General features: G+C 42.6%; 2 protein-coding genes across 5 annotated transcripts; both read left to right on the forward strand.

The window, feature by feature from the left end:
- Positions 1–6,417: 6,417 nt before the first annotated feature.
- On the forward strand, positions 6,418–34,314 carry FOXJ2 (forkhead box J2). Of its 4 annotated transcripts, XM_042867207.1 has the most exons (12): positions 6,418–7,517; positions 8,548–8,788; positions 23,890–24,242; positions 24,754–24,828; positions 25,499–25,567; positions 25,893–26,033; positions 26,496–26,694; positions 28,552–28,872; positions 29,254–29,355; positions 29,824–30,024; positions 31,135–31,233; positions 31,813–34,314. In XM_042867207.1, the coding sequence occupies exons 3-12, from the start codon at positions 23,910–23,912 to the stop codon at positions 31,899–31,901; spliced, it is 1,629 nt and encodes a 542-aa protein (XP_042723141.1). In that variant the 5' UTR covers positions 6,418–7,517; positions 8,548–8,788; positions 23,890–23,909; the 3' UTR covers positions 31,902–34,314. The 4 variants fall into 4 exon arrangements, with proteins under 4 accessions (XP_042723141.1, XP_042723140.1, XP_042723143.1 ...); XM_042867206.1 differs by lacking the exon at positions 8,548–8,788; XM_042867209.1 differs by lacking the exon at positions 8,548–8,788 and having other exon boundaries at positions 26,499–26,694.
- A 9,205-nt stretch (positions 34,315–43,519) lies between these two features.
- NECAP1 (NECAP endocytosis associated 1) lies at positions 43,520–51,219 on the forward strand. The gene is made up of 8 exons (XM_042867948.1): positions 43,520–44,096; positions 46,302–46,402; positions 46,552–46,656; positions 47,032–47,113; positions 47,803–47,911; positions 47,995–48,181; positions 48,968–49,061; positions 49,182–51,219. Exons 1-8 carry the CDS (start codon positions 43,900–43,902, stop codon positions 49,228–49,230), a joined length of 924 nt encoding a protein of 307 aa, XP_042723882.1. The 5' UTR covers positions 43,520–43,899; the 3' UTR covers positions 49,231–51,219.
- Positions 51,220–60,044: the final 8,825 nt, after the last annotated feature.

The following is a 60,044-nucleotide window of genomic DNA, read 5'->3' on the forward strand; positions in this document are numbered from 1 at the left end:
GTGCTTGATTCTAAACCACTGTCTCTAGGCTCTTAAATATTAAAGACCCATCATTATGTATGGGTACATGTAAAGAAGGTGTACGTCATTTCTGCAAAATGCCATGAAAAAGGTTCAGAGAAGATAGCACTAGCAATAAAAGTACATTTCTATTTATATTTACGTACAAAGATATCAGATCTTTTTTTAAGTAAGGTGTGGTTTGGAAAAGGAAACAGCCCTCGGGGATGTTAGAATGCTATTATACTAGATTGCATATTATGCATTTGCTAGATTGCTGAAGTGTGTGCTTATTACTGGTTGCAAATGGAAGGAGTGGAAATTTAGCCAGGGTGTGAAAGATCATTCCTTTCCAAATATTATTTCACTGTCCTAACTGCCAAAAACCAAACTCCCCTGCCTCAGGCAGGGACACCAACCAGTAGCCCAGGCTGCCCAGAGCCACATCCATCTTGGCCTTGAACGCATCCAGGGATTGGGCATCCATAACCCCCTTGGGCAACCTGTTCCAGTGTGTCACCATCCTCTCTGTGAAAAACTTCCTCCTAATATCTACCTTAAACCTCCCCTATCTTAGTTTAAAACCATTCCCCTCTGTCCTATCACTGTCCGCCCTCAGATGCAGTCTTTCCCCCTCCTGTTTATATCCCCCTTCAAATATTGAAGACCACAATGAGGTCTCCCTGGAGACTTCTCTAAGCTAAACAAGCCCAGTTCCCTCAACCTTTATTTACAGAAGAGGTGCTCCAGCCCTCTGATCATCTTAATGGTCCTCCTCTAGACCTATTCCAAGAGCTTGAACTGGGGGCCCCAGGCCTGGACACAGTACTGCAGATGGGGCCTCACAAGAGCTGAATAGAGAGGGACCTCCCTCTCCCTGCTGGCCACCCCTTTTTTAATGCAGCCCAGAACACAGTTGGCCTTCCAGGCTGCAAGTGTACACTGCTGGCTGATGTCCAGCTTCTTGTTTACCAGGACCCCAAAATCCTTTTCTGCAGGGCTGCTCTCAAGGAGATCTTCCCCCAGTTTGTATAAATACCTGGAACGGCCCTGTCCAAAGTGCAGCACCCTACACTTGGCCTTGTTGAACCTCACTAGATTTTCATGGGCTGACTTCTCCAGCCTGTCCAGATTCCTCTAGACAGCTTTCATTCTGTCCAGCATATTGACTGTACCGCTCAGCATGGTGTCATCTGCAAACTTGCTGAGAGTTCACTTGATGCCATTGTGTATGTCATTGATGAAGATGTTGAAGAGCACTGGTCCCAAGACTGACTACTGAGGGACACCACTTGTGACTGGCACAGAACCATTAAGATGTGGTGAGGGACCATGTCAGAGCATTTATGAAAGTCCACATAGATGACATTCATCAGCCTTCCCCTGTCCACCAATGCCATCAGTCCATCATAGAAGGCCACCAGATTGGTCAGGCAAGATTTGCCCATGGAGAAGTCATGCTGGCTGTCTCGGATCACCTCTTTGTCTTGTATGTATCTGCCTTAACATAGCTTCTAGGAGGACCTGCTCCATGATCTTCCCAGGCACAGAGGTTAGACTCACTGTCCTATAGTTCCATGAGTCTTCCTTTCTCCCTTTCTTAAAAATGGGAGTAATGTTTCCCTTTTTCCAGTCATGGGGGACTTTATTGGACAGCCATGATTTTCCAAATATGATGGAGAGCAACTCAATATATAGTAAGCATGAGCAATTCAGTCCAAGTGGCATTTTTTTTTTCAATCTGTCCTCCTATATTTTTAGTATGGAGAAGCTTTGGGATGGCTCTTTTGGCTTTGAGAACACTAAATATGATAATGGGGTCATGATCCATTAATTTCTACCTAGTCTTCTGCAAAGCCTTTAACACTGTCTCCTGCAGCATTCTCCTGGAGAAGCTGGCAGCCCATGGCTTGGACAGACACACTCTTTGCTGGGTAAAGAACTGGCTGGAGGGCCAGACCCAAAGGGTGGTGATGAATGGGGTTAAATCCAGTTGGCAACTGGTGATGAGTTGTGCTCTCCAGCAGTCAGTACTGGGGGAGACAGCCTGTCCTGCTCAATATCTTTATTGATAACCCGGATGATGGCTCTGAGTGCACCCTCAGTAAGTCTCAGTAAGCAGATGACACCAGGACGTGTTGATCTCCCTGAGGGTAGGAAGGCCTTACAGAGGGACCTGGACAGGCAACATCACTGGACTGAAGCCAATGGGATGAAGTTCAACAAGACCAAGTGTCAGGTCCTGCACTTTGGCCACAACAACCCTAGGCAACGCTGCAGGCTTGGGGCAGAGTGGCTGGAAGACTGTGTAGAAGAAATGGAACTGGGGCTGTTGGTCAATCCTGAGCTAAACATGAGTCAGCAGTGTGCCTAGATAGCTAAGAAGGCCAGTGGCATCCTGGCTGATATTAGAAACAGAGTTGCCAGCAGGAACAGGGAAGTGATCACCCCCCTGTGCTCAGCTTTGGTGAACCTGCACCTCGAGTGCTGTGCTCAGTTTTGGACCCTTCTCTATACTGTGGATGTTTGGTCTAGACGAGCTTGGAGGTCTTTTCCTATCTTGGTGGTTTTATGATTCTATGTGTTTCTGCAATGCATAGCTGCCTCTCAAAGGCCCTTTTTGTATTTGATGTCATTTTTGTATTTATGTTCTTTCAAGTAGTGGAGTAAGATCATTTGGTGCCTATAAAAAGCAGGGAATATTTTAGGTGTGAATTTGGTGAAGAAGACAATAAAAACTTAAAGGGAAAATAAATAGGAAACACAAATGGGATGCCTGGAGTGTATCGAGTCCAGCTACGTTTTTCCAATGCCTCTGCAGTTGGCTATAGATTGAACAATATGCAGATACCTCTCATCAGTGCCTCTCAGCAAAATGGTGCTTCTGTCTTGTCTTTTGAGTCATAAGGAGTCTATGCACAATATGGACACAGATCCTAGCTAGAGAAGGACTGTAGGGCTTTGTATGGAAATAGCAGGGTGTAATGAATACCATCTAGCTCTAAGATGTGTCCCAAGGAATGGATGCCCAACCTTTTGGTTTTTCTGGGCCACACTGAGTGAAGAAGAATTGTCTTGGACTGCACATATGTAGGTTGTTATCCTATTTATTGCCATGGAAACTGTAAAAGATAAAATGAGCACGGTAACTCTGCTTGTTAGAGCAAATTCACAGCTACAAAACAATATTTTTCAACATACTCACCACCATTAGCTATGCATTTGCACCAGTGATGAACAAGAGCCTGGATGCCATGCTCGTCAAAACTTGCACCAGTAGAGGTGACCCACCGTTGCCACTGCTGAAATGCACCACCTACTGCCTCACTGTGCTCACATCCACTGTTTGGTCTCCATTAACTTTCAGCATCGATGAATGTCAGTGAGTGCTTTAATTTCTGCATAGAGGAGTTCAGTGACACACTTCTGCTTCATATACACTTCAGTGGCAGATACCATTCTGTCAGACTTCCCCTCTGCTGCCATCTGTTGCACGGCAACAAAATCTAATGGAATATTGTTGGGTGGTTCAGCCACTACTGCCATACTGCCAACATCCACCTCTGACATCATGGGCCAACATAATAAAATAGGAGGCATTACTTATGGAGCAGCTCTCATAAAATATATACTATAGTTAATGTGTAGAAGTATTAAAACACTTTCAACGTTTAATATTTTTATTAAGGTGATTTTAGAAAAAGAGAGAAAGCAGCAAAAACAAAGCTAGTGGAATATTTGACCTTGTTTTTGTGAACCTAAAGCATCAGTGTGGTTCAATGGCAGTGGCTGCAATTCTTCATGAGGTCTCAAAGTGCTCATCAGAAAACTTTTGCAAGGTTTTACTCTTCCTGTTCTTCATCCTTGACAGCAGTTGCTCACAAATGTGCATACTGCCAAAAGCGATGACATGAATAAAGTATGACTGTGAAGCAAGGGATATTTTTCTCTTATAAAATTTTGGTGAAAAGACACAATCATATTTCTGAGTTGAATATCTGAAGGCAACTCTATACATTCCATTTGAAAAATGTATTTATGTTGAATGAAAATAAAGTTGCAAATATACAAAAAAAACCCTGATGATTTTTTTTTTTTTTCAATCCTGGAGCTTATTTTCAAATTCCTGTATCAAGAAAGAAAGCATGGCTGCATATTTTTCTCTGTTCACAGGTCTGTGTTTAGCCAGTGTATCAAAATGCAGAATATTATTTGCCATAATTTGAGTTGGCACTGTACTATGCTCTCTTGGTGCCCTGGTTTCAGCTCAGACAGCATCAACAGCACACTGATGGTTTGTTTGTTGCTGAACAATGGGTGCATGCCTGGGGCGGGGCAGGGCTGCTGCTGTGATTGTGAGGAGCGGTCCTAAGGGCAGGCAGAAAGCAAAAGGTGTAGGAGCTCAGGTGCCAGAGCAGGAGTGACACTGTGGAGAAAAAAACAAACAAACAAACAAACAAAAAAAAAAAAAACAACAAAAAAACCAGAATGGGACAGGGCTGTGCCGTGGCCCGTGGAGGTGAGAGGAAAGACACGGGTATTGGCCATGGTAATGAATGGGAAGACTATAAAGTGATCTGTAATGAGAAGGTAATATGGATAAAGGGACAAGAAATCCTCCTCCTTGATGGAGAGTAGATAACACCATTGGGAAATGAGCTACTGCCTGTTCATGGACTGCTGGCATAAAAGTAAAACAAAGATTTGGTCTGGGAGAAGAGCACAAGCTCCCTGAGAGAATGGGGGTTGTGTGTTAATTCCTGTGAGTGTTAATTCATTCTGAAATGAAGGCATGGGAGTTTGGCATAGATTTTGGCCTGTTGATAGTGTGCAAGGAGTCTCTAACAGATACAAGAATAAAGTAAGCCCTGCAAAAGCATTAAATCTCACAACAGTCCCTCTACCATCATAGACATTGTTCTCATATTACAGTTCATGAAAGATAAAATTTACTCAGAAAATGCAGTTTTTCCCCTACTCTTGTTTAATGTCTCCATGCCTTATAGCACTGTCAGTGTTCAGAGAAATGCAAACAAGAAACTAGCTATTGAAAGAAGAGATTATAAAATACAGTGAATCTTACATGTTAGGTAGGGAACCTGAGGCTGCTATATGTTTGTACATTTCAGATGTCTGTGTGGTAGTGGTCTGCCTACATAACTGGCCTTAGATTAAGGGGGATCTCCCACAATGGCTATTCTTTCTCCCACATGCATTTTGGAGTATTTGCTCTATTATATAATTTACTTCACTGGAAAGTCTCCTTTAATTTTCTGAAATAATGGACAGTTGTCTTAGTCTGCATCTCCAAAATGAGCTTTGCAACATACCAACACAAAACTCACTTTAGCCAGGTAGGTGAAAATGAGACAACATTGTACGTAATCCATAGGGATTTATGTATGTTTTTAGCTGATTGTAACATGTTGAAGGGGCAACAACAAGATTTTAAGAGGGTTGTGGATGCCTCTTAAAATTTGAGGAAATTAATGTGGCAGATTATTGATAAATACATAGTGTGAGGGAAGATTATTAAAAATGAAGAATGGAATGGAATTTTCAGGGGGGTAGGAGCAGACTTGGTGTCTGGGTGGGAGCATGACAGTTATTACATGATCGAGGGGCAAAATGACATTTCTGCCAAAAAGATGATGGGGAGCGGCCCATCCAAGGCAGCAGGTCATCTGCCAGAGGTGTGAGGGCTGTGAAGGCAAGTGACTATTTGGAAGCAGCATCAGGTGGGTGGGATGAGCCTGTGTCCTAAAGCTGGAGCAGATGAACACTGTCTGGGTGAGTGACAGTTATGCAGGGGCCTCAACAGCTGTCCCAGTAGGCTGGGAGATGCAACAAGAAGCTTCCTCTGTCAGTGCCCAAAGGGCCTAGGGTCCAACGACCTGCAGGTAGCTCTGGGGCGAAGCAAGGCCCCGGGGGGCAACGGCAACGTTGAGAAGGCCGAGGCTTGGGTTGCCAGCGGGGGTCCCCGTCCTCTGAGCCACCGGGCTCCTCGAGATAAACTACGCACTCTATGTCTCTCCGGACACTCTCACACAGCCCCAGCCCGGCGCCTCCTTAACCCGGGGAGGCGGGGGTGGCAGCGGCCGAGGGGAGCTCAGGGAGGCGGAGCGGAGGCCGGGGAGGAGTCGGGGCCTGCAGTGGAGCCGCAGCCCGGAGCAGCAGCTGCGGGAGCGGTGGGGCCTGGAGAGACTCAGCGCCATTCGGCTGGGGCCCCCCCAGAGCCCGGGGAGCCCTCTGGAGACGAAGCTGAGGCGCAGCAGAAGGCGGCGGAGGCGACTGTTCTGTTTCGCGAGCCGCTGTGGCGTCCCGTGGTAGTCGGGCCCAGGCAAGAGGAGCTGGGGCCTGGGGGGAAGCCAGGGACGGCCTCCGGGCAGCCGGGGTGGGGGAACACCCCCGTAGCCTGCTGGGGTGGGGGAGAGACTGCCCGCCTGCTCCATCCGCAGCCGGGAGGGAAGCACCTGGTTGGGCAGCCCTGCTCGCAGCCGGAGCACCCGGCGGGCCCTTGTCGTGGGCGGACCCTCCGGCCCTATCCACGTTAACTAGCGAAGGGGAACTTAACAGTGGCCCCCAACCCCGCTAACTAGCTGAGAACGGGCAAAGGGCACAGCACTAAATCCTGATAGAGAAGAAAATCTACTCTTCCACAAGGTGGAAGAAAACCTGCTGGAGATCCTTTGATACCTATGTAAGTGAGAAGGATCCTCATTTCCCCAGTTTCTGAGGGTTGTGAGAATAACCCTGACTACCTACTCCCCTTGCTACTTAGCTGCTGGGTGAGGGAATTCTTTCCTCAAGTGAGGACCCAGCCCTTAACAAGCTCTTTTCTAGACCAGATAGTAAACGGGGAGCCTTGACAGAAGAAACCTCATATGCACAAGAGAGGCAGTTTCCAAAATAGAAATAAGTAGGAGCTCCAGATAATTACCTAGTAATTTTAATTATTTACGTCTGGTCAATAGACAGCAGAGAAAGTAAAACAAGGGAGAAAAAGCACAACCAGATTTGGGTACTGTTCTTCCCTTTTCCAGTTGCTGTCTGCCACTGTTTTTACACAGTTTTTACTGATATTATCCACAGAACTGACAGTTCTTTTAGAGAAAGAGATTTGCCCACCCTTAAGGACAAGGTGTGCCTACAGGAAAAAGAAGAGAGACTTCCAGGTATGGAGATTATTTAAGACCAATATCCCTAATCTGGCAGTCAGTGAGGAAAAGAAAAGGCTTTCTCATAAGGGAGACAGTAGTTAGCTGCCAGAACTGAGAGAGGATCTCCATCCAGGAATAAAAACATCAGTTTCAGGAAAGTGAAGATTCCAAGCAGATTGTTTTAATACTCAAGATTCTGATTTCGTTCACAATCCCCTTGCTCTCAAAATATTTCTTGAAGAAGCTCTTGGGAGACTCTCTGAGGATGGTTCTCAGAGAAGAAGTGTGAAGAGCAGCACCCCCAGAAACCAACATTGAAGATAATCCGCCTCCCTCCCGAAAAATCTTCCAGACAGAGTGAGTGACTGCACTGTATCTCCTCCTATTCCTATAGGTCCTTCTCTTTTGCTTATTATCCTTATTTCCAACATCTTTGTCGCTGTACCTGCTTTCCTTTTAATCTTTTTTTTTTTCTCTCCTTTTGTTCCTGAACCTCTCACAAGCCTTTTTGTGTGCATCTTTCTCTCATTTGGCAATCTTTTACAGTATGTGGAATTGATCTAATTCTTTCATTGTTTAGTTTTCTTGGATACCTTAACCCTAATCAATTCCAAGAAACCTTTATCCTCTCCCTTATACTTTTTTTGCAATGCTGTATTAATCCTAGGCTCAGCCTTTAATCGTCACTGGCATGGAATTATTTTCTGCCATTTAGGCATCTTTGAGAAGGATAATATTGTCAAAAAAAAAAAAAAACAAAAAACAAAACATTCTGGAGAGACACAAATGGTGAGTTATAGTGCTAGTGTTCAAGGATGCACCCATGGGGTGGGAGTGTCAGTTCTTCATTTGTGCACTACTGTGTGAATAACCATGGGAATGAAGTGATTATGGGCTGCGTACTATACTGTGCTTGGAAGCTGAACATACAGATCTCAGAGCTAGTGCTTTGGGATGCATGTCCTATTGTACGTAGAGATTGTAGGATAAATTCTAGTAGAGTGCCCTTGAGAGTGCTGTTGTGTTTGGGGTACTGTACTGTTGTGCTCGGGGTCTAGGAATAACGGTAGTGGAACCTTCTCAGAAAGCAAAAATAAGCCATTCTGTAGTCTTCCTGTGTGTTTTATGCTGTGTTCAGTAGCTTGGAATGTGAATGGTAATGCTGATGCTGTGATGAGCCAAGCTAGTTGCTTTCTGTAGATGAGACAGTTAATTCCAGTCTCAAATGAGTATTCTGACACTGAAGTGACTTCCTAAAAAAAAAAAAAAAAAAAAAAAAAAAGTTTAAAATAGAATTTATCTCAAATGAGACCACAGCAGATTCCTGTGGGAGAAGAATCAAGTCTAAGGGTATCTCACCTGAGATATTTATGTTTGTGTTCTGCAGTGAGGAAATCCAAGATCAAAGGGCATTTGACCAGGACAGGAACCCTTTCAGAATCTATTTGGGATCACCGTGGTTAACAGGGAGTCCATGAAGAAAGAACTTGGTGTAATTTATCAGTAAGATCAAACTGAAAATGCCTCCAGGTTCATCCAAAGTGATTCCCAATTTATGCTAGAAATTTTGACAGTTATTCTTAGCTTGAGAAGATGCCCCTTTCTAAAGGAAGACTGAATCAAGAAGCGTATGTATGTTTTGTGGATATTGTTAGATGCTCTCCTACCTGTTGTCTTATAGTTATGCAATCAACCTGTTCTGAGTACAGTGTTATCTAGTGCAAGGAAAGAGATAATTGAGGCATTTTGGCCTTTGTACACTGGGGGGGGTAACAGACTTTTCATACTTGGAGGTTAATTTACCTTGCTCTACACCCATGATCACAGTAATGACTTGACGTTTTTCAATTGCTTTTGGCTCTGATGGGTGCCAGAGCACTTCACAGAATGTATACATGCCAACCTTATGAAAATTTGCTCTCTGTGATTTTTTTTCTTGTATAGAAAATGCTCTTTTTTCCCCTCTTGATTATGGTGTTAAAGATTAAGATTTTTTTAAATTTTCTGTCAGAGCTTTAAGTATTCATGACAGACATCCAGGGTTGAAAGTCATGTGCATTAGTGTAATTGTTTGCTGTTTATTTGTTAATTGCTGACTGGGCATTCAGTGCTAACTCAGATACATGAACTTAAGCCAATCTCTGCTCTGAAAATTTCATAGTATAAAACACAACTGTACTAAAGTCAGGATATACTGATACATTCAAAGAAGGGAATGATTTTTAAAGAGCATAGATTTTCAGTGACAATATTGGTATATGCATCAAATGTTTATCACGGCCTGAATGTAGCTTCCTCTGAGATGGAATACTGCAGCTTTTCTGCTTTTTTTTTTTTTTTTTTTTTTTTAAAGTATATGAAAGAAAAATGATGAATATTGTGTACTAAAACAAAAGTGCAAAGTAGTGTACAGATGCATTTGATTGAAAGTGCTATGTCTTTGAGAGTTTACATTAAGAATATTAAACTCAAAGACCTAAACTTAGACTTCTAAAGCCGATGTTTAGATACCTAAGTAAATAGCCATATTCTCATAAGTGATTCAGCAGAAGCAATGAAGATATTAGTATTGTAGTACAGAGACTCCTAGATGTTTGTATGGATTTGTACATATAAATTTGGTCATTCATATTTCCAAAAGTTGACTTTATAGTTGAAGCAGTTTATAGTTCTGCCCTGTGTGCACTCTATCTGTTTATGAGAACTGATTGTATGTCAGGCCCTAAAGTAAAAATGAAATAAGAAAATCTGGAGAGTTATGGGGAAAGGATTATGTTACTGAAGGACATTTGTATTATTATTCAAATATGTATTCTGTAAGTTCCTTGGATTTTATCTTGAAATATATAGGCAAATGCATAGGGTCAGATCAGGAGTCAGAGAATTTCAAATGAAGCAGGATAAACAATTTAAGGGGTTTTGATATTGCTTCCCCATCCAGTATGTGATTTTGACAAATGCAGTACTTTTTTTTTTTTTTTCCCCAATAAAAATAGAGCTGAATGCTGCTTGTGTCTCTGGAGAAGTTTTTTCTTAATCTAGAGGTACTGGTATCTTTGCATCCTCCCCTAAATGTCAGCTGACCTTTATTTAGTGGGAGATTCAGTCTGCGTCACAGTTTGGATCTTTGGCCCTTCAAGTGTCAGAAGGGAAATATGATTAATTGCAACTGTGATATGGACAGTTGTCCCTCAAGAGCAAGTCTGAGATCTCAGAGATCTCTAAGAGAAGGCTTATCTTATTTTACACATTTGTCAGACAGGAACTGCATCTCTGTCATTAGCAACCAAAAGATGAAATTCTTTTGGACTCATTTTTCTATTTGTTTTTCCCAGTCTTGGAAATGTAACCAATGATGTTCAGAACTCTGTTTTGTAGTACTCAGTTTGCAGAAACTGTTGCTGTATGAATTGAAACTTTAAAAAAAAAACAAAAAAACAAACAAACCAAAAAAAAAAACCCAGTTTCTAAGACATCTGATCTGGAAGGCAGCCTTGAAAATGAAAGTAGCATCCAGTTTAATGGACAGCCTAAAATGCCTGAACTCCAGTTGTGTTAACTCTGAAACCTAAAGAAAAGCATTTAAACCATTATGTTGCTGGCTTCTCTTGTTATTTCTGCAAGAATATCCAGTTGATGTGTCTTACAAGGATGATAAGTGCTTGGTAGTTGGAGTCAATATTGCAAATTCTGCTGTTGATTTGTCCCCCTTCGTTCTAAAGGATATATGATGAACATAAAAATCTTTTGTTTACTTCTTCTCTGTCCTTAGTTTTTCATATTTCAACGCAGCCTGCGTTATTGAGAGAAGGCAAAGAATGCTGCCATGTGTCTTCACAGTTAATGAATTGGAAAATGTTCAGTTTACATTTGAAAAGAAGCATGGAATATTGAAACATTCTCAGTATTTCTGAAGACCTTGCAACAGACTTCAGGACCAATTTACTGTGGTGGCCTGTAGTGTTTTATCAAGATTTGAGTTGTTTTATCCTTCTGTCTTTGACCTATCTTGTCCCCTACCCCATCCTAAAATGAGTAAGTATCTTAAAGGTAGAAGGTGTATGGATTCTGCAAGTTGCTGACCATTGCGAGCCCTTTCCCAAATCCCATTGCTGGCTTCTTTTCATCATGCCATAGTCAGATTCTTCTTCACCTTTAAGGTTCAGCATGCTTCCACCCTTCCTACTTCTTTAATTTCATTTCCTTGTATACCCCACTGTTCATCCCAGTTCTCTCCTTACTGCTCTTTGTATCTTATTTTCCTTACTGTCCTTTTGTCATTCTCTCCTGTGGTTCCATAAACCTAAAATGCAATTACCTCTTTATAAAGCAAGCATTTCTAAGATGCTTTATTGTCAGCAGTTCTTTCTTTACCTATTTCATAGGCCTTATTTCCGCAGCTGCATTTTGACCTGGTTGGCTTTCATTAGATAGAATACTTGTGGACACAAAACACTATGGGTGGTTGGTTGGTTTTTGTTTATTTGTTTGTCAGCAGTTAAGAAGCCTGCTTTTATACAAATATAAAATAAAAGGAGTTTGCTTCTTCTGAAGATATACAGGTCATCTAATGACTCTTTGTAATCAGACGTTCATTCTTCCACCTTATCTTTTCCACTCCACTTCCTCAAGATTAACGAGATTTTGGCTGATCAGAATGGAAAAATCCTTGCATTTACAATCTCCGGTTGTTCCCAGCATATCAGGATCTTGGTTTTGAACTGAGGTATAATAGAAACTGAGTAATGAGGGAGAGATGAGGAGTGAGAGCTTTTATACCTTGAGGAAGAAGTATTTGCTTTTTTTTTTTTTTAACACTACCAATTCATTATTTTTTATGCTCCTTACTGTGTAAAGACTGTGGGTGATGATAGTGGAAATATGTAATAACTGTTTAAAGTTCAAATTAGAACAACTGGGAAAGATTCTGAACTTTTTGTGGTGACAAAGGAGTGAAGTTTCAGAATTCTCATTCCCTCTTCCTAGTAGGAAAAAAAGCAACCCTCCTCTCTATCAGTAACTTGCAGAGAAAATGAGCACAACTGTTAAAAGCAATTTCAGAGCTACTTACTTTATCTTCACCTGAAAATGGGCAAGATTTGAATGTAGAGAACTGGTCTGGGAGATCTGCATTCTTTGCATGGTTCTGCTGCTCCTGTGCTGGCTGACCTTGGGCTGTGCTCTTCTCCTTGCAAGACTTATTTATATAAGAATTGGGTATTGATCCTTTTTAAGGGTTCCAAAGTATTAGAAACACTTCATAAATCTGGGTGTTATTATCAGTGGTGTTCTTCCTTAATTACAGTGTGAAATCGAACTCAAAGACTCTGTATGCTGCTTCTCTTGGTATTAAGCAGTGAAAGCATGATGCCTCAACTCATTTTTGTTTCATGGAAGGACCCAAAATGCCAAAACTAAAGGGTGGCAAATCCTCTATGTAGCCCAGATCTGTTTTTAAAGTTGACTTCAGTATAGGTATCCTGACTCCCTTAAAGTGTCTCCTAAGATCTCTAATTACCTTTTCTTGGCCAGGTCTCAGGGTCTCTATTTCATCTTCATCCTTCTTGGCTTCCCTGCTGTTTTTGACACTTGATCATGCCCAGTCTTGAAATCTTGTCCTCCCTTGACTTTTGTGTCTGTATTCTACTAGTTTCCCTGCAACTATCCTAGTTGTTCATTCAGTTACTTCTGCACTAGGCCATTTACTGTACTCCATTTTTTTTTCATAATTTAGACATAGAAACCCACCTCTGGTATGCTCACCTTGCTTTTCTTCCTGCCGGTGATATTAAATTATGTATCTCAGTGTACCACCTTAATGTTGGTGTTATTAAGCTGCAGGGCTAACAGTCATCCTTTAGTAATGTCCTTTTTTTTTAATGTGAATATGAATGAAGTTTTCATTTATAAATGCATGTTGCATTCATCTGAGCTGGGTTTTTGTGACTGAAGGTTTACTGCTGGATGTGATTACTGTAGGCAGCTAAAACTGAAGTCCTTTTGTTCAAGCAAGGTGCTTCCATGAGGCTGGGGGAAATACCTTCTCTTAAGTATAGCTTATCTACAATTTACTTCTGTTTTTCCAAGGGGAAATTGCATTCTAGTTACGTGTTTTTAAATTTGAGTTATTCCAGGAACAATAACCAGTACCTTCCTCAGTGTAGGGCTACTTGTTCTATCAATATTCTTGAATGCCAGATATTTATCTTGTCCACCTAAAATATTGCATAGTGGTTCTGAAGATGGAGGGACACTGTAGAGATTCTGTTGTGGTGATGTATTTTCTTTATGCTTCAATGTTCTTAGTTTGATTTTTGCTTCAAATCTGTTATTTTGGGGATGTTATAATGGAATATGGGGTTTAAAATTAGAATAAATCATTTTTGTGGTGGTCTAATTACAAATAAAGTAGCTTTTGGCACAGAAGTGTTTCAGACACGCCAGTGTTCTTACTGTCATTTGCTGTTTCTTATGACAGGCATTACATATCCCCTACTCTCACTTGCACAACAGCATAAATTAGGACTCTAATCTTAACTTTGAACAGATTTTCACACTGAGGTTTCTCTCAATTTCTGCTGAATGTTTATATAACAAATGCCAAAATCTTTTTATTAGTTCATCTTAGTGCCCTGACAGATTTTAATTCTGGCTGTACTCTGTCCTAGCCTTGCATGCATGTAAAGATTCTATCTTGACATCAGAATACTTTGAATGTTGGCCATCTATTAATAAGCTTAAACATGTAAGTCGAGTTTTGTAAACCAGATTTATGCAGAACTAGTACACAGTGTGCTTTTGGAATTGGAATCTTGATGCACTTCTGGCATGGGAGTTTTGGTGACTTTATAGTCCCCGCAAACCTTACATCCATTCCACCAAGACTACATAAACACTCAGAGCTGTTCACTCACTAAATTCAAAATTCAAAATTATTTCTTACTCATGCACCTTTCATAAGGTGAAGGGAAATGGGCTGTATGATATTTATGTCATTAGAATCTGTTACGTAAATAAACTTGTTTTATTTTTCTTTTCTCCTCCTGAACTTAGCATGAACCTCATTTTGTTGAGATTTGTTTATTAAGGGAAAACCATATCTGTAAAACGATATGATTATAACAGAACAATTAGTTCAATGATATGTAATAAGCAATAAAGAAACAGAAAATTTTGTCTCCTTTTAATTCTGACATTTTAGTAACATCTTAGTGTATTATTATATTTTTTAGCAAATTTCCTGCTCAGAGTGTCTTTGTTACTGTATTATCTATGTTCTTCTACATGAAATAGCATTAAACATTCAAAGCATTTGATCTTGCACACTAGATAGTTTTGCATAAGAGTTGGAGTCAGATGACTAAAATTATGACAATTCATATATGATACGCTGTGCTGTGTATTTAGATGACAACTTCCTTTGGGTGAAGTATTTAAGCATTTTTTTTCATTTGATTCATGACCATTCTGAACTGTGTATGCTGTACTACCATCTCTCCAATCCATTAATTTATTGGGAATAAATTATTGGCATATTAGTTTAACTCTCCTATTAGTGTGGAGCTTTGTTTGTGGATTTTTTTTTTTTTTCTGCTAGTTGTTCCCCTCCCAAAGAGGGGAAGCGTAGTTTTAGGGTATGATGTTACCTCTTTGCCCTAGGAGATGCTTTTCCTCCTTTCATATGACACTGCAGACAGAAATGTACTTTGAAACTGCAATATTTCTCGTTTTTTGTGTGTGTGTGTGTGCTGATACAAGGAGCCCTATTAGTCCTTTCATGTTAAGTTTCATTTTATGAGCAATACAAAGTAGCTTCTCTCTCCCTTTTGGATTTGATTCTAGAAACATAAGGAATTTCTGAAGACTTTTCCCAAATTGTTACCAAAATGATGGATAGCAATTTCAGACTATACAGATAACCAGATAAACTTTATCTTTTTGTTTCATGTAAGGGGAAAAAAGTCCCTTAGTGAAGAGGCTTACTTAGAAAAGGTGGGATTTTTTTTAGTGTTTTGTTCCTGCCTGCTTAGTCCATATCTCCTTATTTTTGAGGAGGAGCATGTCTTGAGATGGCAGGTTTTTTTTCATGCAGGAATTTGCAGCATTGATTCTTCTTTCCTTTTTGTATTGGTGTTAGAGTACAGGTTTCCTGCATTTGTGATTTGTATGAGTACTTCAAAATTATATTTTCCCATCAAAGTAGAAACTGTCTATTTTCCCATGTATTCTTGTGTGTTACCTTCTTTCTTAATTTCTGAGGCAGTTTACTTTAATGGACATCCTTCTCACTATTCTGTTTCATAAAAGTTGTACTCGGCTGCTGCTTTTTTGCTTGTTTGTTTATTTGTTCAGTACACCACAAGCTAGGTTTATTTCTGATTACACTAGATGAATATTTTCATTTAGATCACTGTTCTGTGCTTTAGACACCTAAATAGAAGTGACCTTATTTTTACAGGTGTTCTGCATCAATATGTCTCACTGCTTAGTAGTCTGTTCTGCATATCTTCATTCTCAAGGTTTACGTTCAGGAATTTGAGTCTCCTTTGAATGTGTTGACAGTAGTGTTTCACTGGGTTAGAATAGCAGGAGGAAGAAAAAACAGCATTGAAAATAAATATAGAGAAATAAATTTACAAGTCTGCTATAGAAATTGAATGTTCTGTAGCTTGTGTACAAATTAGTTTCACTTGTTTTACTCTTCTGCTTCAGTTGTAATTGATTCTGAATGGACAGCCTTTGAGTCCTGTCTTAGAGAGTATTTTTGGTTGTAAATGTTTATGAACTGCATTCAGTATGAACCTTAGAGTGCTCTTCCTTGCTTTCTTAGATCTTTTTCAGTCCTGATATATAAGTAATGGTGATACTGGGTAAGAGCTGACCGTTGAAGCACTCACAGCAAAGTAGACAAAGTGCAGATTTTTTCAGTCCAGCAGCAGGTGTAGTACAATCTGATAGACAAAAAGGTGGCTTACATTCTCAGTGGGAGGCTTAATTTACTACTAGAAAATATTCAAAATAAGGCAGTAGCTTTACTGAAAAGTTGTAGTAAAGTATTACTAGTCCCAAGGAAATTAGTAGTTACGAACAGGTAGTCAGTGCTAGGATTTTCTTTAATATACTTTTGTTATAAATCAGACAGATTCTTGTGTATTTAACTGTAGGTTTGAATTTGGCACTTGGGTGACATTTTTGCATCTCTGATCTGTCTTAAATTGGGACTGTTCTGGAATTAGTAGTTGAGAAATGAAGACTCTGTAGTCAATTCCCAGCTGTTGATGGTGGTTGTAACTGCCAACCTTATTGAAGATTTTTAAAATCAGCCAATGCATAAATGGATACCATTTACTTCTGTACATGTAAAGTGGGAGATTATGAATTCTGGTCTTTAACTTCCTTTTTACTTGAAGTTAATTCTGGCTTGCTAATGGGATAGGTTTGCTTGTTTGTTTAAACACCCTTGGTTCCAGTTCAGTATGTTTGTTGTTAGTCATAAGTTCGTTTTTTTTTTCTTCTTTAAATACAATCATAAAAAAAAAAAAAAAAAAAAAGAGTTTGAAAGAAGAATTGCTGTGCAATAAACAGTGAATTTGGTGGAATCATCAGCTGCTGTAGTTTGGCTGCGATGTTGTTATATTGATCCATTAAGTATTGTCCAGCTGGTTTACTGCCTGATTAGGTGAATGAGATATGTTGCAGAAATTATAGTAGGTGTTACTGTAAATGTCCTTTTAAATAATTGTGTGGCAAATTACATCAAATTATTTTTGTGTGATTATGTTCTGGAATTGCCTTCCATGAAGATTTGGCTGCATTTGAATATTACATGTCCTGTATACTAGGGACACATATATATAAATCCAGTAACACAATCAAGTTTAAACTTGGAAAAACAGTCTTATTCTAGTTTGAAAATTTTCATGAATTGCTGTTGGGTCCAAGTCTTTGCTTTCCGTTCTGAACAACTGTCTAGCACAAGCATGTACAAACTGTGGCCCATGCGTTGCATGCAGCTTGGCACAGCTTGCAGTGCAGCCTGCCCTTGTGGTATTGTGGCTGCTGCTCTGCCCTGCTGGGTGGCCTTGCTCATCCCTGGGCATGCACCTATTGCTCAGCAGCAGCAGATCTGTCAGTGTGCTGTTGATGCTGTCTGAGCTGAAACCAGGGCACCAAGAGAGCATAGTACAGTGCCAACTCAAATTATGGCAAATAATATTCTGCATTTTGATACACTGGCTAAACACAGACCTGTGAACAGAGAAAAATATGCAGCCATGCTTTCTTTCTTGATACAGGAATTTGAAAATAAGCTCCAGGATTGAAAAAAAAAAAAATCATCAGGGTTTTTTTTGTATATTTGCAACTTTATTTTCATTCAACATAAATACATTTTTCAAATGGAATGTATAGAGTTGCCATCAGATATTCAACTCAGAAATCTGATTGTATCTTTTTACCAGAATTTTATAAGAGAAAAATATCCCTTGCTTCACAGTCATACTTTATTCATGTCATCGCTTTTGGCAGTATGTGCATTTGTGAGCAACTGCTGTCAAGGATGAAGCACAAGAAAAGTAAAAATTGATTTAAAAAATCTCTAATGAGCACCTTGAGAACTCGCAAAGAGCTGCAACTACTGCCATAAAACAGGGCTGATGCTTTGGTTTCACAAAAACAAGGTCAAATATCCCACTAGCTTTGTTTTTGTTGCGCTTTTTTTTTTACCTTTAATAAAAATACTAAACGTTGAAATGTTTTGTTGCATACAACATTAACTTTAGTACATATTTTATTATATATTTTATGAGAACTGCTCCAAAAGTGATGCCTCCTGTTTTCTTACGTGTGCCCATAATGTCAGAAGAACTTTTAAATTGTTATTTAAGCTTTGAAGATTTTGTTTTCTTATCAAAGACTTTTATAAACCAGGGAATTAAAAAATTCAGATTCTTAGTGTGGATACAATAGGACCCAGTTTTAACCTGATTGCCGCCTTGACAAAGGTGTTCTACACTAATACAGAAATGTATTTTTGTATATTTGTCAGTTAATGCATTGCCTATCAACCTTAAGTTTTACCGTATATCCAATCATTCCAAATGTTCTACTGACTTAGCCTGGGCAAATCTGAAGCTTATAGAAACTCTTTGTTTTTTGTTTCTTAAAATTCTGTTGTTTTTTAAAATCCTGTTCTTTCAAATTGGTGTTTCAATCTGTTGTAGACTTTTATAACTTCATCTTTTTAATATCTGTGCTTGTCTTAAAAATAACACAAATGATGGGGAGGTTGACTGGTAAACTTGTGCTAGCAATATGAATCAGTAGTAAAATAGCTTCAACTGATATTTCGTAATAGTTTAATATGCATGTGATAAGATGATTTGTTCTATGATTCCACTGTGGAAATTTAATCTTATGAGGCGTGCTTAAAAATTTAGCATTCAGCTGATATTAGTTTGTTTTAGTTTGTCCAAAGTTCATCAGAATAGCACTTTTTGGTGAAGACTGTACAAGTAAAATTACCATGCAAGTTTAGCTGTGTTTCAGTTAGATTTATAGATCAGCAATATTTTTCCATGCCCCCCAGAATCTGTATGAAAATGCGTTGTTGCTCTACCCTTGTATAATTTGGGAAGGAGTAATTACCCGGCATTTATTTATTTATTAATACTTGAGACAACACTTTTTGGTTGAGGTGATCTTTATCCAGGAGAGGTTCAGATTGGATATTAAGAAAAGGCTCCTCGCCGAGAGGAGGTGGTCAGATACTGGAACAGGCTCCCCAGCAAAGTGATCATAGCACTGAGTCAGCCAGAGTCTGTCAGAGACACAGAATCACAGAATGTCTTGTGTTGGAAGGGACCTGAAAGACCACCCAATTCCACCACCGGCTCTCCATTACCACAGTCAGGATTGTCATCCACTGGATCAGGCTGTCCAGGGCTCCATCCAATCTGGCCTTGAATGTGTCCGGGAACAACAGTATCTACAACTTTGCTGAGCTGTCCGTTCCAGATCTTTACTACCCTCTGAGTAAATATTTCTTCCTAACATCTAACCTAAAACTTCCCTCTTTTAGTTTAAAGCCATTCCTATTTGTTCTCTAATTAGCAAACCATATGAAAAATAGGTCTTCTTCCTGCTTATCATCCCCTTTAAGTACTGGAAGGCCATAGTAAGATCTATCTGGAGCTTTCTCCAAGCTAAGCTAGCCCAACTCTAACCTTTTTTTTGAAGAGGTGCTTCAGCTCTCTCATATCTATCACCCTCCTCTGGACCTCCTCCACAGCTCCCCATCCTTCTTGTGCTGATGACCCTGGGCCTCAAGAGGGCAGATTAGAGGGAAACAATCTCCCTTGCCCTGCTGGCCACCCTACTTTTGGTGCAACCCAGATAGATACAGTTGGCCTTCCAAGCTGCAAGTGCATGCTGCTGGTTCATGTCCAGCTTTTTGCCTACCAGGACCCTCAAGTCCTTTTCCACAGGGCTGCTTTCAGTGAGTTCTGCAGGTCTGTATACATATTTGTGATTGTCATGACCCAAGTGTAACACCTTGCACTTGCCTGTGGTGAGCGTCATTTGTTTCTTATATATTCCCTTTCCAAGTCTGTTCAGGTCCTTCTGAATAGCATACTATCCTTCTGTTGGATCAACTACACCACTTAGTATCATCAGCAAACTTACTGAGGGTACACTCCACCCCACTGTGTAGGTAATCGATAAAGATGTTGAAGAGCACTGGTCCCAGGACTTAGTCCTGGGGGATACCACTAGTGACCAGCTTCCACCTGGACATAAATCTGTTGACTACAGCACTCTGGCTGTGATATTCCAACCAGTTCTTTATCCACTTAATAGTCCTGCCTTTAAATACATCTCTCTCCTATTTAGTGATAAAGATGTGGTGTGGGACTGTGTCAGAGGCCTTGCACAGGTCCTGATAGACAACATGAGTTGCCCTTCCTTTGCGTACCGGTGCTGTCACTCCACCATGAAAGACCACCAGACTGATCAGACTCAATCTACCTTTTGTGAAGCTGTGCAGTCCATCTTGGATCATCCCTCATCTCACATGTGCTTTGGTAGAGCTCATTAGATCTGCTCCAGTGATCTTCCCAGGCACATAACAGAAATCCTTTTGCAGCCCTGATTTTCTAGTTTGGTCCAGAGTTAGTAGTCATTGCTATCGACTGTGGTACTGTGGCAGATGAGTATATAGATAGGTTAATAGCAGTTGAGTTTTTCCTTTCCTTCACGGAAAGAAAAATTTTTTCCACCCGTTACAGATACTGTAGTGTTATAGTTTAACTTTTCAATCTCTGCATGCATTGGAGTTTTACATTACACATCAGCTGTGCAGTTAGAATTTGTTTTCTGAGCCCAATGCATTGGTACGACTTTTGGTAGCTGAGGGATGGATTTTGTTGATGTCATGTGATGGATTTTTAATCTCTGAAAAGTGTGATGTGCACATGCATGAAAATGAAAAGTTTAGTGCCCATGAATTTGTTGGGAGTAAAACAATCCTGATCACCAGGATATGCTGGAAGCACCCATCTGGAAAGTAGTTGTGCAGAAAAGGACCTGGGAATCCTGATGGACACCAAGTTGCCCTTCCTGCTGAGAAAGCTAAAGGAATTCTTGGCTATATTAGGCAAAGTATTGCCAGCAGGTGATGAGAGGTGAACCCCTTCCTTGATCTGAGACTAGAGGTGTTCCCCAGGGGTCAGTGCTGGGTCCAGTCTTGTTCAATATCTTCATCGATTACTTGATGAGGGGATAGTGTCCACCTCAGCAAGTACACCAATTACACAAAGCTGGGAGGAGTGGCTGGCACGCCTGAAGGCTGTGCTCCTGTTCAGCAAGGCCTGGACAGACTGGTGAGTTCGGCAGCAAGAAACCGGATGAGGTTTAACAAAAGCAAGTGTAGAGTCCTGCAACTGGGAAGGAATGATCATGGGTATCAGTACAGATTGGGGCACAACCTGCTTTAGTGGAGCTCTGCGGAGAAGGACCTGGGGGATCCCGGTGGATGACAGGCTGGTGATGAGCCAGCAGTGTGCCCTGGTGGCCAAGAAAGCCGATGGGATCTTGGGCTGCATTAAAAAGAGTATAGCCAGCAGGTCAAGGGAGGTGATCCTTCTCCTGTACTCTGCCCTGGTCATGCCTCACTTGGATTATTGTGTCCAGTTCTGGGCTCCCCTATACAAAAAAGACAGGGGTCTCCTGGAGAGAGTCCAGCAGAGGGCCACAAAAATGATTGCAGGCCCTCCCCTGACATCTCCCCTGTGAGGAAAGGCTGAGCGAACTGGGGAAATGGCCATAGACTGGAACATAGCAAGTTCCGCACCAATATGCGAAGGAACTTCTTCACAGTCAGAGTGACAGAGCACTGGAACAGGCTGCCCAGGGAGGTTGTGGATTCCCCTCCTCTGTAGAAATTCAAGACCTGCTTAGATGCCTACCTATGCAGCCTGCTGTAGGGGGTCTGTTTTGGCGGGGGGTGGACTCAATGTTCTCTACAGGTCCCTTCCAGTCCCTGCAATTCTGGGATTCCTCTCTTCTCAGCACTTGCGAGGCTGCACCCAGTGCTGATCCGGCTCTGGGATCCCCAGTATAAGAGGGACATGGGCACAGTGTAGAGCGTCTAACAAAGAGCCATCAAGATGATGAAGGGTGCCTCTTTTATGAGGAGAGGCTGAGAGAGCTGGGACTGTTCAGCTTAGAGAAGAGAAGGTTTGGGGGGTCTCTAAATGCCTGAAAGGACAGTTCAAAGGTGATAGAGACCAGCTTTTGTCAGTGAAGGCTAGTGCCAGAACAAGAGGCAGCGGACACAAACTAGAATACCTCTGAACATCAGGAAGCAATTCTGTGCTGTGGAGATAATGGAGCATTGGCACAGGTTGCCTGGAGAGGATGAGAGGTCTCCTTCTTGGAGATCTTCAGAAGTTTCCTGGGCATGATTTTGGGAATCTGCTGTAGGTTTGGAGCAGATGGACTCAGAGCCCTGCTAACCTCAGCCAGTCTATAATTCTGTATGATGCATATGGTTGTACAGGAAGAATGAGGAGCTCCTGTGTCAAAATGCTGGGTCCATCCACACTGTGTTATTGACAAATACCTATTTTTAGAACTGATGTCTATTTGTTACTTGCACAGATGGGTGTCTCCCTGTCTCATCTGATTTGCTCAGATGAGTGATGGGCTTGGATGGGAGGGAGGTGTTGTGTAAAGAATCTTTCAGAAGTGGGATACATTAGTCTTTTCTCTCCTAGATGTATGTGTGTGGGTAACTTGTTACATGACAAAGTACGTAAGTGTATGCATGTGTTTAGGAGTTTAACTTTTGTATGTACTAGCATGCAATGGTATAGTATTGTCTAATTTTCTAAAATGATTAATTTCCAAAGTGGCAGATGTAAAACTTGCAGCCTTTTAAGACTTTGTTCTTCTATTTATGAAAAGATTAAGTGCAGAACAGTGCAGTTTTTGGCTGTGGAAACTAGCTTGGTCCAAACTTAAAGAGATTGCTCCTTGCATAATGATGCAACCAATTGCAAATAAGAATAATGATATTTATGATACCAAGACTAGTACAAAAGACAGCATATAAGCTTGTGTACTGAGTGTGCGAAGGTATACATGTTTGTACTATTAAATATTTTCTCTTATGAAATAATTAAATAGAATATCTGGGTACAAGTGCTAGTTATGTTGGACAGATGTATCTTACTTTATGAGAGAAATATGTAATATTTATGAGAGGAAAGATCATGAGTCTATTTCTGTCCTGTGTGTGAGCCTTGGATAAGGCTGTTTTTCTTGTGTCTCAGATTTGGGGAAAACAGTTTCTTGTTGTGAATTAAGCAAGACTTAGTAATAATGATATGTATATTTAGGTCGGATTGGTTATAGTAGGCAAAAGTTTAACTATTACAAGCTTAATATGGTCTGCATCTACCTCAACATGGTAGTTGTAATTATCTGTATATAGTATTTTGCATAATCTTGGTGTTTTAAATGAGATACATAATCGTGGCTCCAAGGAATAGTATTAATTACAATGTCACCTGATGAAAAAAAAAACAAAACAAAAAAACCAAAAAAAAAAAAAACAAAAAAAACAAAAAAACAACAAAAAAAAAAACCACCAAAAATAACAGTTTTGGCCTTAGAGAGAAATTAATTTCTACCAAATTAAAATGGTCACAGTCCTGGGTTCTCCAGAAGACCTTAATTAGATCATTAAATCCATTGTTTGGTTATGGTGTGAAGGAGTATTCCCTTTTAGCTTTGATTCTCCTCTTACCTGATACAAAAAAACTGCTGGATTATAATATAATCTTGCTGAAGGTCTCAAGGTTATATTGCTTAGATAGTAAAGGAGGGAATGCGATACAGCTGCAGAAGATAGTCTACTTCCTTTAAATAAATCTTGGTTATTCACCTGAGAACAGTTGAGATGCTTTGGATAAGACTGTACTAGCAGTTATCATCAGCACTTTCCTAGCTGTTATCGGCAAGAGTGGCCCTCCAGAGGATGCAGAGATAGGCCTTTTTTGATGATTATATTTTGCTGTTAATAAGGCATATCAAGTAGGATGGTCTTTACTCAGGTGTTTTTTAATAGGGAAAGAAGTAGAAGAGGAATGCAAATGTATATTTCTGTTCTTATGGTTCATCTTGATTGTATCTCTGGAGATCCTTTTCTCCTTCTGTCTCCTCACAGATATAGCTGCTTCCAGTATCATGGCCTCTGACCTGGAAAGCAGTCTCACTTCCATAGACTGGCTCCCACAGCTTACTTTAAGAGCTACTATTGAAAAATTAGGGGGTTCGTCACAAGCAGGACCTCCAGGGGCTGCCCGAAAGTGTCCTCCAGGCTCACCGACAGATCCCAATGCTACGCTCAGTAAGGATGAGGCTGCAGTGCATCAAGATGGCAAGCCACGTTACAGCTATGCCACTCTGATCACGTATGCAATCAACTCATCCCCTGCCAAGAAGATGACACTTAGTGAGATTTACCGTTGGATCTGTGACAACTTTCCCTACTACAAAAATGCTGGTATTGGTTGGAAGGTAAGGACTTAAATATCGAAAGTGCTCTTTCTATCTAATAAATGGACTTTATTTTCTTATTTTTGCTCACTGAGCAAAATGAAAATGTGAAAATAAGATGTCCAGAGAAGAAATGAACTGAGATGGAAGTCCCATTTTCTTTGAGATTTTTGTTGTATGTGTGTGGCAGCCCTGTAAGTAGGACCCTGGGAAAAAAAACAAAAAAAAAAAACAAAAAAAAACCAGCAAGACAAAAATCACTACCCACAAAACCCACATCACTACCAACCTCTGCATTACACTGATAGTGTTTTTGTAGTACCTACTATATATGTGTAGATGGTTTGGCTGCATGTTATCAGCCTGATGAATTCCTCTGATTTCCTCAGCTTCTGTTCTGCTCTACTGTGGGTATATGTAGTGCATTTGAGTATGCACTACCCTTCTGTTTTCTTTACCCATTCCTGAACATACACAGAAAGCTGTACATTTTTGTTATAGCACTTACCTTTGTCTCTCAATCTCTTTTCAGAACTCAATTCGTCATAATCTCTCTCTGAATAAGTGCTTTCGGAAAGTGCCTCGACCAAGGGACGATCCGGGGAAGGTAAGAAATCTGGATGCTCCTGGCCAAACCATTTAAAACTGCATGGAATGAGCAAGAATTGCCCTTTCTAACTGATTGGTGGAATTTGAAACCTGAAATGTAGGCAGAAAGGGAAGCAGTAGTAAATACAGCGGCTAGATTCCCTTAGCTTTCCCTTCTCTGACTGAAACAGATCTCTCTGTGTGAAATGTGTTTACATCATGTGTACATCATGTGATGTCTCCTGTCATCATGGTGGACCTCCTTTGGTTCCAATCTTATATGCTAATGTCTTTCTTGCACAGGAAAGACCCAAGTGGGCACAGTACTCAAAGTGGAGTCTCACGAGTATAGAAAAGGGAGTTCCTTGTAGTTCTTTTTGCCTAGTCTGAACACTGAGTTGGTCCAATAAAAATAAGATGCTGTGAGGAGACACTGGAGGGGAACTTACAGGCCCCGAAGTGTTGGTCCACCGTGGATCAAGACATCTTATGCTCTTGAAGTGATAGAAGTGGATAGCATCATTGTTCAACACAACACAATGCAATCTCTTCCAATTCTTGGTTGTCTGATATTCGGTGTGGTTCTGTTATTTAGTTGGTGCTGCATTATTTGACTCAGTAACCCACAGAAAGCTCACTCTTTGATTTAATAACACAGTCATTCATTCACCAGTGGGTCTTTTTTCCAGGGCTCTTATTGGACAATAGATACGTGTCCAGATATATCTCGCAAGAGGCGGCATCCTCCTGATGATGACGTGAGTGTTACTGTTTCCTGACAGCATGGAGCAGTAGTGCGAGTTCCATTCTTGTTCGAAGGAGTTCTTCCAGCACTCCTGGGGGAGCAGCATATATAGATGAGGAGGATTAATGTGTATGTTGTGCTCATTGGCCGTTGTTACTGCTTTTCAGTAGCAAAATTAACTATATTTGTAGTTCATTGTCTTGTCTCTTCAGTGACTAAGGCCTAGTCCTCCTGTTTTCTAAGCCATGAACTACAGTAGGGGAACTGGCTTCTGATCTGCAGTTTCACTTCTCCATCTGTTATTTCTTTTGCGTTCTTACTCTCTTCCCCATCCACAGATACCACAAGACTCCCCAGAGCAAGAGGCAAGTAAGAGCCCCCGAGGGGCTGTTCCAGTCAGCACAGAAGCCTCTTTGCCACCTGAGGCTACCCCTCAGCTGTCACTCCAGAGCACTGCCCCCATTGCCAACTACAGTCAGGTGAGCAGCGGAGAACAGAAACCTTAAGAAGTGTGAAAGAAAGAGAAGGAAAGAGCGAGGGGTGCTTGAATGGAAAAGTGGAGTGGTGAGAAAGGAGGGAATAGTGAAAAATGGTGAGGCAGAGGGGAAAAAATTAAAAAGGGAAGAAGTTAAAATTGATTAGACAGAAGATAGCGGAGGAAGTGATATTTAAGAAAGGGCTGAATAGGGATAAGGGTAAAGGCATAATGGTATTAGAGAGCTGAAGAATATGCTGGAGCCGATAAGCTGCAGGGTAAGGGTGAAGGTTAACTGTCCTCAAGGGAAATAGCTTTTGCAGAAGACCTGCTTACTGCAAGATGAGCAAAGTGATATGAGTTAGCAGTGTATGTTCTACCTGTATGTAGTTCCTGGGCCCTGTCAAAAGTTTAAAAATCTAGTGTAAAATAAAGGCCTAATTTCTGTCATCTGTGGTCCTTTTAGCAGTCTGCAGGGCCTGTGGATGTTGCTTCTACTGTAGCAGGGGGACAGGGCCGTGAAGGGGCCGATGTACCCCCCCCACTGTACAGTGCCAACCACGACTTCAAGTTCTCCTACTCTGAGATCAACTTTCAGGATCTTAGCTGGTCCTTCCGAAATCTCTACAAATCCATGCTGGAGAAATCATCTTCCTCTCAGCACGGTGAGTAATCATAAGGACCATGTGAAATAGGCAGATACCTGTTTACACAGTCTTGTCCACTCAGCTATCCTTGGTATGTCTCGGATCTTTCATCTTTTAGGAGCAGAGGCTTTTTGGTGTGCTGTAATTGGTTCTGCCAGAGGCAAATAAGAAATCTGCATGTCCTTTCTTTATTGCGCCTCACTAATTTGCTCAGAATGATAAGAATAATGATTTAAAAATACCGTATCCTAATACAAAAGCAAATATTTAAATGGTAGAAGCATAGAAAAATGAAGACCTTGAAGAATAGCTTGTCTGAGAAGTATTGACAATCTGTCGGGCTAGAAACTGTAAGAGGAGGAGGATTTTTTCATGTAGGCAGTGGGATTTCCCCAAAAGGAAAATGAGAAGTCATCATTGCGAAGATCCTTTAAAAGCAGAATTGTACAGAGTCTTGGAGAACTGAACTTTGAGGAGGAGAGGGAGCCTATAACTTCATTCGTAGCTGACATTTCTGTTACTGAGGAAGCAGCTACCGGGAGGCATAACTGCTGTAGGGATGAGATCTGTGTTTCCACAGAAAGCACTTCTGGAGAGTCTCCAATTTTTGTCTTCATCTTTAAATATTCTTCTAAATACTAGTCTGGTGTAGGAAGGAATATGTGATTAGATGAGACTTTCACCTTTGCTCTCAGCCAGGGTATAGTGCAGGCAGTTTGTTACTCTAAGAGAAGCCTCCTGATTTTGTAACTTCAGTGAAATAATAACAAGCTTTCATCAAGTGGCGCTTGATGTTACCAGTAGGAATCTGTTGTGTGAGGTGCTGTAGAATAAGAAGGTTACTCAAATGCAGAGAAGAACCTTGACTCACTCTGTGCCTCTGTCTCTAAAAATTAAGCAACGATCTGCTTTTCTACAGCTGTAAGAACGTCTAGGAAAACTTGCAGCTTTTGATGAAATTGTGTTGGTAACTTTGAGTCTGGATATTGGAGTCAGAATAATATTGACCCTTTTGCTCCATTGCAGTTAGTAGGTCTGAAGGTTGATTTTGGCTCTATTGAAAAACTTAGGCTTGCTTTTACAGAGGGTCAGATGATGAATGGTTAGCTGAGTTTACTGGCAAGTAATGCCTTTCACTGCTATTTTTCTTAGAATTTCCATAACATAAGGAGAAAATAAACCAGGGAAGCAGATGTAAGAGATATGCAGAGCTCCTGATATGGGGAAGAATGGAGAACATATGATGTTCTTGCATGTAGGGGATACCTGTAATGGAAGAGAATAGAGAAGAGAATAATAACACCTAAAAAGTCAGGAAGAATTAAAGTAATAAAGGAGCCCTGATATGTGCTCTGTGTATAGAAGCAGTAGGAAGCATGGCCACTAATGATCTGTGTGAGAAAAATTGTGAAGGTTTTGGATGAAACTGCTTGTAAGATAGACTATGAAGGGAGCTTTTGGGAACAACAAATCAGATTTATCAACCTCCATATTCTAAATGTTTTGTTGCTTAAGTGGTTTGCTTAGTGGTCATTTCCAGGAAAGCAACATGTGCATGAAATTTCCAGAAAGCATGCATTACTTGCTAGATATAGATGAAGTCCATGGAGGCATAGAAGTATTTAAACACTTAAATTAACACTAAGGATTTAAATTCTGCTGGGACTTTGTAAAGCCCTTTGTTGTTGATGGAACCTGGAACACATTAAGAGCTTAACTGTGCAGGTGCTAATTATTGGCAGCCTCTAGAGGGCACTTCAAAAGCTTCTTAAATAACACTGCTCATCCTCAGTGTGACATTAGGAATGGTTAATTTAAGTAGAGGTCTGATCCAGGCAGCTCTTAAAGTTTCCTCCTCTCTCTTTCATCCTACAGGTTTCTCTTCTCTCCTTGGTGACATGCAGCCCTCCAACCACAACTACTACATGTACCAGCAGCAACAGCAGGGCCCCTCAGCAGTGGGTGCTGCTCCACCCCTCCACACTCCAACTCCAGAGGGTTGCCCATCCCAAGGGGGAAAGCAGCAGGGTGGTGAAAGTTATGGCCCTCCACCAGTGATGTCCATGCACCCTCCCCAAATGCAGCATGGAGGCTACCACCAGCATCAGCATCACCCACACTCCCACCCACAGCAGCAGCCTCATCAGCACCAGCAGCAGCAGCAGTCACAGGCTTCAGTCAACAATGCTGGCTTTGGTGAGTCAGGGCTGATGGAAAGAACAGCTGGGAGAAATGGAGCAGTGGGGATCCTCAGACAGAAATTCCACAAGTGAGATTCCCCTAAGAATTGCCTATATAGTGAGCAGAAAAGGATGATAGCCAGTTATGGTTGAAATCTGTGAAGGAAATTGCCTTCTTATTAGGGATACAGTCATACTAAGTTGCAGATTGTGTTCAGGGATGCAGGAAAAGTTCAGGAGCTAAATGAAAAGGGAGGCACTACCCTTGATATTCCAAGGGCAAAAAGATTTCTATCTACTACAGAATTAATATCTTTGAAGTGGCCAGTTATCTTACATTAAGGGATGGAGGAAAAGGGTGTTCTGTTGGAATAACATTTTTTCCATTTCATTACAGCATTTCCCCCTGATTGGTGCTCCAGCATTGATTCCCTGAAGGAGAGCTTCAAGATGGTAAACCGGCTGAACTGGTCTAGCATTGAGCACTCCCAATTCTCAGGTTGGTATTGGCCTAGTGCTGAGGTCTAGTGACTCAGTGACTAGGGACTGTAGTATCTAGAATTTGGGAGTGCAGCTTTTTGCTTTTTTTTTTTTTTTTTTTTCCAACTAAACTTTGGCAAGTCTCATTTTTCTCATTGACTCAGCTGTTCCATGCAACCTACTTCATGGATCCTGTTAAAGACCCTAAAGCACTTGAACACTGTAGGGATTTGGGGCAAGAGGAATTAATTCATAAAAGTATGTCAGAAGGTGAATGAGAATTTTTCCCTCCTGCTTCTCCTTTTTTTACCCAAGTCAGTGAGACAATACCTTAAAAAAGAAGCTCGCCATTATTTCGGTGACTGATCATAAATAATGAAGTTGAATTTGTGGGGAGAAAGTGAGACTTAGGAGCAGAAGACAAAAAATTTAACAGGAGTGACTGCAGTTTAGTTGCTATCTTTGACATTGTTCTTATCCTTTGCAGAGTTGATGGAGAGTCTGCGCCAGGCCGAGCGGAAGAACTGGACACTGGATCAACACCATATTGCCAATCTTTGTGACTCTCTTAATCACTTCCTTACCCAGACTGGTCAGCTCCCTCATCTGATCGGCCCTCAGCAGCCCCCTCGAATCTCTGATTCTTGTGCCCTGAACAGTGGCAAACAGGAGCAATCCATGAATCAAGGTAATTCAGAGGGAAACTAAAATGCCACATTAATGAAGGACCAATTCTCTACATACCCTAAACTTCTTGTTACATTGTAGTTAGTGTAGCACCAAGCAGCTCTATCAGAAACTGTATTCAGTTCCTTGGTTTGTTCAGCCTAGAGAAGACCAGGCTGAGGCGAGATGTCGTCATGGCCATGCTTCCTCATGAGATGGAGTGGAGGGACTGGTGCTGATCTCTTCTCTCTGTTGACCAGCGATAGGACCTAAGGAACCAGCCTGAAGCTGTGACAGGGCAGAGTCAGTTTTGTTGTCAAGAAAAACCTCTTAACTAAGAAGGTGATCATATACTGGAACAGGATCCCCAGGGAAGTGGTCATGGCCCTGAGCTTGCTGGAGTTCAAGCAGATGGTGCTTCCAAGTCATATGGTCTGATTTTTGGGTGGTTCTGTGTGGAGCCAGGAGTTAGTCTCAGTGATCCTTGTGGTCCCTTCCAACTCAGGATATTCAATGATCCCATGAAATCAGTCTCCTCTATCTGTAAAAAATTATTAGGATGTTCTGTGTCTGTGGCCTATGTGTGCCATTATGTGACGCATACTAGCAAAAAGAATCTTCTTCAGGAAGAATTGCATTTAAATGGTCAACCTGAAAAAGGAAAAGGGAAGGAACGGGTTTTGGTACAAAATTAACAGTAAGGAATGGCAAGGTAGAAAGCTCGCTGTTCTAGGTGGCAGTAGCGGTAAAGGAGAAAGGTTTTGTGCCTATAGAGAAAGACTGACTGGACAAGGAATAGAAGAACATGCTCCAAGGAGAGTGAAGAGATGATCTTGGTGCAACTGTGATGATGTGTGTCATCACTGTTTTTACTAAATGACTTTGTAGTAAACAGTGAAAAATAACCATTTTGTAGCATTTCTAGATGAAAAGTTTATTTTAAAATAATAAGTGAAACTCCTGCCAGGTGCCAAGAATAAGACCAAGCTGTAGCTTTTGGTTGGGACCAAATAACTGAACATCTCAGTATACTGCATTTTTGAGTGAGTTGCTCTGTGGCTGGAGATGCAACCCAATCAGGGCTAGGACAGCTGACCAGACCATTTACAGTTTGTTTCATTTCATTTCACAGTGAACTCCTATGGTCAGCCCCAGCCTCCCCATCTCTTTTCCGGTCCATCTCCGATGTATCAGATTTCTACCCAGGACTCTTCAGGATATAATCGCCCAGGTAAGAAGTGATAGTAAGGCATATTATATCTCTGAATATTTAAGAACTGGTTCTCAAGCCCTCTGCATTTCTCCCAAAACACTCACTAATCCAATGAAGTGCTCAGGGGGAGAGAAAGTGCTTGGACTGCTAAGGACTCTTCTTTAGAATTAGACTCTTCTTTAGGGCTGTGCCATAGCTCTAATAGATTTTAGAATTTCAGTGACGTGATGTCTTTCACTTCACATAAATGGTCTTCTAGCCCTGTGTCACCATCCCTGTGTTGGACAAAGGCAAAATTACATTAGAAGCTTCTGTTGCTGAAGTTCCTTTGTATTTTACCAGCAATCATCTGAGAAAAGTTAAGGAAGCTGAGGCTTCAACCTTGGTAGAAGCTGCTCTGGAGAATTTTATAGCACACTACCAACAGACAGGGAGAAATTCATGCCAGTAGTGTTATTGCATATACTGTTGAAACAGAGAAGTCCACAGTGCCCTTAATGCTTTCTTTTGACCAAATGCCCACTGTGAAAAAGTATGACATTTTTTTCTTCTAACTGTTCTTTTTTTTTTTTTTTTTTTAACTGTTTTTTTACTCAGCTCATCATCTGGTCCCTCGGCCTTCAGGGCCTCCTCCAGGCACCAATGAGGAAATCCCTGATGATTTCGACTGGGACTTGATCACCTAGCGAGTTACAGACTTAAGAGCCCGTCCTTTGTGAAGGACGTGGGAGGGGAGGGGGACATGGGGTGAATGGTGCCACACCACCGTCTCCAGCCTTCCTATCTTGCCTGTATATAGATATATATTCTCTATCTCCGCCAGAGAAGCCACCGCGAGATGCTGCCGAAGATAATCTTTCATTGCGTCCTGTTTTATCTTTTTTCTTTTGTTTATTATTATTGTTGTTGTTGTTGTTATTATTATTATCAATAATTGAGCACAGCCCTTCCCCTCCTCTGGTGGCCTCGGATGCATCAGATCAAACCTTGTTGTGTGGTGCCCTGATATAGGGCAGAAAGATAGGTCCTTGCTGCCACAAAAAGACTTCAGAAGGCTGAATCCTTGTGTGCATCTTTCTCTGCCTCTGTCATTTTGCATTTAGCAATCCCTCTTTCCCTTCAAAGCGGACAGTAAATCTGTTGTATTGGATACTGAGTGAGAGTCTAATAGACCCCGGGAGTCTGTAGTTATGTTATTTCTTAAATGTTGTAAAGGTCAGGAGGCTAAAGGGACACTGTGGAGAGGTGATTTCAGCTCAGTTCCACACCAGCAGGAAAAGCAGGAAAAGAAATAGAGATCTCAAGTGCAAATAGGATAATCTCTTAAGTTAGGAGAGCTAAGCTGAACTGGGAGGGAAAACCTGAGTTTGGAGAGAGGGGAATGTAGAAAAATGATGTTTCAGCAGAGAGATTGGGTTTCAGAATGCAGTGCCTCTTGGTGAGGACGAAGAGTGATTTTGAAAGGATCCTGACTGCTCTGCGTTTTGCAGTCTCCAAGGGAGTGAAGCCTACATACTCATCAGGTAAAAGAAGCAGTTGAGGGTGTTGTGATCCAGGAAATTTCTGTTTCCCAGAGCTTTTAATTTCACCCCTGCCCCTTCAAGCCTTTCTTCAAAGTATGCAGTGAGGCTTTTACTTGCATATGCAAACTTAAAAGTTTTCTCACACCGTCCGTATTTGCTCAATTGTTACTTAGCCCTCTGACCCTTGTACCTTTTTGGAGACTGTCTGTGGCAACGGGAACCTTGCTGCTTTGGTGTAAATTCTCAGTCAGTGGTCCCCACTTTGTGATTGGGTTAATGGTGGAAAGAGGAAGCTGCTGCTCAGAATGGAGGTCAATCAGGAGACTTCTGGTCAAGAAGTTCAAACCCTCTGGTTGAGTAAGAAAGAGCCTCTTAGAAGTGATTTTTGTAAGCTGCATTAGAAGAGGGGATGAAGTAGAGCTGAACAGCCAAAGAGTATTGTATAGAAGAAGGGGGATGAGTAGGTCAGACTCCTTGCAGTTCAGCTGAGGAAGATGATGGCATAGAATGTAAATCCCAGTTAATGGTTTCTGTCAGCAAATGAGGAAAGCAAAACAGATGCAGGAGTTAGTATTGAAATTCCTCCTCCCCTAAACTGTGTCCTGAGTTACCTTTTTTTTTTTCCTGATATGGCTCTGTTCTGTCAGACTTCTTGTTTCATTTTATATTATATAGTATTTTGTAAAGCCTACCCCAACCCTTATTCCCTGTTTATCAGGGAAAGGAACAAGACAGAAATAAAATGTCATGGTGGCTTTGACGTATCTGGGGAAGAGGAGGTAAAAATGTCTGCTCTGACTGAAGGAAGATGGGGAATTAAAATTGCTACTTAAATTTGTTGTAGGGATAAATCAATTGGATCTCTGTCAAGGAAGTGGACAGTCTCATTGTATTGGGGAGGGGGGGCGGTGGGATGTTCTTTTTTTTTTTTTTTTTTTTTAATGTGTGTATTGAGAGGGAGTTCATCAGTGGGCATCTCCAAGAGAAATGGGGAATCCCGTAGCCAACTTCAGCATGGAATTAGCCATTACCTGTGCTGCCTCAGGATGGTAATGATACAACTTGGAAGCGTGTCTGATTGGGTTTCTGTGGAATGTGGCACCAGGTACAGCCTATGGTTGGTGCCAGTTAGTGCTTTGCAGAGCATATCACAGAGCCAGCCCTGCGGAAATCTGAAACCACTGGAAGAAAAAAAGAAAGATAGCTCCTTCAGCATATGAAAGTCCCCACAATTTGCATATTTATCTCATCTGCATATTGATTTGCTCCTTGTTTGCATATGTAAATACACGCCGGTCAGTGTGCAAATTAACCTCGTTCCTCTGCCTCTGAAATACATGTGCATTGTCAATGCGTGGGAAGGCATCGGGTTGGCTGTGTGGAGCTCCACACTGGTACTAGCTGCAGGGAGTGAAGGGATGCAAACGTGCCATGGAAGTTCTTGCAGGCCCTTCCACAGTGGCATTGCCCACAGTGCTTTGTGTCAAGGGTCAAGGAGAGAGGGGCGTGGTCTCACAAGTTTATTTTTGTGCATGCTTTCTTAATAAAAAGAAAAAGTGAATGTTTAATGGTTTAACTCCTTTGGTGCCAGTATTGCATTTCTTTTGGCTGCGTCTAACAGGTGGGCTTAATTCCTACTTACCAGTTACCTTGAAAAGAAAATTTGGGTGTGGACATTACTAATTAACAGCCTCCACCTATGTGTACATTGCAAGTGAGACTTTTTAGGTTGTCAGCAGAGATTCAGAAGTCCTTATGGCTGTGTTTTGTCAACACTGAGATCAGTGCACCTTTCAACTTGCATTTTGGCCAGAAAGGCTGTGAGAACTACACCACAACTTACTAGCTGTTTTTCATAGCATTTATTGACCTTGCTCCTTAAAACACTTTGTTAGAGTACTTAATAAATATACTTCTGTTTTTTAGGAGTAGAGAATATTCAACCTTTGGAAACATCCCTAATAAGTCTCACTGAAAGATTTTTTTTTTTCCTGCTATAAAGCACATCTTCTTTCTGGAGACCAGGAAATGACTGAGCTGAAATAGACCAGTTGTACACCTGCCATGGGGTCATACTACAGTTTATCACTTCCCAGTTCCAAGGCTTTACAAACTGGATAATTGTCCAGCAACCATCCAATTTTGTTCCATCAGTGATGGCAACTGCTCAAATTCTGGTATCAGAAATAGTGCTTCCAGCAGGAACAGGGAAGTGATCATCCCCCCTGTACTCTGCTCTGGTGAAGCTGCACCTCAGGTACTATGTTCAGTTTTGGGCCTGTCACTACAAGAAAGACATCGAGGCCCTAAAGCATGTCCAGAGAAGGGCAGCAAAGCTGGCAAAAGGTCTGGAGCACAGGTGTTATGAGGAGTGGCTGAGAGAACTGGGATTGTTTAGTCTGGAGAAGGCTCAGAGAGACCTTTTAGCTCTCCACAGCTACCTGAAAGGAGGTTGCAGCGAGGTGGGTGACAGCCTCTTCTCCATCATAACTAGTGACAGGACTAGAGAAAATGGCCTCAGGTTGCACCATGGGAGGTTCAGGTTAGAGATTAGGAAAAATTTATTCTTCAGAACAGTGGTCAGGCAGTCTGTTCAGGGACGTGGTGGACTCACCATCCCGGGAGGTGTTCAAGAAATGTTTAGAAGTTGTACTAGATAGATGGACGGTTGGACTGGATGATCTTAGAGGTCTTTTCCAGCCCTGGCAATTCTATGATTCAATGATAAGTTTTATCACAAAGAGAATGCAACAGACACTGTAATTACCGTTTTTTGGTAACAGTTGCTCACAAGCTTTTTAGGCAAGTGTGACCCATAAGGAAAGCTATGAAATAAGTCCCTGGAAAGCAGCTAGGAACTTCAAATTCTAACATGTTTGTTCGATTTATTGTGATTTTACATGCAGAAGCAACTTTTTAAGGAGGAATTGGAAAAAAGTGCTGCAAGAGCTGAACCTTACTGTCTCCCCGTGTACCTACTGAAGATGGTGTGAGACTAGGGAATCAGAATGCTGTGAACATATTAATGCAAAAAGAATGAATAAATAAGAAAATACTGTCCACACTGTTTTCAAGAGTGTTAAAAGGGCTGCTGTGTAGTTACATAGATGAAAGAAGGAACTGGAAGGGGCACCAAGGTTTTCAGGAGTGAACAATAAGAAACTGCAAGAAACTGAAGAGGAAAGCAGCATTCAGTTTATTATACCTACCCCAGTGAAGCAGTTATTTCAGTGTGTCAGGGACCAAGAACCATCAGTCTTGTCTCCAGAGTGACTGAAAAAAATTAACTCATAACATTATAGGAACGGATTGGTTCCCCCTCCCTCCCCTAGTGTGCACGTATGTGCAAAGTAACCTTCCCACCCTGAGGGGTAGGCTTACAAAAACTCATCGTTGAAGCTTTAGAGGCAACTGCTGTTAAAATAAGAAAACAAGAAAATCAGAATAAAATGGTAACAAAACACTGTCCTGAGCCAAGGAATATCAGGAAGGTAAGGAATGATAAGCATAGATACATACTTTAAAGTTTCCTTAAGAAAAAACAAGATCACAGTGCCAAATCAGATATCTTGCCTATTGGCATAACACTGAATTTAGTTCATAAATACAAATTCTAACGTGATACCGTTTGGTGTCAATGTCCAATCTTTTTGTTTTGTAGCTCCTTCATCTGTTATGAGATCCGCACATTCATCTTGCCAATCCAATTTCTTACCATTCTGGCTTTTTATCACTCCACATCAGCTGCTTTTCCAGCCTGAAAAGATTTAGTTGATGAAATACACGATAATACTCTGTGGAAAATCTGTTCCAATGTTCAACCGCCCTCAGAGTAGAAAAGTGTTCTCTTGTGTCTCTTGGACACAATTTCCCATGCTTCAGTCTGCCCCAACTGCCTGTCACCAGACACCACTGAGCCTGATTCCATCTCCTTTACACACACCAATCATACTGCCATTTCTGCAGGAAAGGTATTCTAGTCACGTAATCATCTAAGTGGCTCTTCACAAGCCTCGCTCTGCTATGTCCCATATCTCTCTAGTACTGAAATGCTCAGAACAGCATCCAGCACTTCAGATGTGACCTCAGCAGTAGTGAGGAAGGGGAGGAGCCTTTCCCTACACCAACTGGCAGCACTTCTAATGCAGCTTTGAGTGCTGTTAGCCTTAATTACTGTGATGCGGTAGTACTGGCTCATGTCCACCAGGACCACAAGATCACCGTTCTCTCCAAAGCTGCTTACTAGTCAGTTGGCTCTAAGAATGTATAAATGTCTGGGGTTATTCCTTCTCAGATGTTCGACTTTGTGCTTCCCCACCTTGAACTTCATTATGTTCCTGTCCGACCAATCAGCCTGTTGATGTTTCCCTGAGTTCCAGAAAAACCATCTGGTATGTCAGCCAGTTTTGTATCATCTGCAAACTTGTTAAGGGTGCACTCTGCTTCATCATCCAAGTTCTCAAAGAGTTAAACAGCACCAGAAAGTAGTAGTATTCAGTAGTATTCTGCTGCTGAATACTACTACTCACTTGCACCTAATTGGATTTAGCTCTTCTGATCAACACTCTCTGAGTCCAGTGCTTCAATCCACCTCACTGCCCATTTATTTAGCCCATTTTCTGCCAATGTGTCTATGAGGATGATTGTGTTGAAATTAACATTGATGGTAAACCTCAACTGGTGATCATAATCAATTGACTAAAACCTTACTGCAATTTACAATTGACATTATTTATTTCAGATTTGCCATTATGAAACTGCAGCAGTCTGCCAGTTACTAGTTACACCATCACAGAATCATAGAAGGGTTTGAGTTGGAAAAGATCTTATATACTGCCTTTAAGCAGTTCTGCTCTGTTCTCCAAGGTTTGCCTCTCATTAACCTCTCTGCCTTAAATCTAGCAATCAGGCAAGCAATATAAAACTGGCATTCTGTAAGCAGGGAGGCAGAGCTTTACTTTACGTTGTGGCATACATCTCCATTAAGAATCGGCTCCAAATATTCCTGCTCATTCTTGTGCGAGCTGCACAAGTGTTCAACACTCTCTTAGGCAGGTATCTGCCTGCCCCAGTGCGCAGCCTTGTAGGGCAGACTTTCTTCATCCACTCAGCAGGGCATGGACCTCTGCTTCTTGGGCATCAAGATTCAACATAAAGTAATGTGTGTCAGCCCCTCTCTCCCACTTCAGAGAGGCAGAACTAGCTGGCAGAGATGAAAACAGAATTTTCACGTTTGCGTATTCCACTGTCAGTTTGGTACTTAGCTCACACCAGTCATGCATTGTCATTGCTTCTATGTATTTACTCATATAGCTGTTCACAATTTTTATTTTAAAAATGGCAAGTTACTTTTAGATCTGCCAGTTAAACCAGAAGTTTGCTGTTTTGTTCTTATTAATGTCTCAAGGAAATTTCACATATACATAGATTGTTCCAAAAGTAGTGCCTCCTACTTATTTCTGTGGAAACCACAACAGATAAAATAAGCATAGTAACTCTGCTTGATAGAGAAAATTCTCAGCTATGAAACAGTATTTGTCAACATTCTAACCACCATTAGCTATGCATTTTCACCACCAGTGAACAAGAGCCAACAGGCCATGCTCTCCAAAACCTGCACCAGAAGAGATGACCCACTGTCACTGAAATACAGCATCTACCACCTCACTGTGCTCACGTTCACTGTTAGTCTCCATAAATGTTCATCAAGCACTGATGAATGTCAATGGGTGCCTTTTTTTCCACATGAAGGAATTCAATGACACACCTTTGCTTCATATGTACTTGCATGTCAGATGCTATTTTGTTAGATTGCTCCCCTACTGCCATCTGTCATATGGCAACAAAATGTAATGATTAGCAGGAAGGTTCAACCTCTACTGCTGTAACACCAACATCCAGTTCTGACATCATGGGCCAATATAGTAAAACAGGAGGAATAACTTTCAGAGCTACCCCTGTAAAATGTATAATATAGTTGTGGAGGAAATGCTAAGACACAGCTTGAACCAGTAATTAAGCATCTGGTGGGAAGGCAGGGCCAACCCAGGGGAGCTCAGGTGTATTGCACCTGAGTGACCATAAGGAGTGGAGCAGGGGGGGAGGGGAGCGAAGTATCTCTGGTTATTCCTTCATATGTGAGATTTTCTGAAGGTATGTAGTTCCTTTTCCTTTATTTCTGTGTTCACTGTTGTGTATGAGTGAATCTTTACTCACTGTAGCCTGGGATCTTGCTGTTCTGCTGTTATTTCTGTGCTTTCCATTATGTTATACTCCTCTGAAGTTTAGAACTGTATCCTTTGAAGGAAAAAAGGACTGAGGCTAACAAGATTCTTGAATTCTGGTTGGATCTAAAAATAATAGGAAAGTCAAGAAAACTGAAGTCCAACTTTGAGAACCTCAGATATAATTACTCAAATTAAGAAAGCCTGAGATGAGGTTGCCACCACAGGAGTGGCCCCCCTCCCCACGCTCATACTATGTGTGGTAGTGTGTCTGTACATGGCTGTAGAACTCACAGATTTATTACAATGATTTAAACAGAATGCACAAGGGACCGTAGTGGCTTGGCTCTTAAGACTGTAGGACATGGGAGCTGACAGTGTGGTTCAGTGATTTCTGGACATGCATCCATCACCACATATTCAGTCCTCAGACAAAGATTACACATTACTATATTGCATAATGATGAGAATCATTCTCTAATTCAATGGATAATGGCTGCATGTAGAATCACATGGCCTAATTAAAGCAATGTCCCATTAAATACTGGTCCATGGGCTTCGATGGAGGAACTTCAAAATCATATTAGAGGACTTGGAATGAAGAAGGTGATTTATGATGCCACTTTTCAGAGTCTGGACCTGGCTAAGTTTTTAGCAGGAATGAGAGACCTCATCTTACAACAGGCACCTCCCCACCATATGGCCTACTGGTGTCTGTACTTAAGCCCTTTAGTGGCCTTAGAGGCCATCATCCAGTCCATTTGATGGCTGATCTAGGGGAAATGGAGCACGTATAGATCAGGCACAGTGTCTGAACAATGGAAGGGCAGAGGTCCTCCCTGTAACTAAAACTAGGAGACCTGCCCTGCAGGCATCTAGATAGGGGCCTATACAAGTATCCTAGAAACAGATGTGCAAAATTTAATCCAGGCTGGTATTCAAGTTGCAAAAACTAATTTCCAGTCAATTGTACCCTCTTCCAGCTGCAGAAGCAGCTGGAGGAAAATTAAAAATTTCAAAACACCCCCTAAAAAGCAAGAGTACATATAATTGAATGAGTACAAATGAGAACATGGAAAGGAAGAAGAGGCCTTCAAGCAAGCAAAACTAGCTTTTAAACAGGCCCAGGCACTGGGTATATTCTGTCCTACCCTTCGAGCCAAACTAGATCTCCATGTGATTCAGACTGGGTTCAGTTGAAGTATGGCAGTGCCAGAATTCCATTTGAACCCCAGTTGGGTTCTGGTTTCAGGACTGGCATGGAGAAGTGAGGTATAGTATGACTGAAAAATTGGCCACCTACTCTGCCTTACAGGCAGTACAGCCAGTAACACAAACAGCTGAAGTTATAGTTAAGATGACCTTGCCAACTCAGGGATGGGTGACAGATCTGACCCACCTTCCTAAGACAGAGTGGCCCAAGCACAGACAGTGGCACAATGGGTTGCCTATCTCAGCTGGAGGAGAAGTCTGTCTTCATCACTGTTGAAAGAAGAGCCCCAGAAGATACTAGGCCTGGTGATGTACCACAGTGATGCACCAGAAGAGACAGTGGTTGCTCCACCAGAGAAGAGTCTCCAGGAAGGGAAATATCCCACTCCTGAAGATGTATGGTATACAGATGGGTTTAGCAAGGATAATCCAAGCAAGTATGGAGCAGTAGCATACCATCCCTCCAAACAATCTGGTTTGAACAGGGAAATAATCAGAATAGCCAATGGGAAGAACTGTGAGGTGTGTGGACAGTAATAACCAAGGAACCTGGTGATGATGTCCTGAATATCTGCACAGATAATTAGGTAGTGTACTGGGCACTCACTCTTTGGATTGCACAGTGGGCCATCCATGAATGGACTATTCATATTTGACAAATATGGGGTAGAGATATGTCGTTAGACATATGGACCATACATGTCTACCATGTTTCTGGTCACCAATCTTCATGGTCACAAGGAAACAATGAAGCTGACATACAGGCTTGAGTACGATGGACTGAAAATTCACCCTCTGAGAACATCGCTCGCTGGTTACAACAAAAGATGCAGCATGCAGGACAAAGGACAATGTGGGCAGCTGCTAAAGCATGGGGGGCTGCCCATACAACTCTCTGATGTTGTCAGATATGCTGAGATTACAATGCTTGCTCTAGGGTGAGACAGATTGTTGCCCAAAACAACAGCCCATCTTGCTAGAGGACACAATCCTCTCCAGTGGTGGCAGGTTGATTACATTGGGCCCCTTCCTCGGTCTGAGGGGGGTGAGATATGCCCTGACCTGTGCTGACACAGCAAGCAGGCTAATACAGGCCTATCCAGTGCCAAGAGCAAACCAGGCATATACCATCAGGGCTCTCATCAAGTTGATGGCTGCCTAGGAGACACCTCAAGTCATCGAAAGTGACCAAGGGACTCATTTCACTGGTGCAGTGGTACTATGCTGGGCAGAAGAAAACAACATCGACTGGAGATTCCACCTGCCACATAATCTGACAGGGCCAGGCCTTATTGAATGCTATAACAGCAGTCTTAAGGCTGTCTTGAAGACAGACTCTCAGTCCCTGCAGAGGTGGACAAAGAGGCTCTATGAAACTCTGCAGGACATGAATTTTCATGCCTAAAGATGGCAGACACAGTGCCCTGAAGATATTGCAGATGACACGAACCTCCCTGCTTAGGATTCAAATTATGTGCACCAATAACCAGGTAAGACCCCAAATTGGGAATGAAAATACTCTTCTTCCTGCCTCTGAAAACTTAGAACCAGATACCTATAGAACAGAATGGCCTTGAAGGTTGCAAGAAGGACCAAAATGGTGTGGCCTATTTGCTACCCTAAGGGAGACTGGTGGTGGTTGAGGGATTTCTAATCCCCCCAGCAATGTGTACATGGTTTGCAGACACTGGGTCAACATTCTGGTTTTCATCACTATGGGGACCTTAATCATGTCTCTCTGGCAAATCAGGACTCCCCCTTTGGTACCTAACATAGCTATGCAGTCTCGGATATTGGGACAAAGAGGATGGTACATATGGGCAGGACGTTCCACAGCACAAGCCTAAGTGTTGACCCAGGACAGGAACATGGCCTCTATCTTGCTGTGGAGGGTGGACCTACCCCTTCTTGTATCTCTGCAACATCTGTACTACTCTCCATGAGTTTGAGTCCACAAGATTACCAGGAGTAAAGTGGTATCAGTATATTCCAGTGTCACTGTAAGATCTGCATGACAGCTGGTGATGAACTACATGGGACTGATGGAACACAAGCCAAACCTTCCCTTAGTCCAAGCAACTTTGTGTCTTGCGGAGAACTATCAAGTACTGGCTGATGAAGGAACATCAACATAAACCAATCATCATCTCATACTTTGTCAATCTACATAATGATGGACAGTTGTACGAGCATTACTTTGCACTGGATTACCATAAAATAAAGGGTTTACCTTTAATCTGATCAATTATTGGTTCATGCTACAGAGGGGTGGAGTGTAGTGGAAATGCTAAGTGACAGCTTGAACCAGTGATTAAGCACCTGGTAGGAAAGCAGGGCCAACCAAGGGGAGTGGGAGCTCAGGTGCATGCAATGATCCACCCCTTCTCAGAACTCATTTAAGGGTTGGCAGAGGAGGTGGGGGTATCTTATCTGAAGATCCCTCTATGTTTGAGGCTTTCTGGAGGTAAGCAGCTTCTTTCTCTTATTTCTGTGTCCACTGCTATTGTGTTTGAGCAAATCCTCACTTGCTGTGGTGTGGGACCTTGCTGCTCTGCTGTGTTCTGGAAATTATTTGGAAAGCATTGTTGTGCTTTCTGTCATGTTACATTAGTTAATGTATGTAAGTAACAAGACATTTTAATATTTAATATTTTTATTAAAATGGTTAGAAAAAAGAGAGGAACAAAGCCATAGAACTAGTGGGATCTTAGACCTTGTTTTTGTAAAACTAAAGCACCAATTTGGTTTTATGGCAGTGGTGGTAATTCTCGGTGCTCAGAGTATTTTTACAAAGTTTTTTCTCATTTTGTTCTTCATTCTTGATAGTAGGATATATGTATACAGAAGTGTGTACTGCTGGAAGTGATGACGTGAATAAGGCATGACTGTGAAGCAAAGGATATTTTTCTTGTAACAGTCTGAAGAGCAATAATCAGACTTTTGAGTTAAATATCTGATCGCAACTCTATATATTCCATTTGAAAAATATACTTATGTCAAATGGAGTTGCAAATATACCAAAGAAATGTATTTTTTTCTGTAGTTTGAAACCTCACATTCCTTTTATCAAAACAAAGTGTGGCTGCATATTTTTTTGCTGTTCACGGGGCTCTATTTAGTTAATGTATCAGAACGCAGAAAGTTATTTATCATAGCTTCAGTTGGCACTGCACTGCATCCTTCTGGTGAAAGCTTAAACAGCGTTAATAGTAGGCTGACGGTTTAGTTTTTCCTGAGTGATGGGTGTGGGTCTGGGGCTTTCCCAGGCGCCCCGTCGGGAAGCCCGTCCACTCCTCCTGACGCTACTGTCGCTTCATGGCAACCTCTGCTCCCGCAGCCAACAGATATGGCCCCGAGACAGCCCACGGGTCCTTACCGGCACCCACCATCGCTCTAGAGCCCTGCCTGGTTCTTCCCAATCCCGACAAGACTACTTTCTGCGCCAGTCCGGAACCTGAGCTAATCAGAAGAAATCTGTATTCCGTAGAGCGCCCGCACGACTTCATCAGCCCACACCAAACATGGTCACGTCAAGCTTTGCGAGAGGGGGGTAGGGGGAGCGACGGCACTGCCAAGACCCAAGATGGCGCCGGCTCCTATTGTATTGTTAGATCCGATTCCAAGATGGCCGCCCCCTGCGGAGCGTTTTGCTGCCAGGATCCAAGATGTCTTCCCCCGCCTTCGGCATGGCCTGATTCCATTAAGGCCTCACCAGCGCCCTCCAGATGGTGTCTGACCTCATCAAAGATGGCTGTTGGAAGCGCCCCGTTTTATTAGGCTCTTATCCTTCAGTCCTCACTGGAGTGCTGGGGTTCGCCTCTGAGATGGCGGCAGCTGAGCTGGAGTACGAGTCTGTCCTTTGCGTGAAGCCTGATGTCAGTGTGTACCGCATCCCGCCGCGAACCTCCAACCGCGGATACAGGTCAGAGGGTGCCGGCGACTGGGGCCGAACTGCGCCTAGCGGGCCGATGCTCGGCGCGGGGCTGTGCGCGGCTCCAAGGGTCGCCCCCTGACTGCCCTTGCCTGATCTGACCCAGCCCTTATTGTCCGCTCTCTGGGCTGGCGAGAGAAGAGAGGAGGCATTTTTGCCTGGGGTCAGTGATCGCGTCAAGGTGGTGGCGTCTGTGCTGCAGGGTTCAGCTACAGGCAGTGCCGCTGCCGGTGAGGGAGCAAGGTGGGTGGTCGGGACGGAGCCGGTGCTTAGTGCCCCACTGGAAGCAGGGTGCAGCAGCTGTCGTTACTGTTTGCCTCCTAACCGAGACCGTGTTGCTGCATCAGGCCTATCGGATTTCATAATTGCTTAGATGAGACAGAGGAGGGTGGGAAGCCATAAGCAGGTCTGCAGAGTAAAAAGCCATTTTTATGCGTGTGCTTGTGGTCATACCATAACTGCTGTCCTGTGCATCCTTCCCCACCCCCTCCTTTTGTTGTCTCTGCAAACCTGGCACAGCTAATGCAGCATGTGGCTCTGGTGTTCACATAAGTGATCAGCTGGCATGATCCCTTCTGTGTGAATAAGCAGGGACTTGGGAAGCAGGTTTTCATAGGCACTAGTGCCTGCTTAGCTGCTCTCTGGTTGCAAGCAGATCAGAAGTACTTTCTGAGGCCATAATGCTTCTAGTTCTGCTGACTTCAGCTACAGATGACATACTAAATTCTTCTGATAGATTTTAATCATCTCGTGCTGCCTGTGCCTTAGCCCAGGAACAATCCTTCAATTCAGGTCCCTCGCAGTGAACAGGAACATGCACAGCTAAATCAGGTTGCCCAGGGCCTGATCCAGCCTTGCCTTGAGAGTCTCCAGGAGCAGAGCATCTACCACATCTCTAGATAGCATGTTCCAGTGCCTCACCGCTCTCATTGTGAAAGACTTTTTCCTTATACTCAGCCTAAATCTATCCTCTCTGAGCTTGAAGCCACTTCCCATTGTTCTATCACCACAGACACTGCTTAAGAGTCTGTCCCCTTCTTTTCTGTAGCTCCCCTTTAGATATTGAAAGGCTGCTATCAGGTCACCTCTGAGTCTTGTCCAGGCTGAAGAGCCCCAGCTCTCTCAGCTTGTCTTCACAGGAGAGGTATTCCATCCATTGGATCGTTTTTGTGGCCCTCCTCTGGACAGGCTCCAGCAGGTCTGCCTCTCTTGTACTGAGGACTCCACATCTGGATGCAGTACTCCAGGTGAGGCTTCCCCATTGTGGAGTAGAGAGGACAGGATCACCTTCCTTGACCTGCTGGCCATGCTTCTTTTGATGCAGCCCAAGATACAGCTGGCTTTCTGAGCTACAAGGGCACATTGCTGGCTCTTGTCCAGCTTGCCATTCACCAGTACCCCCAGGTAATTTTGGCAGTGCTATGCTCAATCCTTTTATTCCCCAGCTTGTATTGGTAGTGAGCGTTGCCTCACTTCAGATGCAAGGTCTTGTACTTAGCTTTGTTGAACCTCATGAGGTTCTCCTGGGTCCACTGCTCAAGCCTATGTGGGTCCTTCTGGATGGGATAATCAAATGTCAAACTTTACCTGTTGGCTCTGGCAGTGTCGGGGAGTAACTCAGAAGTTCACATGTCTTAAAACATATTTGTTAACTCCTGTTGGTTGGCCTGTTTCTGTGTGTATTTTGATGTTTTCTTCCCTTTTCACAGCAGTCTATTTGATGGGCTAATCAATATGGTTGCATGTATGATATTTCACTTGATACATGTAACCTAGAAGCCTCTAGATTCAGAGATACTTGATATTATTTTACAACAATGGGGTAAAATAGTGGATTGGCTTTTCTTTATGCTAGCTCTTCCTAGAAAATACTCATAAATTGTTTCTTAGTCCCTTTTGGATTTACTGTTCCAAGTGAGTTTTTGGGCTTCAGTCTTCCTCTTCTGCAAGCTTATAAAGGTAGAGGTGAGCTGACGTTCTTTGGTTGTTGTCTATTTCCCTTTATGTGGAAGAAGGACAGACCAGTTGGAGTGATGTTTGTAGATTGGCAGCAGTAGAGGAGAGCTGAGATCTGGTGTGATGTTTGAAGAGAGAAGACAGCCTCATGTGTTGAAGGTTTGGGAACAGAGACGTTAGCTGAGCTGATTGGGCTGAAGGGTTGAGATATAGTCAATGAACAGCTGCTTTTCTTTTCAGGGCATCTGACTGGAAACTGGACCATCCAGACTGGACAGGGAGACTCCGTGTCACTTCCAAAGGAAAAACTGCATATGTGAAACTAGAGGATAAGGTCTCAGGTAAGGGGAGTAAGGTGGCTTGCTGAAATTGTAACTGTGGTTGCTAACTGTGAGCCTGTGCTCCTAAGCCTGCTCATAGCTGTGTGTGACAGTCCTGGACGTGCTTTAGAAAAAGTTGCTTTCCTCAGTACTTAATTCTTTATTTGTAGGGGAGCTTTTTGCCCAGGCTCCCATAGACCAATATCCTGGCATTGCTGTGGAGACTGTGACGGATTCGAGCCGTTATTTTGTGATTCGGATTCAGGATGGGACTGGTGAGTTGAGTATGCCAAGTGCTGGGGTTGAGGACGCTCAACCTGATGAAGCTGTGTGTATATGTGGTGGATTGAGATAGTGATGGAATACTGAAGAGGCTGGGTAGGATGTCTGGAAGGGTGGGAAGGGAAGGGTGCTGAGAGGGTTTCTCTGTGTTGCATGTAGTCCAGGGGCTGGGGAGGAGCATTCGGCTTCTGAGAGTATCACATGGCATGAAGAGAGCATCCTCTAAGCTAGGAACACTGAAATTCTGTGAGATGCTGGTTTCAGTGGTAGATCAGTTGCAAAGAGGTAGCACAGAGTGGTTTTTGGAGTGAATGAACACAGGCCCATTCACAAGGCACCTCCAGTGACTCCTTCTGTCTCCTTGATAGGACGAAGTGCTTTTATAGGCATTGGTTTCACAGATCGTGGTGATGCCTTTGACTTCAATGTGTCTTTGCAGGATCACTTCAAGTGAGTTGTGCTTTTCTGGAATGCTGTTTTCCCTCTGGCCCCTGGAATGTATTGGGTGGTGGTGCTCATTTGCATAGCAGAGGTTTCCTTGGGAAGGTCGTGAAGCCCTGCTCTGTCACGATTAGGAATGCTTGAATGTATTGCCAACTGTCATGTAAGCTGGGAGTCCTTCAAGGTCCAATCTGTAAGCCATAGATTCATTTGGTTTGCAAGGGACTTTTATGATCATCTAGCTCCAACCCCCCTGCTGTAGGTAGGGGCATTTCCCACTAGACCAGGTTGCAAAGGCCCCATTCAACCTGGCCTTGAATGCCTCCAAGGAGGGATCATCCACAACCTCTCAGCAGCCTGTTGCAGTGTCTCACTGTACTCACAGGAAGGAATTTCTTCCTAACATCTAATCTGAAACTACCCTTTTCCTCATTCCGTTGCTACGTGCCCTTCTTTCCTACATGTCCTTTTCAGCTTTCCTGCTGGCTCTGGAGTCTTATTCTTAAATCCTATGACACTACAGACTGTCTCTCGTTTTTGTGGTGTTTTGAGCTTTTTGTTGTACTACACTGAGAGTAGTGAGGTAGTTGGTTTGAAAAGGCAAGATAGTTATTTGTCAGGTTGTGGAAAAGAATCGTGTTGTTGTGTTGTGCTCCTATGTGCCACAGTCTCTTATCTTTTCCCCATCGTTTTTTTAGGTGGGTGAAGCAGGAAACTGAGATCTCCAAGGAGACCATGGAAGCTGACACACGTCCTAAATTGGATTTAGGGTTCAAGGAGGGGCAGACCATCAAACTAAACATTGGGGTAAGGAGCCCAGTTGACCCTACCTCTTTTTCTGGATATTCCAGTGGATAATCTTTCTGACTAGTCCTTTCATTTTTATACAGAACATGACAACTAAGAAAGGAGGAGCAGCCAAGCCTCGTGTGTCTGGATCAGGGGGCCTAAGTCTGTTGCCACCCCCGCCAGGAGGCAAAATTGCAGTCCCTTCAATCCCTCCTGCTTCTTCCACATCCATTGCCAACCATGTCTCACCACCACCCATGCTGAAATCCAGCAACATGAGCAGTGCAGGTAAATGTTAGCACAGAGCAAACAATCTATCAAACATTAGTAGGTACATAGAGAAGGTAGAGGGAAGTGGCATTCAAGCTCATAGTAACATCAACAGAGCAGTTTAAAAAAGAACTATGTAACATGATGTACCCTGAGATCTTTTCTGTCTTTGACCTGAGATCTCTGTGTTTGTTTAATAATGCTAGCCCATTAAATAGCACTGTAGCTGTTCTCCTTGCAGAAGGAGAAAACAAATGATGTGGCCAAAATGACCTGGGCAGATAGATATGGTATTTAATTAGTTGGATTCTTCTAAACTTATATGTGCTTGAGGGATGCTGGCAGAGCTGTGCGGAATGTTCAGAAAATAAGTGCTCAGTTGCTTGCTTTTCTTAGGGACATACAGATAGCCCATGATTGTTGAAAGGTGTAGGTATAAAGCACTTCTGGAGAGGCTTTAAATAAGAAAGGAGCTAGCTTTTAGTATGAAGACCAGAAGGTGCAAAATATAGTGAGATTGGGCTGTAACAAAGAGGTTGCTGAGTCTTTTGGATGCTGAATTAAATGCATGACCACAGGATGAATGCTAATGATATAGCACTGTTCCTGAATTCACAGACATACTGACCTGAGTGATAAGAAGAAACCACAAGCTTCTGAATAGGCATGGGCTGCAGCTTGTGATTTATGCTGATAGCAACTGTTAAGGTTGCAATGCTTGTGCTGAGATCGTTTTTGCACATCGTTTTTGTTTTTTCTACTACCTTGACAGATTTCAGATTTTTTCCTCTTCTTCTGTCTTAGATATTCTGTTAGACTTAGATGCTCCTGCATGTGCATCCAAGACACCAACGTCAACTACCACAGATGTCTGGGGTGACTTCAACACTGCATCCAGGTAAACTATGATGAAGGGGACTGCACACAGGAAGGGTGACATTCTAATATGTGCTGAAGGAGCATTGAGTTAACAGGCATTGTTAGGGGTGCACCTTTGACTGTCCTTTCTTTCTTTCAGTGGTGTTCCTAATCAGGCTCCTCAGCAGTCCAACTGGGTCCAGTTCTGAATGGTTAAAGCAGTGGAATGGAATAAACTGATGACCAAGAGTCTAGAGGCACAAATAGAGTCACAGGGGGCACAAACCTCTCCAATCTGCAATCAAGAACAAGTTGGACAATTTTTTTTTTTAAAGCCAGATCTTCAGTCAAAACTTAATATTTTTGATTCCCACGGTGAAACCCACTGAACCTGAAGAGAATATCCTGACTCCTCACAAGGTGAGCAAAAGGAAGAGAGCCTGATCTCTTCTACTCACTCGGCTGTTGCATGGTACATCCTAGCTCTACTCTATTTTTGCACATAAGAAAAGCAAGAATCCTGAGGGAAGTTCATACAGGAGGAGTTTGGGTAGATGTCTCTGGGTTCTTCGTCCTTTAAATTTTTTGGCTGCAGACTGCTTTCTACATCCGCTTTCAATAGCAACTTAAGTTGCTGTGGCTTGGCCTTCAGAGCTGAAAGCTGCAATTTTAAATGGAATGTTTCTCCTGAATCATAACACAAAATGCCATTTGATTAATCCTGTCTGTGGTGAGGAGTGAATCTTACTGTGCATGCAGTGCACTTCCTTTCTTTGGTGCATTTCTTGATAGTACTGGATGTTCCTGTGCTCCTATGGGAGGAATTGTGCAAGCCCTCGAGTAGACTTGCTGCCCCTGATCTAGCTGCAGCTGGTCACCCCATCGTGAGGCTCCTTGCTTAGCTTGCAGATTCTCTGGAGGAATTTCTCACTTCTTCCTTTTCCCCTCTTCCTCATCCAAACTCATTGTCAGTGAGCTGTTTAAATGGAAATAGCTTTGGGGGAGAAAAAGCCTGGTTTTGTAATTAGGTAGTTACTTGCACTAGATGTCAATTTAGTTATCCCTCCTGTGACACTCTGCTGAGCCCTTACCTTTATTTGTCAAACAATACTTATTACAATGAGAAGTTAACAACAAGTATTGCATATTCAGGCCACAGTAAGGACCATAGGGGGATGGGGTTAATTTCTGGTGAAGGGACAGTCACACATGCTTTCAGCTCGTATCATTTGTGCAAGACACGTATGGTAGGCCTGATCTTGAACTGTGACAGCCAAGTTATCCCTTCTGGGTTCCTTGGTGATTTTCTTCAAAGAAAAGTTTCTGAAGGCCCTTTGTACGCTATTTCATCTTCAGCAACAATGGATGTGGTCTGGGGTGTAAGTCTGCTGATAAATTTGGGAAAGCCTGCTGGCAGGTTGAAAATCTCCCAAGCCCCTCCATGCTGTTGAGCCAAAACACTAGCCAGGATGATGGTCACAATGACTAGAACACTAGCGCTTTGGTAATTCACTAGAAGGCTTCTTCCCATTTTCAACAACAAACCAGCTCAGTGTCAACAGTTCCATAACTAGGATACACAACTAAATAGTGCCCTTTGGAATTAAGATTGCCTGGTGAGGATGTTAAAAGAGAGAGTAGTTAGTTGTATGTACCTTGCATTTGCAAAGCTCTGAGGTCTGTTTTATCCTTTTTACTACGTTGAGGGCATTTTGGGGACTATGTTTCACTGAGGCCATTGCTTGGAAGTAAAACTATTTTTGAAAATAGCTCTGCACTTCTTGTGGTAATGGGGGCAAGACTGCTCTTAGATGTATTTTAAGCACTGATTCAGTCCTGATGACCTGACTTTCTTGGTGTCCCCCCGTTTCTCCCTTCCTTCCACCCTCCCCCACCCCCCCAGTCATTCCTGCAGTCTTATTATACTTAAGCTCCTTGCCTGCTCAGAATCTGTGGGTGGCTGTAATATGCTAGCTAAGCCATGGACTCCACTGGTTGGCTTTTCTTCCCCCCCACCCCCTCACAGCATTGGCAGGTCCTGTCATTTCAACTACGTATAAGTTCTCCAAATCAAGGACTTCACAGCACCAGTTAAAACTAATTAGGAGCCTCTTCCATGTTGTCTTAGTATTCTGGAGATAATATATGATGTATTTGAAAAATAAAAAGGCAAAAATTAAAGATACGTATATTAAGCATAAAATGTATTGGTGAAATCGTTATTAAATAAGTAACCTTGGGGAAAAGAGTATCGTGAGTCTAAGTTGTCAGATTGTTGTTTTGGAAGCACTGCAGAGTGAAGATCTTTGTCTCGAACAAGATCCCACTTGTTCTTCTGCAAACACATTACTACCTACAAACTGGGCAAAAGCAGCTCTAGAAACAAATTGAGTTCAGCCTCTGGGCAAGGAAGTATGAGTGTGGAAGAAGGATGTAATCATGACCTATGGCTGTTCAAAGTGGTGAGGGGGGGAAGTAATGTGGAAAACAGACTTGACTAAAGGGATATTTGTTTCTTGGTAAGAATGTGGATAAAACTAGCAAATGAGAGAACTTCTGATAGCCTTGCCAACTAATATTTCAGCCATTAGAGGTTTTACATCCTGCAGGTGTTTGTCAGAATTAATTTCTGTGGTGCTTGTGAATGGGAAGCAGTCTTTGCTGACTGCAGAGATGAGCTGAGTGGGCCCTTTGTCAGGAGAAGGCGAAGACAGAGTGCTCTAAAAGGAAAGCAAGCTGGGAGCTTAGTCAGCAGTGTAGGCAGGGACAGTGGCTTCTCCAAAAAAGGAAAGTCCTGTGGAACCTAAACACAAAGGTAGAACAGGTGAGGATGAGGATTCAGATCAACAGGGTATATTGCCAGGCATAGTTGTGGCTGTACTGTAGATCAGATAGGGATCAAGGGTGAGAGCCTTAGCTTGGATATAGCTATAGCTTGTGGGCAAAGGGTGTTTGGTAACTGAGTCATGGCCTGAACCACTGATTGAGCACCTAGGGAAAGGACCCAGTCAGCTGTGGGAGCACGGGTGAGAACAGTTCACCTGTGTAATTGGAAGGGATGGAGCCTGGCTCTCTTAGACTGCATTTAAGGACTGACTGCCACTGTAGAAGGATATCTGGTTGGCAATCCCTCCCTTGTGGAGACTTTCCTCTGAGCCTAGATCTTCAGAGACAGGTGAGCACCTCTTCTTTCTTTTTGTAATACCATCCCTGTTCTTGCAGCCATAGCTGATATTGCCTCCTTAATGGACACGTTCAGTAGGGAGATAAAAACCTATCACTGTGTCCTAGATTTGACAAGTGCATTTTTCAGTATTCTAGTTGCTGAAGAATTGCAAGGCCAGTTTGCATTCATGTGGGGAGGTGGGCAGTGGATCTTTCAGGTCCTGCCACAAGGGTGTGTACATTCACCAACATAATGCCATAACCTAGTGGCACGTGACCTGGCAAATTAGGAAAAACCTAATAATGTTAACTTGCACCATTATATTGGTGATCTGTTGACGTCTGATTCACTGGAGGTGGTAGGACAGGTGGTAGATTCATTAACTACCTATCTGCAAGAAAGAAGATGGGCTACGAATCCTCAGAAGAGTGCAAGATCTGAGCCTGGGGTGGTTTGGTCAGGAAAGGCCAAAGTCCTACCCATTGCTGTAATAAATAAGGTTCAGGCATTCCTAGTCTCTGCAACATCAAAGCAGCTGCAGGAGTACTGAAGTATATTGCAATATTGGTGTTCCTTTATACCGTATTTGGTGCAGCTGCTGAGACTATTATAAAAATTCATTAAAAAACAAAAGGGGCAACTGTGAGACTTCGGGAGAACAGAACATAAGGCTTTCTAACAGGCAAAACTGGCTGTTAAACAAGCCCAGGCATTGGGTGTATTTAACTCTACCCTCCCAGCTGAATTGAATGTTCGTGTCACTCAGGATGGGTTTGGCAGGGGCCTGTGGCAATGCCAGGGTTCTGTTTGCACCCTCATTGGGTTCTGGTCTCAGATCTGACCCACCTTCCTAAGAGAGGGGTGGCCCAAGCACAGTGGTGGCATGAGGGATAGCCAGAGGAGTAGTCTCTCTTCATCACCAGTGAAAGAAGAGCTTCAAAAGATCTTAGGCCCAGTGACGTATTGCAGTGATGTGCTGAAAGAAACATTGGTTGCTCCACCAGAGAAGAGTTTCATTCAGGAGGGGAAATATCCCATTCTTGAAGATGCCTGGTACATGAATTGATCCAGCAAGGGCAATCTGAGCAAATGGAGAGCAGTAGCATACTGTCCCTTAACTGAAACAATCTGCTTCTAAGAGGGGGATGGTCACAGTAGCCAATGGGCAGAACTGTGAGGTGTATGGATGGTCATAACCAAGGAACCTGGTGATGGTATCCTGAACATCTGTGCAGATATAACTGTTGAGTCATGGCCTGAACCACTGATTGAGCACCTGGGGAAAGGGCCCAGTCAGCCCTGAGAGCACAGGTGAAGGCAACTCACCTGTGTAATTGGAAGGGGTGGTACCTGGCTCCACCTCTTAGACCTTATTTAAGGCTGACTGCCACTGTGGAAGGATATCTGGTTGGAGACCCCTCTCTTGTGGAGGCTTTCCTCAGAGCCTAGATCATCAGAGATGGGTGAGCACCTTTTCTTTCCCTTTGTAATACCATCCCATCTGTCTTAGTCCCTTTGCTGTTATACCCCTGTATCGCCCTTCCACTGCATTAATCTTTTTGATTGTAACAGGTGTTGCTGAGGTGTCTCCAAGCTGGATGTGTTTTTTGTGCTGGACTTCACTCCAGGCTGCCAGTTCCCCAGAAGGCATAATAAGTGCATGGTGCTGCGTCTTTACTGGGGCAATCTCAGACATGGGCATAGATAGGGATAACTCATTTAGAGCAGCTCTGTGAAAAAAGACATGGGGCTTCTGGTGGATAAAAACCTTGATGCAAGTCAACAGTGTGTGCTTGCAACCTGGAAGGCTGGGCTGGATCAAAAGAGTGGCCAGCAGGGCAAGGGAGGTGATTGTCTCCCTCAGCCCTCATCAAGCACTAGAGTACTGCATCTGAACTTGGGGCCCCAAATGCAAGAAAGATGGAATTTGTTGAAGTGTGTTCAGAAGAGGGCCATTAAGATGATCAGAGGGCTAAAGCAGCTCTACTATGAAGACAGGCTGAAGGAGCTGGGCCTGTCTCATTCCAATTTATGGGAGGGAGAGGAGGTTCTTTGATATATGTATGCCTGATGTGAGATTAAGAAACAATGGTTCAAATGTTGGTCTGACCAGTTTATTACAAATTGTAGTTGTTCAGGGAGATGGAAAAGGGAAGAAGGACAATAAAAAATATAGGAAATAGAAGCAAGGAGTTCTTGTAGGAAACAATCACCACCGTGGGTCCAATGTGGTTCATAGTTCAGTTGTTGACCTTCAGCAGTGGTGGGTTGTCAGGCGTTGTTCCATTGATGATGACAGTGACCATGGTGCTAACTTCCACTGGCAGTACAAACTTAAGTCCAAAGTGGTTGAGTCAGCTCTTCTTGGAGGGACAGCTTCTGGCTTTTGGATCTCAGCAGGAACTCCTTTAGTTCCCATCTCCCTGGCCTTGCCAGCTGATAAGAGGGAGTATGGAGGCATCAACTTGAATCTTGCCTTCACAGGATGCAGTGGTATAATCTCCCAGTCTCCCATAGCAAGCTGGTGTTATTTACTGGCTGGATCTTCTCCCAGTTCTCCAGTCCTGAGCACTCCCTTCCAAAGGTAAACAGCTCCAAAGACATGCATTGAAATGTGAAACTGTCCATATGGTGATGTTGATTGCCACATGCCTACACCCACCTCTCATCTCCTAGATATTTCAGTCTTATCACAAGAAATACTTTGGGTAGCAAGCTTTGAACCAAAAAACAAAGAAGGGTTCTCACAGTCTCTTCAGCCTGGAGTAAAAAAAAAAAAAAAAGGCTCTGGGAAAGCCTCGTTGCAGCCTTTCAGTATTTAAAGGGAGCCTATAAACAAGATGGAGACTGGCATTTTACCATGTAGTGATAGGATAAGGGGAAGCAATTTTAAATCTCCCCTCTTCTAGTTTAGGTTAGTTGTTAGGAAGAAGTTCTTTACAAAAAAGTTGGTAAGGCACTGAAACAGATTGCCTAGAGAAGTTATGGCTGCCCCATCCCTGAAAGTGTTCAAGACCAGGTTGGATGGGGCTCTGGCCAGCCTGATCTAGGGGATAGCAACTCTGCCTGTGCAGAGTTGTAATTGGATGATCATTAAGGTCCCTTCAAACCCTATACATTTATGATTCTAGGAATGTATGCTTGGGGCCCTGACGCTTTTGTAGTTGTAGCCTACAACTATCAAGACTACTCACTGTCATCTGTTTTTGCACAGCTGCGTTTGCTCAGTGTTTGCCAGACAACAAAATTCTAGTAGTTTTGAACGTATCACGGAAATGTTGTTGTGGTCCGGGTAAAGGTGAGAAGTCTTACCTTAATCCAGGTGTTTGATTGCCAACAATGGCCTAGAAAAATGTTCTTACTTTCTTTAGATCTAGGAGCGAAGTTGTTATTGTTTTTTGATGAATGTGGGGGATTTACTGGGTAGGTCCTGGCAGGCAGAAAATGAAGGGTCATGTCTTGTGGTAAAGCTTGACTAACTTTCTAGTAGTTACTTTAAGCAAAAAGAGTTGACCAGTTTCTTTGGATTAAGAGAAGTTTCAGGTGAGGTATAGCTATGGAAGGTGCTGGCTTATATTCTTCCTTGTGCAGCCCAGAAGCACAGATAATTGGAAAACAGTTCATGAGGAAGAGACCTTTGTCCTTCCTGGAGCTCTTCGCATCCTCATGCCCTTTCTCACAGTGGGGCCTGCTAGTGGTAGCGTGTTACATTGTAGCATAGCTCTATGTACAATGTAAATCCTTTCTTCCTTTCTGGATTCACCAGGAACAGTCTTTCGTTTCACCTGGGTCTACAGGGCAGAGAAGTTATCTGTGACAGTCTAGAGAAAAGAGTGCTGAGGGAATGCCTTACAGCTTAGAATCATAGAATCACCAAGGTTTGGAAAAGACTTCAAGATATCCAGTCCAACCATCCACCTATCACCAGTATTTTCCTGCTAAACCATGTTCCTTAGTATAACATCTAAATGTTTCTTGACCACCACCCTCCCGTGGTCCAACTTGAGACCCTTCACTCTATTTCTACTGCTAGTTATACTGGAGAAGAGACTGACCCCCACCCTGCCCCAGCCTCCTTTCAGGTAGTTGTAGAGAGCTATAAGATCTCCCTGAGCCTCCTCCAGACTAAACAATTCAGTTGACTCAGCCACTCCTCAAAAGATTTGTAATCCTGACCCTATGCCAGCTTTGTTGCCCTTCTCTGGGCATACTCCAGGCCTTCACTGGTGGGGTGGATGTGGGGAGAACAGTGGATGTAGTCTACCTTGATTTTAGCAAGGCGTTTGATACTGTCTCCCACAGCATCCTTATAGAGCAGCTGAGGAAGTGTGAGACAGGTGAATGGACAGTGAGGTGGGTTGAAAACTGGCTGAGTTCAGAGGGTTGTGATTGGCAGTGCAGAGTCCAGTTAGAGGCCTGTATTCTAGCAGCAGAAGCTTCCTGGAGCCTTCTCTTTTCTAAGCTAAACAAGCTCAGTTCCCTCAACCTTCATTGGTAGGAGAGGTACTCCAGCCCTCTGACACTCTTAGTGGCCCTCCTGTGAACCAGCTTTGAGAGCTCCACATCCTTCCTGTGCTGGGGGCCTCAGGCCTGGGCACGGTACTCCAGATGGGGCCTCACAAGAGCTGAGTAGAGGAGGACAATCACCTCCCTCTCCCTGCTGGCCCCCTCTTTTTTAATGCAGCCCAGAACACAGTTGGCCTTCTGGGCTCATGTCCAGCTTCTCATCCATCAATTCTGCATTCTGTGATTTAAAGACTCCACTCACAGCTGTGCAGTAACTACTCCTACTACAGCCACACTATATATATTGCAAGCATGGACTTTCAAGCTATAATAGAATTTTCTTGCTGTGTATAGACTCCTGAAGAAATGGAGATGAAGACATCCATTAGAAGACACAAAACAGAAGCAAACAGAACACACAGACATGTGTACGAAATAAAATCAGTATGAGCTTTATTGATGGGGGAATGGAATCTGAACCTGAAGTGATTCATCCTTTTAAAACAGCATAAAACTGCTGAGCTCTAAAAGGGTGCTAACATGTTTTAATGAATGATAGAATCACCAGGGTTGGAAAAGACCTCTGAGATCATCCAGTCTAACCATCAACCTACCACCCATATTTTCCCACTAAACTGTGTTCCTTAGTACCACATCTAAATATTTCTTAAACACCTCCAGAGACAATGGCTCAAGGCTTATGAAATATGTCGGCACTTGTTATGTTATTTGAACAATAGATTCTCAGTCTAGAGACAGTTTTAGATCACTTCCAGTGTATGCATCAATAGAAGGAGGTGGTAGAGCCTTCTACTAGAATAAGGAGCGCACTTGCATTCAGTAAGATTTAGTTTAGAAAGTGATACAGCAAGAAATGGCTCACCCTTTCCAAAGGCTCATGGAGTCTTGAGGAGGGCAGTTTCCAAATAGACATGCCATTCCTTAGCTGCTAACTCTTACGTGAAAATGAGGAGGTGTGGACCTGGTCCATGACTTCTGGTCACTCAGGTGCACTGCTTGCTCCCTTGGTTAGCCACACCTTCTAACCTGGTGCTCAATCATTGGTTCAGGCTGTGAACTAGCAAGTCCAACACACAAGGTAATAATTATGTTCATGCTAATAATCAAGAAAATCACACTGTGGGATGTAGTAGTTATTGAAAGTCAGCTTAATTTTCAAACTGCTGTTATCTATAGCTAACTGTGTGTCCATATCTAGGCTTCAGCCCCTGAAAATTCACTGAAGTTGTCTCTGAGCACAGGAAGATCTGTCAGCAGTCTGTAACTGTAGCACTTGAGTGCGTAACTATGTTTATCCATTTGTGACTGAGGTCTATATCACTTGTGCCTGGGGCAGACTAACAAAATAACATGCAATAGCTTGCCTTTTCTTTCCCAGGCAGTATAGGATGGCAGCAGTAATGCACGACGTGGTGGAGGCAGCTGGCTTTCCTAAGAGACAGGATTTTTAATCCTTCAAGCGGTCTGAAGAGACATTCACTGAATAAATTCATTGTTTGTATTTTGTGGCCTTTTTACTGAGCCTTGTGCTTTCAGAATGTAAGAGAGTGCAGTGCTCCCTGTTTCTTCTAGCCTGCCTGCAAGCGTGTCTGGATTGTTAACAAGTGCGACTAGGGAATGCATGTTCAGTTTAACCTATAACAATGTGATACCACCTGCTGCTGAACCCCTTCACTGCAGGGCTTCTGGTAGTCCTTGGTCTTGTCCATCTTCTCCAGGGACAAGCTGGAATCCAGGCAGTTGGGATGGGTGGAATGTTGGCAGGTAGCTAAGATCTGGCTAGCACTGAAGAAGTGCTCTCTGCAAGGAAATCATGGCTGGTATCTGTTATTGAGAACATGGTGACTCTTGGGTTGGCTGCCTGTGGTGATTTCCACTGGGCAAGGGATGCTGGTGTCTGAAAGAGGCATGTCAGGGGTGCAGTTTAGGGGCTGGACCTAGGTGTAGAATAAGCCATAAAACAGAACTGCAGCAATAGAAGGTGTCCTCAGCAACATCTTGAATCTGCCTTCATTCCCACAGCCATCATAACTTAACCATTCTAACACTTTCATGAACAATATAAAACTGATCTCTGGTCAAGTTTACAGAAGCATGGTTTAAACGTTTTTATTACATCTCTCTTGACAGTTCAGCCATCATTGAAATTATATCTACCAAATACAGAAATTTTCTGCTCTCCTGATGACCTGTGCACCTTATTGCTCTTGTGCACAGATTGTGTAATGTAGGTGTACAATCAGTGGGTGTACAATTGTACAATCAATAGGTGTACAATCAATAGGTATACAGAGGTTACACTTAGTAAGATTATCACAGTGGAAAAATAATAAAAATCAATGGAAATACTCATCAGTGTCATAGGCTCGCAGTAAACACCACAAGGAGCTATCTCCAGAAGAAGATCCATCCTGAGTGGCAGTCAGCACTTAAATGGGATCTAGGAGAGGTGCAGCCAGGCTCCACCCCTTCCAGTAGCACAGGTGAATTGCCTTTACCTGTGCTCCTCTGGCTGACTCACTGCTCGCCTCAGGTGATCAGTCAGAGGTTCAGGCTGTGACTCAGCAGTTCCCATAAACAGACCTCAGGGCAAATGTTGTTAAGTGTTAATTCATCCATTATTAGTGTCATTAGTGACAATTCTGATATAACTAATTGTAAAGTTCACTTTGGTATAAACTTAAGAAATTAACCCAAAAGGTTTGGGCATTGCCTGCTGTGATTAAGTATGAGCAATATGAGCTTTTGCGAAAAATTTCCAAGCTCACTGAAAAGGGGAAGAGGGGGTGTTAATTTGAAGAAGTAATTAAAGCCAGGATCCACATATACCAGGCAGAATTAGCCTAAAATGTGACAGACATCAAGACGTTCCCCTTTGTCTTCCTTATCTATGTGTACAGAGACTTCTAAAATTGTCATTGCACTCCACAGCAACCTTTGGGACAAAAGGAGTGCTGGGAAAAAGTAAAGGACCCCCTTTTAAGGACTAACAATAAACTGACAATGGACCATCACCGTGCTAGAAGGAACTAGAATATACTGAAGGTCACCAAATAAGGCTATGTCTGTTGGACATGGAACTGAAGAGCATTGAGCTCCCTACATATATTCCGTTTTAGCTCTCCTTGTAAGATAATCCTCTGACAAATGCCAGATTATACCTGAAGAGTAATCGAAATAACTACATTCATAGAATAAATCACAAAAACAAGATCAGACATGGCCAGCAGAATTATCTCCTCCCAGGAAAATCAAACAAACCCCTTATTTTCTTGATAATAAATTGAGCTTCATACCCAAAGCAACAAATCATTCTTATACAAATATATC

This window comes from Lagopus leucura, unplaced genomic scaffold (assembly GCF_019238085.1).
Source record: "Lagopus leucura isolate 7727_CA_CO unplaced genomic scaffold, USGS_WTPT01 Super-Scaffold_100001, whole genome shotgun sequence".
Lineage (NCBI taxonomy): Eukaryota > Metazoa > Chordata > Aves > Galliformes > Phasianidae > Lagopus > Lagopus leucura.

What these genes read in the sequence shown, in the direction of transcription:
- FOXJ2 (XM_042867207.1), top strand. Translation starts at nt 23,910, where the DNA reads ATGGCCTCTGACCTGGAAAGCAGTCTCACTTCCATAGACTGGCTCCCA. An exon ending in CCATTGCCAACTACAGTCAG is followed by an intron (nt 26,034 to 26,495) that starts GTGAGCAGCGGA and finishes TGGTCCTTTTAG; the next exon opens with CAGTCTGCAGGGCCTGTGGA. An exon ending in TGAGCACTCCCAATTCTCAG is followed by an intron (nt 29,356 to 29,823) that starts GTTGGTATTGGC and finishes TATCCTTTGCAG; the next exon opens with AGTTGATGGAGAGTCTGCGC.
- NECAP1 (XM_042867948.1), top strand. Translation starts at nt 43,900, where the DNA reads ATGGTGTCTGACCTCATCAAAGATGGCTGTTGGAAGCGCCCCGTTTTA. An exon ending in TCTTTGCAGGATCACTTCAA is followed by an intron (nt 47,114 to 47,802) that starts GTGAGTTGTGCT and finishes TCGTTTTTTTAG; the next exon opens with GTGGGTGAAGCAGGAAACTG. An exon ending in GACTTCAACACTGCATCCAG is followed by an intron (nt 49,062 to 49,181) that starts GTAAACTATGAT and finishes TCTTTCTTTCAG; the next exon opens with TGGTGTTCCTAATCAGGCTC.